General features: G+C 40.0%; 3 protein-coding genes across 4 annotated transcripts; 1 reads left to right on the top strand and 2 right to left on the bottom strand.

Moving 5' to 3' along the window:
- Positions 1–18,898: 18,898 nt before the first annotated feature.
- LOC147860116 (peroxisomal membrane protein PEX14-like) lies at positions 18,899–29,793 on the top strand. Of its 2 annotated transcripts, none has more exons than XM_087324818.1 (13): positions 18,899–19,016; positions 20,303–20,471; positions 21,610–21,643; positions 21,814–21,950; positions 22,040–22,220; positions 22,296–22,424; positions 23,873–23,922; positions 24,411–24,447; positions 24,541–24,608; positions 25,194–25,238; positions 25,320–25,388; positions 28,678–29,050; positions 29,169–29,793. In XM_087324818.1, the coding sequence occupies exons 2-13, from the start codon at positions 20,319–20,321 to the stop codon at positions 29,513–29,515; spliced, it is 1,623 nt and encodes a 540-aa protein (XP_087180944.1). In that variant the 5' UTR covers positions 18,899–19,016; positions 20,303–20,318; the 3' UTR covers positions 29,516–29,793. The 2 variants fall into 2 exon arrangements, with proteins under 2 accessions (XP_087180944.1, XP_087180943.1); XM_087324817.1 differs by having other exon boundaries at positions 29,145–29,793.
- Positions 29,794–32,114: 2,321 nt separating this feature from the next.
- On the bottom strand, positions 32,115–35,956 carry LOC147860115 (Fe(3+) dicitrate transport system permease). The gene is made up of 2 exons (XM_087325099.1): positions 35,745–35,956; positions 32,115–32,674 (listed from the first exon to the last, which is right to left on the bottom strand). Exons 1-2 carry the CDS (start codon positions 35,884–35,886, stop codon positions 32,118–32,120), a joined length of 699 nt encoding a protein of 232 aa, XP_087181225.1. The 5' UTR covers positions 35,887–35,956; the 3' UTR covers positions 32,115–32,117.
- A 3,038-nt stretch (positions 35,957–38,994) lies between these two features.
- LOC147860114 (plant cysteine oxidase 4-like) lies at positions 38,995–42,327 on the bottom strand. Its single transcript, XM_087325010.1, has 5 exons — positions 42,080–42,327; positions 40,281–40,453; positions 39,990–40,131; positions 39,591–39,785; positions 38,995–39,467 (listed from the first exon to the last, which is right to left on the bottom strand). Exons 1-5 carry the CDS (start codon positions 42,222–42,224, stop codon positions 39,331–39,333), a joined length of 792 nt encoding a protein of 263 aa, XP_087181136.1. The 5' UTR covers positions 42,225–42,327; the 3' UTR covers positions 38,995–39,330.
- Positions 42,328–72,089: the final 29,762 nt, after the last annotated feature.

The raw sequence follows: 72,089 nt of genomic DNA, 5'->3' as shown, positions 1-72,089 counted from the left end.
TATACAACTTATCAATACTTGTGCCCACGCGTAAGGGCTGATTCATGCACCTTTTACACTGATTCCGCCTAAGGCCGGTTTTCTCCACAACACCGGATTGTAACTGGTAGGCTGTTAGAGGCCTACGAATCTAGCCTAGTACATAGGCATATTTTTGGGAGTCAGTGTCAGCCGCTCGTATGAGCATTGAAGTACATAGTACTTTTGTCAGTCCCTTGTGGAGTTGCATAAAAAGTGCTCACTGAGCATATCCTATGTACAGAGTATTATTTTTTTAATATAGTTTATACTATTTTGCTCTGTCTGTCTCTCCCGTGTATTCTCTGTTCCTAAGCTTCCATTAAAACTTTATTCTCTGTTTCCTATTGCTATCTGGATAAACTGATTTGTCAAAGATTCCGCATATTAACTTTGACATGGTATCAGAGCACAAGGGTTCAGAACCTTTGCAATCGACAAGTGATTACGGAAGACAAACCCTATCACCCGCTAAAGACGAAAGATGGACAAAGGTATGCCAAGTTCGCTTCCGATAGAGAAGCTTAACAGACACAACTATGCATCTTGGTCATATTAGATGCACTAGTATCTGCTCGGACATGGATAATGGAGTTATGTTGAGGGTGCGAATGAAATAGCGCCAGAGTCATCACAAAAGGAGTTCCCAGCATGGGAACACGGAGCAAGCAAAGTTCTATACTGCCATGCATGACCAGATGATCGACTACATTAGAGATGCTAAGACGTCGAAACAGGCTTGGGAAAATATGAAAAAGATTTTCGCCGCAACTACCTCAGCTTGGAAGCTACTGCTTCGGCAAGAACTGAACAATATTCAACAAAAGGATATGTCAGTTTCAAACTACACCACCAAGATAAAGGCGATTTGCAATGCATTAGGGTCCATTGACGTCACGATAGATTAGGACGAAATGGTGCAAATTTGCCTCGGTGGTCTAGTTCAAAAGTACAAGCCCATCTAGACCACTATCCTCACCTAGAAGAAACCACCATCCTTCTTCGACCTACAATTGATGCTCATGGTCGAAGAAAACCACGTGAGTGGGTCAAGGACCACTCAATCAGACAACCGGATGTTGTACACGGAAGTGGATCAGCCCCGTGGGTGTGGAGGATGAGGTGGGTCGACACGCAATGGAGGCGACTGGCAAGAGCAGAATCAGAGGCACTGAGAAAGTGCTAACAACAGTTCTGGACACTCCACAAGCAGGGGGAGTCAAAACGGCGCTGGAAACCGGCAATCAAAGACCGAAATAGAATGCTAGTATTGTGGCAAGAAAGGCCACCGAGAAAGTGAGTGCTAGAAGAAGTGTGCCGATTCGGATAAATCCGGATCCGACAAGACTGGACTAGGGAGCCGGCAAAGCTCACATTATGCAGAAGGATCGGAAGGGTCCGGAACCGATAAAACCGAAAAAGGGCCAACCTTTGTGATGAAGCACAAGGCAAACTCAATGAAGAAGACCACTTCCGGATTGGAGTACGTGTCGTACATTGACTCAGGAGCATCAAACCACATGACAAACCATGAAGAGTGGTTCTCGTTTTTGGAAAAGTTGGAGCAACCGGGAGTTGTCGAAACCGGAGACGACACTCATTCGATTGTGCATATTAGAGAAGTCCCTTTAAGCCATGTCAGACAAAAGGGAAAGCAAATGAACGTATTACATGTTCCGACAATCACAAAGAACCCGGTGTTGGTCGAGCATATTGTTGACCAGGGGATGCAGGTGCGGTTCACGCACCTTGGATGCTTCATACAGGAAGAAGACCGAATAATCGCGCAAGGGCGTAGGGACGGGAGGATGTTCATCCTCGACACCAACGATGTAGGCACTACGTTGTCGTGAAGATTTCTGGCTACGGTGAGAAAACCGGGAGGGACAAATAAAATGGGGATGTGCAACATTGCACATGCACTTGTAAATTTGTGTAATAAGAATAAGTAAACAAAATGTAATGGGAAGGGTAATAATCTAAGGTGCTAAAGGTGCACCACGAAGTTCGTAGAGGCATAAATGTGATGTGCACTTTGTAGAGTAGAATGAGTAGTGGGCATTGAGAGTGAATGTGATAGGAGAGAGAGAGTTAAGGCCCATCGATTTAAGATCAAGGGAGATATTCCCCATTAAATGAAAGGGGATTTGACTCCCTCTTGTAATGTGCTCACCCCTTACTACAATAAAAGGGAGTGAGGGGTCTCTTGTGAAGGGGTTGCCTATTTTGAGTGAGAGAGGTATACCACTTAGGTCGAGGGTCTCTATTCGGTTTAGGGTTTCTTCATCTTCTTCTTTACTTAGGAGGTTAGGGTTTCTTGTCGTCGTTGGGTTTTGGCCTATGCCGCCATGGTTGTATTCGTTTTCGGATTCATAATATAACTTGCTTGTGTATCTTGTCTTGTTGGGGCATCTTGTCTCCATCTATTCTATGTTAATGTGCTATTCTTCCTCTTCTCCTCTTGAGCTAAGCTTCCATTTTGTGTCTTATTCCTTTTCCTCTACTCCCTAGTTTGAGACCCCCGTGGTCCCGCCTCAGATCCTACACATACTCACGAAATATCGCGACAGTGTTGTTCGCCAAAGGACAGAAGATTGAATCGAACATCGATCTCTGGCACAAGCGGATTGGTCACATCAACTACTGGAGGCATCAAGACCTGCAATCGAAACAAGTTGTTTTTGGTTTGCCGAAATTTAGCGGCCGGAAGGCCCAAATTTGTGAAGCTTGCCAACTCAGGAAACAAGACTTCCATTCCCCATCGAAAGAAACTTGAGTCGTAACAAGCTCAATCTAATACATTCGGATGTATGAGAACCGGCACAAAAGGTTAGTCTTGGCGGGAGCTGATATTTTGTCTCTTTCATCCACAACTACAGCCGACACACGTGGATCTACCTCATCGACAAGAAAAGCGAAGTCTTCGACTATTTCCGGAGCCTACAAAGACTTCTCGAATGGGAAACGGAGAGGAAGATCAAGTGCCTGCGGTCGGATGCCGAAAAAGAATACCTTTCTGGCCAATTCAACAGTTATCTGCAGCAGAAAGAAATTCAGTGAGAATTTAGTTGTAGATACACACCAGAACAAAACAGTGTGGCCGAGAGAAAGAACCAGTCAATTGTCGACGCGACAACGGCAATGCTTGAGGAGAAAAGCATGCCCAAATTCTAGTGGTCTGAGGCGGTCAGGACGGTCGTCTACATCCAAAATTGGATTGCCGAGAAGGTGTCAACACACAAGCTGTATTTCGGGCAAAAGCCGAAGTTAAGGCACCTTCGGATATTCAGTAGAATAGCATATGTGCATGTACCAGATGCTAGACACGGAAGTAATATAAGCTTGTTTTTGGATTTGAGTATTGTGTATATTGTCTACTTACCGTCTGCACTTAATTTGTATATCTTATGTGTGTTAATCAATCGTTGTTATATGGCGAATCCAGAACCGATCCGGAAACAGTCGGATTAGAATCATATCTGTGTCGGTTAACATCCTACCCGTAACCACCCCTTTGGTGAAGTGATTCGGAAGGACACCCTGTGTTTGTCGCTAGTCTAGCCCAAGATAAACGCTTTGAGATTACGAGATTGTTGAGCGGACAAGCTCAATCAGATCCGAATCGGCTGAATAAGCCAGAGTCGGATCGGAGAGCCGGATTGTAATATGGATCAGGATGAATTGGTAGGCCGTTAGAGGCCTACGAATCTAGCGTAGTACGTAAACAAATTTTTGGGAATCAATGTCAATCGCTCGTATGAGCATTAAAGTACATGTCAGTACTTTTGTCAGTCCTTTCATGGACTTGTATAAAAGTGCTAACTGAGCACATTGTATGTACTGAGAGTTTTTAGTGTTTTGGAATATACACGTTTTCTGTGTTCTACTCTAACTTTGTCTCTCCCGCATACTCTATGATTCAAGGTTCCATTAAACCTATCTGTATTCTATTGCTATCCGGTAAACCGGTGTCGTGAAGATTTTCGGCAATGGTGTGAAAATTGCATGGAATTTACAAAATCAAGTGTGGTTCTTCACACAAGACATGAAACAATAACAGAGAATATATTATTTTAGATTAGCTTAATATCTTGGTACGGGAAGATGGAGGTCTTCAAGAGCTTCCAAATGCATTTTACTACATGTGAAATGGACAAATTAGTGTCAAGTTATGTGAAAGTGAAGTTTGAGAAGAAGAAGAGAAAAACAAAAAATTGTGAGATATCCCACATAGACAGGACAAATAAGGATCTCACCATATATAAGGCAGAGCAAAAGCTATTATCTTTGTGTCTATGTGTGGAGAATAGAAAGGATGATTTGAATGAGTTGAGGAATGCACTTAGTGACGAATCTTCACGACACCAGTTTGTCAAAGCTTCCGTATATTCACCTTTTCATGGTATCAGAGCGCGAGGGTTGAGAACCTCTACAGCCGACGAGTGATTTCCAAAGACAAACCCTAACATCCGGTAGAGAACAAAAAGCAAGGTCAGAATGGACAAAGGAATGCTTAGCTCGCTCCCAACGGAGAAGCTCGACAGATCCAACTACGCACCTTGGTCATACAAGATGCGCTAGTACCTGCTTGGGCATGGTTACTAGAGTTATGTCAATGGAGCTAACGATATGGCACCTAATGCGACACATAGGGACTTCCCGACTTGGGAACAAGTGGCAAGCAGGGTACAATGTATTGCTTCGCGTCTAGTGTCGGTGATCAGCTGCTCAACCATATCCGGGACACCAAAACGCCAAAGGAAACTTGGGGAAACCGGAAAAAGGTCTTCACCACAAGCACCACGACCCAGAAGCTGCAACTCCGACAAGAGTTAAGCAATGTCCAACAGAAGGACATGTTGGTGGCCAACTACACGGCTTGGATCAAAGACATCTGCGACTCACTTGCCTCTATCAACATGACTGTCGAGGAAGATGAGATAGTGCATGTCTATCTCAAGGGCCTAGTGTTGAAGTATGGAGCATTCCGCACGGCAGTTTGTACAAGGGAGAATACGCCCTCATTTTCCACCCACAATGTGCGTTGAGTAGGTCTATGGTTGACAACACAGGGTTTCCTTATTTTGACATTTCAAAGGGGACCCAAACTTTGATGTTTCAATGTTGGGATTATATTTGTATTCCTCAAGCTAGGAATGTTGGTTTCATAAAGTAGTTCTAAAGATGGCATCATTAGAGTCATTTCACCAATGATAGCCTATTTGTTTTGTGGGGAGGTTGTATATGATATTGATGAAGGTCTTGGAAAATAAATTACAAAAGTATTTGTCAAATGAGTATTGCACCATGGTGAAAGTTCAGTAGCCAAAAGTATGGCTCACTCACACTTCAACTCAAGTTGATACACTCAATCCAATACAATTTCATTGCAAGTAGGAATACATTGCATAATGGGATTATGCATGACATAATCATCAAGAATTGATTGTGGTGTAGTTAGATTTGGAGAAAGTTAGATTTTGGGCTAATGCATATAATGGGCTTTCAACCACACATTTCTCACCTTTTGTATTTATCAGGGCAAGATGTAGTGTTTCAAGTAATGCTTAATGGTGGAGTTACATCAAATATTGCACTCATGATATTTGTTTGTCAAGCACACCCAATTAACCCATTGTTGCTTGCTATGACTACTCATCCCTTCTTGGTCATGTTATCAAGGCTTGAAACTAATGGGGATATTATGAGATTATATCTTCCATCTAGGGGATGGTAGCACAACCTTTGACAGATGATTCGTTCATGTTTTAACAAGCTTGGCATGAGATTCTTCAAAAAGTGATGCTCACATAGAACCAACTTGGCTTGGCATTCAGATTTCATATTAAATGGAGAAAAACTTGCATCATCTCATGCATTGAGAGGATTTTGGAATGTTTAGGATTGCAATGATCTATGGTTAAAAAGGGCTTTATTTTTCAATTGAGGTATCCATTTGGAGTGACTGTTACAAATGCCCAATTGATTGAATGGATGACTCGCAAGTTGAGGGATAAGTTCATGTATTAGACGTCGTAATTTTGGCCATTTAATGTATGCCTCATATGTAGTTGTGTAATGTAATATGGAATCCATTATATTGTATTATTTTTCATTACTACCATGGACAAAGAAGGATTTGCATTATGTTTTGCAATGCTTTAAATATTTGTTGTGGAGAAAGAGGGGTAAGGTGTCAGGAATAGTATTAAAACAGAGAGAGAATTAGTACTAAAGAAGGGAAGTACTATTAGTACTAAGAGGACGGGACTGCGTAAGACTCCTAAGAGAGAGAAAAAAGAAGAGGAGAGAGAGAGATATATAGTGAGGACGAGAGCGAGAGAGATGATGATAACAGATGATATATTATAGGAAGAGTAAGTACAAGATGGCTATGAGGCTTAAGACTGGCGTTGAGCCAATTTGGTTTAACATAATGCCTAGTGCCTTCTTTTATAGTGTTCTCAGGAGTAATCCTGAAGCTTGTAGAATGTTCCAGAGAAATCTGGAATATACATTAATTTCCTATAATAAAACTTAAATGAAAATAATATATTACGTATTACAATAGATGGTATAATGGTCAAGAGCTCGACCTATATAACATAAGGTCATGGGTTCGAGTCTTGCCATATCATGACACTATCTCCCCCTTAGGACGACGAGTGGAACGAGTCGGCGCTGATTGCGGACTGGGTTTGTCTGGATACTTTTGGTGGAACTCAGCAAGAATATCCTGAGCATTGGTGACATGCTCAACGGGTTCCCAAGTACGTTCGCTCGGACTATAGCCGAGCCAATCGACCAAATAATAAAGTTTGTTGCGAACAAGTTTGGAATCGACGACGGCAACAACTTCATACTCCGGGCCGGTTTCCAACTCAAGCGGGGGCGGCGGTAGTGTAACACGATCGGGAATAGTGTTTGCTTTATAAGGTTCAAGAAGAGAGCTATGGAAAACCGGATGTATCTAAAGATGCTTGCTTTATAAGGTTCAAGAAGAGAGCTATGGAAAACCGGATGTATTTGAAGATGTGGAGGGAGATCAAGGCGGAACGTGAAATCATTAACCTTACTAGTAATACGGAAAGGACCGAGTCGTCGATAATCCAACTTGTCGCACGGTCGAGTAGTCTTGATGTGACGACGTAAGAGCCATACTCTATCTCCAATGGAAAAAGAGGAGGGAAGCCGATGACGATCCACATAAGTCTTCTGTGTGTGTTGAGCATGACGAAGATGAGTAGAGAGATCTGTCTGGATCTTGTGTAGCCTCTCCAAATGATCCTCGGCACGAGGATTGGTAGGTAGCTCTGGGGTGTCGATCACCGACCAGCGACGATGAGAACCGGTATAAGCGTAAAATGGGGAAACCCAAGTCAAGGAGTGAACAACATTATTATATGCAAACTCCGCAAAGTGGAGAATCTCGACCCAATCGTCTTGTTGATAGCTCAGAAAACACCGGAGATATTGTTCCAACGTTTGGTTTGTTCGTTCTGCCTGCCCATCGGTCTGGGGATGGTAGCCGGAGGAGAGGTTGCAAGAGACCTTGAGCATCTTGAAGAGATGCTGCCAAAATTTGGAGACGAATTGAGGTCCTCGGTCACTGATGATTTTGTCTGGGAGGCCATGATGCCGAAATACCTCACACATGACAAGGGCGGCGGTTTCCTTGGTAGTGATGGCCTTAGTACACGGCACAAAATGTGCCATCTTGGTATATCGATCGATGACGGTTAAGATAGCATCGAACCCCTTCGAGACCAGCAGATCTGTGATAAAATCAAGGCAAATAGACTACCACGGCTTACTTGGAATCGATAAGGGTTCCAACAAGCCATATGGATGGTTTCGGGGCATCTTTGCTCAACAGCAAGCATCACAAGTCCGAACGTAGTCGTCGACAAAACGTCGCATATGGGGCCACCAAAAAGATCGTTGAACGAGATCCAACGTCTTAGTACTACTGAAATGTCCCGCCGTATGGGTGTCGTGACAATTTTGGACAATTTGAAGGCGACAGGAGCAATCGAGGACATATACAAGCTTTTCAAAGAATAACAAACCATCATGATATTTGAAATGTTGGTAGTCCATACCTGGTTGTTGAGATTGGGAACAGGATGCCCGAGAGGTATCAATGTGCGCCAGAATGTCTTGAGCAAAATTGTCTGTCTTCAAGTTCGCACGTATGGCATCGGTAATCCGGGAATCCATTGGGGTGTGAAAAATTCGCGTTGTGTGCAATCGTATTGGTCCCAAGATTACTTGCTTTTGATTATCAAACGTTGGATCACCAAGACGAGGTGCAAGATATGAATGTCGTGATAGCGCATCTGCTTTTCCTTGCTGCTTCCCCGGTCGATATGTGATTTTGACGTCGAAACGCGTGAGGAATTGAGCCCACCGAGCTTGCCGTCGATTTAGCACCCGAGCGTTCTGGAAATAAGCAAGATTTTTGTGATCACTAAAGACGATGACCTGATGTGGAGAGCCCTCTAAGAAATGCCGCCATTGCACAAAGGAATCCACGATGGCTAATAACTCCTTGTCATGTATTTCGTAGTTGATTTTCGCGGCATCGAATTTGCGCGAATGAAAAGCCACAGTATGTAACTCTTCTTTATCTCCTTGTTGAGAAAGGATGCTACCGAGGGCGAAATCCGATGCGTCGGCCTCCATGATGAATGATTTGTTTGTATCCACATGAGCTAGAATAGGAGCTGATGTAAAGGCTTTCTTAAGATGCCGAAAAGCCATGTCCGCTTCATTGGACCAAAGAAATACTTGTCCCTTCTTCGTAAGTTGTGTGAGAGGTAAAATAATCTTCGAGTAATCCTATATAAACTTGCGGTAAAAGTTAGCAAAACCTAGAAAACATTGTACATCTCGTACCGACCGTGGAATTTGCCACTCTAGCACAGTTTGGACTTTAGCTGGATCCATGGAGATGCCCTTTGAGGAGATGACGTAGCCTAGAAATTCCACTTGCTTGTTACACTTGCGTGTTCCTCTAGTAGCTTTGATGTGAACCATTTTCCCTATACATGGGCACTTTTTACTCTAGTGCTGGCTAGAGGTTTTTTCCCATGTTACCACATACATGAGTCACTCATATGTGGTGGTACTTAGTACTTAGGGATATATATTTCAGCTTCTATTTTTTTAGGAACATTCATCAATAGAGAGCTATTCCAGCCATTGCCTTCCTTGTGTGAGTGCTTCTTTCTTTGAGCTTCTTGTGTGTTTCCCACTCTTCCTCACATACCCAACAGTGGTATCAGAGCCAAGTTCTTCATCCTCTCCATCTTCCGTTGTCCGCATCGCGGTGTCGCGGCGCGCGCGCACTTTTCATTGTGCAAATCAACTTCCGAATATAGAGAAGTGTATTTCAGCACTTGGAGCGCATTTTCAGCAGGTACCCTGCTGTTTTACCCCCATTTCGAAGCCGTTCGTGTAGTCGAAATCGTCATCCGAGTGATAGTTTGTGAGCTGCATTTTCAGCACTCATTTCCGATTTGTTGAGGTAATATTTTACCACTTTCTTGTTCTTTGGTAAAATGGCAAACAATGGTGATTTGTTTGGCATGCTTCAAGCTGAAGATAAGCTTGATGGGACAAACTATCCAATGTGGTCCTACATGATGAAACACGTTCTTGTTGCCAAACAACTATGGAACATAGTGGTAGATGTAGATCGACGCCCCGCCGGTCCTACTACTTCACAGTCTACTATCACAGATACAGGTTCATCTTCGAGCACAGTGACTTCATCTACTCCACCAACACAAGAGCAACTTAGATGGGATGGAAAAGATGCTCAAGCTCATGCATTGATTGCACTTTCTGTGAAGCGTCATATAGTTCCACATATTCGGTCATGCTCTACGTCCAAACAAGCATGGGACACTCTTGCTTCGTTGTATGCCGTGCGTAACGAAGCACGTGTTGCATATTTGAGAAAGCAACTTGAGGATGTATATATGGCTGAAAATGAGTCGGTAGATGTGTATGTGACACGCATTAAAGATTTGAAAGAGCAATTGGCAAACATTGATGAGATCATTTCGAATACATCACTTGTCTCTACGTTGTTGAAAGGATTACCCGAATCTTTTCAAAGCTTTGCTACTACTATTCGTTTGGTTGCAAAAGGGAATACGGATATGTACGCATTTGATGAGGTTGTGTCTCTTCTTTTGCAAGAAGAACAATCTAGAGTGAATAGAAGTGGTTTGATAGAGGGAACACAAGCACTTGCTATCTCACAAAAAGGAAAAGGCAAGCATGGTTCAGCTTTTGGTTCTTCAAAACCAAAGCCTCAACCTCCCTCTTTCACTTATTCCTCTAATGATGGTGATTTGCAAAAGAAGAAAAGATGCAAATATTGTCGAAAGGTTGGCCATACGATTGAAGAATGTAGAAAGCTTGTTAAGCGCAATGAGAAGAAGAAGGAATCCGGCATGACCATTTCTGAAAATGTTTCAAGTGCAAAGAGTGATGAGGCCAACATGGCTCAAGATTATTGGGCATGTGTTGTTACATATCATTATGATGCATCATTGCACTCTAAATGTATGGTTGTAAGTGAGATTGATTCGGATTGGTTCTTTGATAGTGGTGCTTCAAAGCACATTACTTCATGCAAAAGTTTTTTTGCATCCTTGAAAGATGCACCCAAAGGTGGACATGTGGTGTGTGCAAACAATGCCTCTTATCCTATCATTGGAGTAGGAGAAATTGAGCTTTCGGCTGCAAATGGAGGTGTTGTCATCTTAAAGAATGTATTGTATGTGCCCGGTATTAAGAAGAACTTAATTTCGGTTCCTTTGATTGCCAAAGCCGGACTTCATGTACATTTTGTTGATGATAAGTGCATGGTTCACGATTATAGCAATGGTGATGTTATCGTGATGTCCGGTACATTATGCAATGGCTTGTACCGCTTAGATACATACAAGAGGGCTTCTCTAAATGCCTTGGCTGTACATACTTCTTCCATGGCTGAAATGGAGCTTTGGCATGCTCGTTTTGGTCACTTGAACTTCAATAGTTTGCTTCACTTGCAAAAGAAGGATATGGTTATTGGGTTGCCTACACTTGAGTCCATTGAAAAACATGCATGTGAAGGTTGCATTCTTGGAAAAATGCATCGTGCTTCCTTTCCAAAAGATAGTCATACACACACTACAAGAAAATTACAACTTGTTCATAGTGATGTGTGTGGTCCTGTAAAGACTCCATCTTTTGGAAAGCATGTATATTTTGTTACCTTCATTGATGATGCTACTCGTCATACATGGGTGTATCCTATGAAAGCAAAGAATGAAGTCTTTTCTTGCTTCAAATCATTTTTAGCTATGGCTGAAAATTTTTCCGCAAATAAGCTCTTGACTCTACGCACGGATCGTGGTGGCGAATATATGTCACATGAGTTTAATGCTTTTCTTTGTGAAAGAGGTATTTTACATCAATGTACGGTGCCATATACACCTCAACAAAATGGTGTTGTAGAACGCAAAAATAGAACACTCTTAGAGATGGCACGATGTATGGTTAAAGGAAAGCATCTTCCTAACAAGTTTTGGATGGAAGCGGTTATGTGTGCAAATTATGTGTTGAATCGTTGCCCTACAAAAGCGTTGAGAGTCATTACGCCATATGAGGCTTGGAATGGACATAAACCTATGTTTAGTCATATGCGTGTGTTCGGTTGTTTGGCATATGCTCTTGTGCCATCACAACAACGTCACAAACTTGATGACAAGGCAAAGAAATGCATATTTGTTGGTTATAGTGCGGAAAGTAAGGGATATCGTTTGTATCATCCATTGACGGACACAATTATTGTGAGTCGAGATGTGGTATTTGCTGAAAATTCAGCTTTCCCTTTTCTTGAATGCAAAAAACAACCAACAGTTAGCTCACAAGATGTGTTTGATACACTCATGCCTTTGTTCCAAAGTGCTGCGCTTGACCATGGACATGTAGACCAGCCAAGTGAGTCTCAAAGGGATAAAAATTTCCAGCAAATAAGTGTTGAAAATGCACGAAATGTCCAACCAAATGTGGCTGAAAATGAGCATGAAATTCAGCCCACGCATGATGTACATATTGAAGATGTATTACATAATGAACGTATGGCTATCGAGAGGTCACAAACTATGCCGAGGTGGCTGAAACAAACTTTGCAAGATAGCAAATTGAGTGCACCTTTACTTGGTAAAACAAGATCAAGCTCTCGCCATGCATCAGGTAATTTTGTGGATTATTCTATTGTTGCAATAGCATGTAATGAGGAGCCACTTACTTTTGAAGATGCATGTGATGATCCACATTGGATGAGTGCTATGCAATCAGAAATGGATTCCATTCATAAAAATGGTACTTGGGAGTTATGTGAATTGCCAAAAGGAAAGAATGTGATTGGTACTAGGTGGGTTTACAAGATTAAACGAAAGCCCGATGGTAGTATTGATCGCTACAAAGCTAGATTGGTTGCCAAAGGATATGCCCAACAATATGGCATTGATTATGAGGAAACTTTTGCACCTACTTCACGCATGACTACCATTCGTACCGTGGTTGCATTGGCTGCCCAAAGAGGTTGGAAAATGCATCAATTGGACATAAAAACAGCCTTTTTAAATGGTGATTTGCAAGAAGAGGTTTATGTGAAGCAACCTCCTGGATTTGCTACGAAAGAGAAAGAGCATATGGTTTGTCGCTTGCATAAGGCCTTGTATGGTCTCAAGCAAGCTCCGCGTGCATGGTATGAAAAAATCCATAAGCACTTGATTTCTCTTGGCTTCACATGTAGTCCGATTGAAAGCACACTTTATGTACGCAAAGATGGGGCTGATCTTCTAGTGCTCGTTCTTTATGTTGATGACATACTCTTGACTGGGTCATGTGATGCAAAACTCGATTTTCTTATGGCTGATTTGCAGCATACTTTTGAAGTCACTTATCTTGGTCTTTTGAGCTACTATCTTGGCATCCAGTTTGTATCCGTTGAGGGGGGAATGTTTATGCATCAAGGAAAGTATGTTGAAAAACTACTTCAGCGTTTTGACTTTGAGGATTGCAAGCCGGTTTATACACCTGTGGAGACAGGATTTAGGTTCTCTGTTGAGGATTCTAGTGATGCGTTTGATACTTCTCTTTATCAACAAGCTGTGGGATGTCTTATATATGCATGCAATACAAGGCCGGATATACAGTATGCAATCTCCCAATTGAGTCGATTCATGCATAGCCCTGGCACTAAGCATTGGCAAGCAGTGAAACGTGTGTTCAGATATCTTAGAGGCACTTTGAGCTTGGGTCTCTTTTATGGCAGAGATACTCAGCCATGCTTGCATGCTTTTACAGATAGTGATTGGGCTGGTTGTTATGATACTCGCGTGTCCACTAGTGGTAATTGCTTTTTCTTTGGAAACTCATGTATATCTTGGTTGAGTAAAAAGCAACCTACAGTGGCGACATCAAGTTGTGAAGCTGAGTACAGGGCAGTTTTCACAGCTACAGTGGAGTGTATATGGCTAAGACGCCTTTTGATGGATCTTTGCATGGAGATTGAAGTTGCTACACGTATTCTCACAGATAGTCAGAGTGCATTGGCTGTTGCACGAAATCCTGTATTTCATGCACGGACCAAACACATTGAGGTGCATTATCACTATGTGAGAGAGCGCTTTCATGCAGGAGATATTGATTTGGTATATGTGCCTACACAAGATAACGTGGCAGACATATTCACCAAAGCTCTTCCACGAGAAAAGTTTGAAGCTTTTCGCAAAGCTTTAGGCTTATTGCCTTGTGGGGGCTGATCTGTCACTCCTTGTACATGTTCACATCATTCGCTCCAGGGGGGTTTGTTACACTTGCGTGTTCCTCTAGTAGCTTTGATGTGAACCATTTTCCCTATACATGGGCACTTTTTACTCTAGTGCTGGCTAGAGGTTTTTTCCCATGTTACCACATACATGAGTCACTCATATGTGGTGGTACTTAGTACTTAGGGATATATATTTCAGCTTCTATTTTTTTAGGAACATTCATCAATAGAGAGCTATTCCAGCCATTGCCTTCCTTGTGTGAGTGCTTCTTTCTTTGAGCTTCTTGTGTGTTTCCCACTCTTCCTCACATACCCAACATTGCTTGCAGTCAAAGCTACATTTTTCTAGCTTGGCATAAAGACCATTCTCGCGGAGTCGTTTTAGTACTAATAGTACATGAGAATCGTGCTCTTCCGAGGTCTTCGAATAAATCAATAGATCATCCAGATAGATTATCAAACAGATATCCAAGAGGTCTTGGAATATATCATTTCCCATGTGTTGGAAGACTGCGGGTGCATTGGTTAGACCGAACGACATAACAATATATTCGAAATGCCCATACCACGTGCGAAAGGCAGTCTTCCATTCATCTCCTGGTCGGATCCGCACGGGGTTATAGCTCCTTGTAGATTGATTTTTGTAAAAAACTTGGCATCATTAACTCACTCTAAAAGACTTGATATAAGAGGAAGTGCATACCTATTTCGGATGGTGACTTTATTCAAGCCGCGGTAATCAACGACGAGACGAAGTGAGCATCTTTCTTCTTGACAAAGAAGATGGGTGCACCGGCCGGAGATTTCGAATGACGAATAAACCCGCTTGCCAAGTTCTCCTCTATGTAGGCTCGAAGGACTTCTAACTCGGTGGGTGACAAGTTGTAAATTGATCCCCATGGTGGCTCTGCTCCTGGTTGTAAATCGATGGGACAATCATAGGGACGATGATGAGGAAGAGTACCGGCTTTTACCTTGTCAAATACATCGGCATAAGGATGATATTTCTCCGGTAGTTGCACTAAGGATTCCTTCTTAATAGTGCTGGAAGGATGTACTGATATTGCAAATAGGAACATTGTCTCCTCGTGTCCTTCTTCGCGTAATTGACATAGTGAAATGGTTGAAACTCGATGAGTAGATTCTTGGGGTTGTCGATGTCGGACTTCTCTTGTTCTCCAATCTATGTCTGGATTATGTAATTCAAACCAAGGTAATCCCAGGACAATGGGATGCTCTGGACTACTAATTATATTAAATGATACTACACACACAAAACTACCAAGGACAACTTGAATGGGTTCTGACTCTTCTACAATATTCCTGGAAGCAATGGGATGACCATCAATGACTACTATAGATGCGGGGCAAGGAAGTTTTCTTAAGGATATCTAAGAAGCTTGGGCAAAATTTCGATCCATGAAACAGGAATTAGCTCCGGAATCTAGAAGTGTTAGGACGTGTGCTGGGGGAGTACTTTTAGTACTAACCATGACTTGGGCTAGAAACACATTGCTAACTTGATTGGAGGGAATGGAACCACTAATGGGTTGTACAGATCTAGGGCTGTCCAACCAAACGGCTCCTATTTTGGCTAGACTCAATCATTTAACTCTTCATATAATTGCCTAAGAATTTCAAATTTATTTGAGATACTTGGGCTATTAGTACTATTAATACTATCAGACACTCCTAAGGGAAGAATTGACTCGGGTTTAGTACAGGCTACGATTTGATTTACCTGTCTTCTTGGCCTATGGGGACAATTGATTGCGATATGCCTTGGTCCACCGCAATAAAGACATAATCGATTTGCATGTCGTCGTTGCTTTTCTTCTTCCGATAAGGGGCCACGTCGACGCATGGTGTCGATCTCCATCGGTGTCGGAGTATTTTCTTGAGGTATGTCTCGTGCAAACGGTTTAGCCGCGACTGAGGCGTAAGTGGGCTCCGGCCTAGAGTGTGGTATTTGTAATTGATGTTCCGAACGCCATTCGAAAAGGCGGTTGTCGCATTGGACCGCTCGACTGATTGCCTCCGTAAGAGACTTTGGTTCTTCGGGGAAGGTTAGAAGTAGATCTTTGACATCGTTTCGTAGGCCATAGCGAAACTGCTCCATTAGTGCCTGATCATCCCAAGGGATATTTGAAGCGAGTAGACGGAAATCCATCGCGTAGGCAAAGGTTGGACGATCGCCTTGACGCAATCGTCGGATTTTGTTGATCGCTGTCCGGATGTTGTCTGTATCTCCAAAGCAAGCTTTAAACTCGCTAATAAAGTCTTCAAAGTTATTAAGTAAGGGCAATTGTTTTTCTAGAAGTGGAGCAAACCATGCCAAGGCTGAGCCGCTAAGCAACGTGCCTATTAGGCCGACTCAGGATGCATTAGTGGGGTGTCGAGATAGATGCATTTGAATGATTAAGCGTACTAGATTGAGGAATCCCCTAAAATGCGATTGCGTTCCATCAAATTTCACAGAAGGTCCAATCTTGGGCTCTTTATGAAATCCTTGGGGACCTGATCCTTGTTGTTGCAACGCTGCTTCGAGTTGTTGCACACGTAACGCTAACTCCCCATGTTGTTGTTGCAACTCCCCATGTTGTTGCTGCGTTTGTTGTTTTTCTAGGGCGATTTGTTGAAGATCCCCTAACAACCGTTTGTTTTCTTGTTCCAAGGCAACACAATTTTCTTTTAGACACTGCAGCTCGGAGAAAACGGATTGGTATTCTTGGGCGCTAACAGAAGCCATTGTATAGAAAAAGGATAAGAGGATGAGGGAAACCAAAAGAAAGACTAGAGAGGAAGAAATTGGTTCAAACTGTCAGGAATAGTACTAAAACAGAGAGAGAATTAGTACTAAAGAAGGGAAGTATTATTAGTACTAAGAGGACGGGACTGCGTAATCCCGAGAGAGAGAAAAGAGGAGAGGAGAGAGAGAGAGAGAGAGAGAGAGAGAGAGATGATGATAACAGATGATATATTATAGGAAGAGTACGTACAAGATGGCTATGAGGCTTAAGACAGGCGTTGAACCAATTTGGTTCAACATAATGCCTAGTGCCTTCTTTTATAGTGATCTCAGGAGTAATCCTGAAGCTTCTAGAATGTTCCATAGAAATCTGGAATATACATTAATTTCCTATAATAAAACTTAAATGAAAATAATATCCTATGTATTACAATAGAGGGTATAATGGTCAAGAGCTCGACCTATATAACATAAGGTCATGGGTTTGAGTCTTGTCATATCATGACATGAGGTAAGGATCACGTGGGTTGTGTATAACCATCTAACATTCCTAAATGCTTGGAGGGAGCCACGATATTGAAGTTATCTATGCATATGATGGCTTGCAATTTTTCGTTATAGTAATACATGTATTCACACTCATAACCATGGATATTTGTTGTCCAATATTTCATTGAAAAGGAGGGTGTAACGCATGGGAGGAGAAAATTTAAAGCATCATGATGGCAATTACTGAATGGATTTATTCCACTTGAAATTCCTTGTGCTTTATGTGTTCACACTTGGTTGTCTCATGGCATGAAGGGCTCTTCTTATTTGTATGAGCACGCACCATCATCTAATAAAGGGCATTGCAATTATTTGTAGAAAGGGTTACTTGTGTCTTCTTGACTATTATGCTAGCCTATAAAGAAGAGATTGCATTCTCAATGCAATTGATTGTTTTGTTTGGGGGAGTTAAAGAGGTGGGAGATGTAGTCAAGGCCCAATCTTAACGAATTTTGGAGATCATTGAAGCATGATGATATTTATGCATTCCCAATCATGGGTTTATTTGACAACTACAAAATAACATTGATGCAAGGTTCATTACCTATACAAACCAAAGAGTGACCATAGGTAACAAGAATGCAACACATGTAACTCTAATTATGAGTGGTGGCAGATCTTGAAACGTAGTTGGCATTCTAAATTTCCATTTCTAACAAAGGTCTTCATTTGGAGAGTATTGATTGGGGGTTTGGCTTTGGGATTAACTCTAAAGAGGCATGGACTAGCAACATGAAATTGCTTATTTGCACAGTTCAATGTGGAGAGATTGTATCATAGTTTCACCATGTTTGATAGCTCGTTCGATTTGGGGTTATATTTCTTAGATTTTGCAAGTTTTCTCACGTTGTTAATAGACTCCAAGACAGTGGTTGTTTACACAATTCATATGTGTCGACTTGAAATCAGAATGGTTATCGTTTATTGATTTTTGAGATATTGCGGAATGTGGCAGAATTGGGATATGTGCAATGCTTCTGAATTTTATAGTAGACATGGAATTAGAACATATCGATGAAGTGTGAAGAGAGAGACATAGATATTGGAGGTCGATGACATTGTGTGATCTGTTGGGGTAGAGTAACAATCGGCAACGGTTCGGTTTGAGAGGGTCAAAACCTATCCGTTAATTTTTTTTGAAACCTGAACCGAACCCAACCACGAACCACGAAACCGTTAAAACCGAACCATTAATTTTATTTCAAACCGTGAAACCATTAATCCGTTAAAACCGCGGTTTCATGGTTTGGTTTCGGTTTTCAACTTAGGTCAAATTTTAAAATTTGAAAATTTAAAATATTTTATTATTTTAAAATTTTAAAGATGTTCCTAAAATGTGAGAATAAGGTCTAAAAATGAGAATATTGTTTAAAAACAAAATGTTTTTTTTTTAAAATTAAAAAAAAAAAACCCCGTTAAACCGCGATTTTTGACTATTGAAACCGAACCGAACTGTTAAAAAAAAATTGAACCTAAAACGAACCGTTAAAACCGTTAAGCCGGTTCGGTTCGGACCGAAGTGTTGCCGATTGTTAGGGTAGAGATAATGGTAGAAGAAAATGCATGGCCCAATTCTTCTCGAAAGGCCAGACTAAAAGACATGGATGGGATGGGCCCTTGTACATACATATATTTGTGTGTTTTGTCCGCCCAATTGTGTGTGTGTGTGTAGGCATCCAGCATCCAATCTCGGTTTTGTTTTTGAAGCCTTTCCTCACAAAGTTACTTGTCAAAAAGAAGGAGAAAGAAAGGAAGAAAGACAGAAGACGCAGGGGAGGAAGGAAGGAAGCAAGAAGAGATGAGGGAGCAAAGACCAGCGCTCTGATCGAAGTACCGTCAGATTCTTCTCACACGCAGGTGTGTTCAGAAAACCCTCTACTTCCTAACATCCTCATATTTAACCCATGGGCAAAATAGCTCTTTTTTACATCATGATGTTTTGGTAATCACACACTGGTTAAATCGCAAGGAGCTACGAAAATATATCAGAAATTATTAAGTTTTATATATATATATATATATATATATCACAACTTTCTTTGTTACTATAGAACGATGTATACACCTGGTCTAATTCAACTAGGCCTTTCCATCATACTAAAAAAGCAAACAAATAAGTTGTCAGTATTGCCAAATGACTAGTTTTCAAGGATTGAGTATTTGAACTAGCTAATAATCATCTAAGGCACTCACAATGTAATCCAAAAAACAAAACAAAAAACCAGGACCATCATTAATCCATGTAGGATGAATTGAAATTGCATATTTGCAATTAGTCGTGGAAATAGCTTATTTTTTATCAAAATTAATTTTATTGTTTTCTATTATGATATTGAGGTGTAAGACACTCACACAAAACTGGCCACAAACTAAAGGCTGTATGTACAAGGCATTTAAAATGGGCATTGAAATTTCATTGTTTGGAAACTTTTTTTCTTTACTTAATGTGTTAAGTTTTCCATTTACATGAAATCATGACAAAAAATCCATAAGAATTTGTAGGAAGCTAGTTAGAAAATGGATGTGATTGAGTTGGATTTTTTTGTTTCTGTTAGAATGATTTCCAGTCAGAAAGTTTTAAAAAATTAAGCTTCATTTTGGAGAATGACAGCACACTTGTCCTGAACATTGGCATCGACGGATGTCTAAATACCTCTAACCCTAAGTAACTATATGGTTATCCATGTTGTAATTTTGTGTTATTGTAATTCTTGTTCATATTCTTTGATATATTATAGTCTGCTTATGTGATATAACTTATCACAATGATAAGGAGCATGGTAGAATGCTTTATGAAAACATTACACCAAGAAAATCCTTTAGTTAGTCTTTAATTATTAAAAATATTTCTATAAATGGCTTCTACGTTCCATCGTTGAGTACTTTTAGGCAATAACATGAAGAAAATATAATATGCATGTGAATAGAAATGAATGACAAAGAGGTCCACTAGGAACCTGAGTCATCTTTGACTATTCTTCCCCGAGAATGAACACTAAAAGAGCTCTTAAAAAAGGTAGAAAGACTATGAGAAGGTAATCTGATGATCATAGAAAATGTCACATTGCATTCCTGGAGAATGCATAATGGATTATGTTATCTGATTTTCATTTTTCTGATAGCTGAATATGGAATTATTGCAGTAGGGGGCTTGGAAAGATGGAAACATTGAGGGAAGATGTTATACAGAATGCCATAAAGTTTCTATCCAATCCTAACGTTAAGGGAACTTCCATAGAACAACGCCGTTTATTTTTACGTGGAAAGGGTTTATCTAATGAGGAAGTGGAAGAGTCGTTTCGACGGATTATGGTAAGCAGTAACTCTTGACTGAAATTATCTTAACAAAATTTCTTTGAAATTTTGATAAGGCTTTGGAGCAACCTTTTACTATCAATTTAGCTATTCATATATTCTACACATGTTCTTTGGCATATATCATGAGCTCTTTGGGCAAGCTATGATACAAAAGAGATGAAATGATTTATGACATTAGATAGCATTTAATAGGAAAAAGTACTAGGATACCCCTGGAAGTTCATCTATTTACTAGAATGCCCCTGGAAGTTCCAAATTTACCAAACTACCGCCATGTCCAAAAAATTACACTTTATAAAGTAATTATGCACTCAAATCTACAAGCCCTATTTACCAAAGATGGAAGAAATGGACCCGAACTAGCCCTATTTACCAAAGATTTGAGTGTATAATTACTTTATAAAGTGTAATTTTTTGGACATAGGGGTAGTTTGGTAAATTTGGAACTTCCAGGGGTATCCTGGTACTTTTCCCAATTCAATATCATTGGACTTTGAAGCAGCTTCTTATATTATTATCAGCTTAACTATTCATATTCTCTACACATCTTCTGTGGCATATACCATGGAATCCTTGCATTAATTGTGATATAATGAGAGGAAATACTTTTTGAGAGAAGAAAAGTCAAAGTTTAGTTCCATCAAACAAAATTCTGATGCTAGTTTCATTGAATAACCTAAGCTAATTGAGTTTTTGGATCATGATTGTGGCTCCATACCAAAATATTAATACTATCTAAAAGTATTTTCTTTGGGTAAATGGATGCCGCGAAGATAAATTGCATCCATCTTGTGATTCCTTGATATGGGCATGCTTGTACAAAGTCAGTATGATCTCTCTGGTTGTATCATGGTGGAGCTATGAAAATCAGGCAATCCACTATGATTTACCTTTAAAATTGTACTTAGATAGATTTGGTAATGATCTCTTTGTTTTACATTATTGTTAGGAAATTCATGATTATGCAGTAATAAAGATCTGTATTCCTATAACCGGTTAAAGGAATGCAAATAATTTTTTTGATAAGTTAAGATGATACATAATGCATCTTGGGTTGCACATAGTTTTACCATAGTTAGTCCAGATCTATGTGATCTTTCTTTCCAATTGTTAAATTGTACTTATTTTGCAGGATCTTTTTCCTGCTGCTTCCTCAACAACCGAAGGTAGTAGTGATATCTATGTATGTCTTTACCATATGGATAACTGCATTTTCATTTTCTTTAGCTCATCTTTGTTATGTGTTTTGTTTTAAAATCAGAAAACAAATGAGAATTTTGTGTCATACTATGGCGCTTAATGTTTTACGTTTATGTTCTTTTGGTGTCAATGATAGGGAAGCCAAGTGTGCAACATGTTCCTTCAACATCTTTGATTGTTGCTCGCAATCCTTCACGCTTTTTATGGTCACAACTGGCTTGGACAGTGAGCATCTTTTTGGTGGCATGTACAGGAACAGGGCTTCTATTCAAGGTCTATAAAATGTGATAGGGTCTTAAGAGAATATCCAAAATATTTCAAAATTGCATCCAATTGTTAAAATGTTTAATGTGGTTGCACAGAGATTATTTTTACGGAGGATAAAGAAATGGATACGAGGGGTAGTTTTAAAAGATGATTCTGTGGGTAAGATGCCTATAGAAGCTAGTGCGATGCAGAGTATCAATGCTGTGAAATTGGCATCATCTGCGGCAGTAGAAGTGGCTAGAGCAAACAAAGAAATAATGAAGGTCCACAGTCAAGGTCAATTTCATGATTTTGTTTTCATGTATCTTAATCACTGATGGCCATGTCTTACAGAGATTTTCTCCTTGACAGAAAATCATCATTTTAACAACATTGTTCAGGCTTTAGAAATCCATACTGTTGAGCTTAGTAAAGTCATGATAGCAGTGAAGAATATTATCACTGACAGCAGCAATAAAAAACAGCTGCTAACTACAAAAGGTACTGTTCTAAGGATATTTTCCTTTGCTTGATTTACTGATTGTACCATTTTGTGAACACGTTAGGAACATAATGCATTTTAGGAAAAGTTTTTTCTTAAAGGATACAGCATTCATTCAACATTTACTTTAAAAGAGAATAAGCATCACTCAATTGGCAGAAAATGGTTATCAATGATGAATTTGGACGTCTAAACTTCTTAAAGATTTTCATGCATCATATTAAACACATTGCATATAATTTGTTGCATATCAGCCAAATAATATCTCAGTACTATACTCTTATAGTCTCTTCATAATGAGAAATGTTATGGTGACATAGAAAAAGAGCATCAAATCAGAACCACCCTAATAGAAAGAGCTAAAGAAAGAAAGAAATATTTTGAGGAAAAGGAGCCAAGGGTAAGCTGAATCCTGAAGGGACAGGATTAACGGTGAGAGGAGAGGTAGGATGATCTGAAATCTTGTTGATTGTCTTTGTGAAGAAAAGTTCTAGCTGAATACAAGCTTGCCTTGATGTCACTTTTGTCCAAACCATCATTAACCCAAAGTATTCTTGCACTTTCCTCATTGTAGTATCGCACACCAACCATCGTCGACAAATTCAATCCAGCAAGTACCTAGCTTATGTCTCTTTATTATCAAGTTTTAATTGACATCACACATTACCGTGCCTTGCAATAAACTTCTCACGACATGTACACAAAGTATTCTTGCATTTGCCTCATCGTAGTATTGCACACCCATCATCCTTGTCAAATTCAATCCAGCAAGTACCTAGTTTATGTCTCTTTATTATCAAGTTTCAATTGACATCACATGACATGTGCACAGTATTCTTGCATTTGCTTCATTGTAGAATTGCACACCACAATCCAGCAAGTACCTTGCCTGTCTCATTATTATGAAGTGTACATCACACATTAGTGTCCCCTCCATTAAACTTCTCATGACATCTACATCTGCACAGAGATAACTATTTATCGTGTAAGATTCAAATGAGCTTACGTGCATAGTTACAAATCACAATGGGCAACCATTTTTGAACTTCCCTTCCCCCTCCCATTCCTTGTCCCTGAAAGTTGATTTTTGGAGAATTCTTTGGTTGAATTGTATACACCGGTTAAAAGAGCCATGCCCATAAACATGTTCTCGTAATATAGCTCAGAGTAATGCTTATATGCTCCACAATGAGTTTCACCTTGGTATATAAGTTTAGAGGATATCAAGTCACAATGCATCTTTTGGGGAAATCTGTTTTATGTTTTAGTGAATGGCTAGAAATGATCATATTTGCTATTAATGTGTATCCAATATTTATGATGATGTCCTATGCTCAATTACTTAAAGCACTGGAAGAACTATAGTGTGTGAAGATGATAATATGTAATATTTTATCTTAACCTTTTAGTTACTTTATTTTACACACAAATGATGTGTTTCTTGCAGTGCAATCAAATGGTAATTGGAAAAATTCAGATTTGGCGCCTGGCCAGAAGGTGTAAATTCTTCCATCTAAATACAGCAATTTTCTAATATTGTGGTAACCTAAAACTAGATTAAATACATAATTATTCCAAAGAAAAAATGGAGATGATGTGAAATATTTGAGAATTTGCTCGGAAACAGTTTGCAGTCAATCCTCATACAAGTTATTTGGGTTCTGTCCTAAAAATTGAGGATTTTCCTTATTGTCCTGTAATTGCGGCTAATATTTGTAGCCATAGCAGAAACCCCCTTTATGAAGAGCTTCCAAGATAGAATATGTAGGAAATTGAGCTATTGTAACATATGCCAGGCACCTGAGCAAGATATGCCAATTACTTTTTATTAGCCCTTTAAGTTGTGCGTCCAGTGCTTGAGATCATATCTTTCCTTTGATAGATGAGATTATTACATTTTTTCTTTTTGGTGAATAACTTTAGTTACTAATGCTGTACTTTATAATGCACCTAATATAGAAATATTTTTGTTCTTTGCAAACTAGTTATTGGGCAAACCAACTGGTGCAACAAGGAGTAGAGGTGTGTGATATGTCAGGGATCTCGTGTTTTGTTATTTCTTGCAAAAACTTGATACATCAATGGTTGTTTAAGTGATGTCTTTGTTGTTAACAGATCAAGTACCAGAAGAAAGTCAATCAAAAAAACCTGACCACGCTCCACATTCAGCATCTTACCTTGAGGTGAAATACTTCTCCTTTCCACCATTGTTCCTGGATATAGAAGAACTAAACTTCTGTTGTCTGCTGACAATGTAGATAGATGTACTGAAAATGAAAAAATCCTGGTTCTTATCTGATATGTACGGTTCTGATCTTCTTTTTTCATTTTTCTCTAACATTTTGTGTAACCTTATAGTCTTTTCTAGCCTAGGTGTATTCAACTATTAAAGATTGATTGATGGAGTTAATTTTTAAATTGGGACTCCCTTATGATCCTCTTGAATGACCATCAGTGGTATAGAGGATTCAAAGAAAAATGCAGGATGTCCTAATATAGGAAGATAATTATTGTGATGGTGACAAGAAACTCTGTGATCACCATTGAGTCAATTGCTTTATGTCCTTTTTCCATGGGCTGCATCAAGATCACACTCATATTACATGAATACAACAATCTCTTTAAAAGGGTTAGCATTATTTGAGATATCAAGACACTGCTGTTTTAAATTTCTATAGACTTCTTATGGTTACATAACATTTAGATCTAATGGGCGATGCTCCTTTTCTTTCAATGAACTTAATTAATGTTTCTTTCTTGTGGCTAAGGTTTTGGCTATTTTAGAACGTGGAGAAAAACCTCCTGGGATTCTGGTAAAACATTGTAACTTCTACATAACTTGTTCTCATAGAAAATGTAAGAATTTTGAAAACTGTATTTTGAAAACTTAACAGGAAATCAATGATAAGCCTCCAAACCCACATCGGCCTCCTTCTATGTCTTGTTTGCAGCCAAGACCAAAGGTATACTTGCTTAGAATAACTTCATAGAGCATCTAGGGAATAACTGTGGCAAGAATTGTTTTTTGACGTAAGCATGTTGGATGTTTGTCCATAAGAAATTTGTGGAAATTTTCCTTGTAAAGAATATGTATGAGAGTCTCATTCCAGTCTAAAGTAAGAACGAGTGGGGAAGGAATTTTGCAAAATGTGTTCGTCATATCAAGTGTGTGTACATGCATGCACGCCTGTATGTCTCTAAATATTTAATCTAGATGCAAGAGAGGAAGGAAAATCGGCTGTATATAGAGATGGTAAGGTCGTTATTACAGAGAAAAGAGTTGCTTGATGATGTATGGCCTATGAGACTGTATGCATGACTATATGGAATTGCAATGGCTCTCTAAGGACAGATGCTGGGTGTTTTGAAGACGCCTTCAGCACCACAAATATTGTTATGCATGCAGAGACCCATCAATGCGCACATTTTTAATAGAGCTGTGTGAAGATTTTTACACTAGCTGGAAAGAACATACCAATGTGCCAATCTTCAAGAATGGAGACCCCATGATGGTAAGCAATTATAGGACAATCATTATTGGCCCTTACTTGGAAAACTATATGGCTCAATTCTAGAGTCAGAATTGAGTGTACAGGCAGAAAGAAATCTGTTCAGCTGGACAGGCAGGCTTTTGGAAGGGGTTCACCATATTGGATCACATGCTGTCCTTCCAAGCCCTTATCATATTGTTATCAAAAGGTTTTTGACACACTACCATGCGCTCACAACATGCAGCTGCTAGAAGCCCTTGGTGTTGCTATAGATATGCAATGGAAAATCTATGCATTGTATGAATCTGTGTCAGGAAAGTTGTGGTCTCCTAATGGGTTGTCGGAGGTTGTGGCTAGCACAATTGGAGTGAACAAGGATGTACTCTCTCTCTCTCTCTCTGTTTTCAGCTTGCCGTTTTCTGCTCAGTTCACCATTTTTTCTGATCTTTAGCTCATCGGAAAGCTCTCTCAAAGAAAACTTTCTAATATGTTTAGACAGCAGGTTCTAATATGTTTTAGAGGCATGCCAAAGGATGAAATAGAGAATGCACTTTCTCGGATAGAGAATATTACAAAATTCTTTGAAGATAGTTTTGTTATGCGAGATGTTACTGTATATGCCGCACATAGGGTTTGTAAGAAAAGGTTAGAGCAATTGTTTGTAGAATCCAAGATGAATGCAAAAGAGCTATCATCTTAGATAGAAGTAGGGTGTATCTCAAGGGTACAAGTTTCTTTGTAATGGAGGATTGAACTCCAAAAGAGCAAGAGCATATGCATCTAAGAAAGGAATTCAAACTGCATAGAAAGTGATGACCATAGTTGTTAAAAAACGCGAATACGTGCTAGAATACTCTGAATTATTTTACACGTATTCTACGTTTTAGAACTGCCAGTTTATAATTTTTCACGTATTCTATATATTCTTATGTATTTAACAATTATTTAACATTTCAAAAAAGTTTAAAGAAATTTAAAATTTTAAGATTAAAAAAAAAAGCTTTAAATTTTAAGAAGTATTTAACATATTTTACATGTATTCTACGTATTTAAAATAATAATCTACACATATTTTAAGTATTTAACATATTTAACATATTTAACATATTTTATCTGTAAAATACATATTCAAATACTTTTAGAATACTTAGCATATGTATTCTATGCGTTTGTATACTAAGTATTCTACAACAATGGTGATGACCCATGGGACCATAGATACCTCAATTTTGAAAATCATGTTTTGGAATTGTAAAGGGTATCCATGTGATAAGGGGTTAGGACTAAGTGATGTAGCGCAAGATATTGATGTTATATTTTGGCTGAAATTTGGGAGCGTGATGCAAAACGCATACCTAAGATAGATGCTACCTTGTAAATCAGGCATCACATTGCATAACATTCCGGGGTTCAAGAGCATGTCTAGCAAGTATAGTCATACAAATATTTCTATTTTCTGATGAGATCGTGTTGATCTTTGACACTTTGGTGGGGCAGCAAGGGGAATATGCAGAACCAGTTTGAACTGAATTTGGATGGAATATTACAGTGAAGGTGACTTGCATTGGAGTACCTACAAACAGCAAGTCTTTATGGGATTCCTTCTATTTTGAACCTGTTCTCATGGTGAAACCTCTCCAAGAAACTTGAAGTGCTTCAAGAATTGCATCAACAACACTCTTTTGTTGGCAGCGCTTTTGTTTCAAGAGTTAGAACGTTACTTTGATACCAGTTGAGAGTCAGCCAAGAGGTTCGTTTTGGTGCCACCTATCTGTAATGGTCGATTTGAAGGAGTAACAGGAAAGAAAATGCCTCAAGTGCAGAGAAAACACGGGAGAGGGAGAAGATACACAAACGTTTTGGAGCCCCCAAGTACTCTGTTTTTAAGGGGGAAACTTCTAATGTTTTATTAGAATGTGATTTTAGGGCATTTGGCCAGTTGTCACTGGCCACGTGACCCAAATATGTCCTAGAAGCTCTCAAGAGAACTTTAGTTGGAAGGGCCTTAATAAATGTACGAATGAAGAATTCTTGAGCCTTCATACCCGACACAAGTTAGTTTCTTCTTCAGTAGTTGTCACTTATTCAACATACCCTGCCTAACAGTTCATGCTAGTCCTTGAGTCGGTTTGGATGAAGTCAATGGTCTGGACTTCTGCTTCCTCTCTTATCGCAATAAGGTTGGTGTTCAACCAGATTCTCCTAACAGTGACCCTCCTTTTTCCACAAGTAGCTTAATCCTGAGCAGAGGCTGCATGCCAAACAATCCTTGAGCTCCTTTTAGCTCAATCTGTCAACATTTTGAGTGATGACTTTGGTTGCTGATGGTGAGACCCTCTGATAATTTAATCTCTCAGACAATTATACCATTTGCTTGTGGCAAGTGGCCTACTCTAATCATTCAGTAGCCCAGTGTCAGCTTGTTCTTTGTTAAAAAGAATTGAAACTTAGATTTACATGAATATATGGATTGTGTTTGACAAAAGAATGAATATAACATAGAAACACATTATCAATTGGATCGAATGGTTTTGTCATCATATACTAAACATGATTTTGGCCAGTATCAAGACACTTCCTTTTCCGTGTGGATTTTGTGAGACAAAGAGATAACAGGGTTAATAATATCGATAAGTAAACATTATTGTTTGCCATTACTGCTAACATATATATGCATGAGTAAAAATCAAATTGCAATTCTTATGTAATATAATTACCCTAATGAAACTGCTTGTGTGCTAATATATCTACTGTTTTGCAGCCTTGGGAAATTGTTAAGGTTGAGAAGAATGAATATGTAGCAGGAAAAAGCTCCTTCAATAAAGTTGCTAACACAAGTGAGCAATTAATAGGTGCTTATTCTGACTTGACACAAGAAAAGGGTCCAATGCATATTTTACCTTTTGAAGGTCGTGATGAAAAAAGAATACCAACATCTACTTCACCATCTTGGAGACACAAAGCTGACACCCTTTTCTCTCGAGGATTTACTCACTCTGAAAATATTTCATACGATAGTAGCCATGAGAAAACTAAGGACATGTCAGAACAAAAAGGAATTGTGGCAACAATAATGAAAGAACCATTACTTTTATCTGAAATTCCCTTAAAAGACAATTCTGAGGCTGCTACAGGTTTAACAGCATCTGTATTCTGAATATCATTTCTTAATGATGCGGTGGTTTTTCAGTTGCCCTCTAAGTGCAATTTTCTTACTTATTGGAACAGGGTATTTCAAGGAAAATATTTCAGTTGAGACTTCAAGTATAACGAATGATCGATTGACTTCCCTAAGTTCTGTGGGTTTAAATCTAGCTTCAGCCAATCAGTCAAAAGATATCGAGGAAGTAGCTCCTGAACCCATTTACACGAATGAACTAGATTCCCAAATTTCTGTGGGTAGACAAGATTCCCCTGAGTTGGTTCTTGATAACGAATCAAATTGCACAAATGAAGATGTGTCGATCCAGGACACTGATATGGTCTTGTATTCTGAAAGTGTGACTTCTTCCATACCTTTTGAAGAGAAATTTTCATCTGTAGAAGATATGATGACTGAACCAATTGATGAACAGGAAAAATTAAGAGGTAACAAATAATCTACAGAGACATTCTTCAAGTTTGGCATTGATCTTAATACAAGTTCTTGCATTAAATCACCATTAAATAGCTTGCAAAGAGCTTGACTGATGAAAATATCCTGAACATATTGACTTCAACCGTAATACTCTTAAATTGGCATTAGATTATTATACAAAAGCAGAAGTATAAACAATATATACTTACAAATTATTACAGAACTATCAACTATTAGGTCCAGTATATGAACATAAATTTGTCATGGTGATAATGATAACAATGGGAAAACCTTGAAGAATGCATTGGCCCCATTACTTATCGGTGGCTCTGGAACTGTCCATGGCTGTCTCAATAAACTATTGGTAATGAGCGTACTAGAACTCAATCCATCTCATGGTGTATACTAACCATTTTGAACCACATATTGATTATAATAACATGGTCATTGTGTGATGAGAATTATCCAATCACAATAAGAGATCTACTCATTTCATCAAGTAATGGATGAAGCATTTCAAGCATTTCAAATAATAACACGACAATATATAGAATTGTCATGGAACAATGTATCATTTAAAATGATGGGAAATCAAACACCTCAGTTTTTACTTATATCTCCAAATGCCCCAAAATTGAAAGAGTGATTAATTCACCATAGAATTGCCCAAAAAGTGGATATGAGGGTAGGAATGGATCTTGTGTATTTGTATTGGGGGGAAATGACAAAACTTGAATAGAGAAATTTGGGGTGTAGTATTTAATTCAATGTCAAGAGTCAATAAGCATATAGTAATTATCATCTATGATATTGTGGTGTGCATGTGTTCCTTTGTGACACCCTTTTAGCACACCCTTTTTAACTAAGCCAACCCAAATGGGTACCGTTGTATCAACTATAAATTGAGCAAGAAGTAAGAAGCTAAGTAGGTTGGTTTTGATCTCTTATGTGCATTTCACATATTGGTGGAGATGTAGGGTACCAGTCGCCCACATCCAAGCATCCACCTCTTCCCCCTCACCTTTGGTTGTCACTAACTTCTTGTCCCACAAGTTTCTTCGATCCCCTTCCCACACGATAGCCCTCTTGTCCCCCACCTCAGCCAAGTTTAGGTGGCCCTCAGTTCACAAGAGTGATTGATATCTATCCACCAATTGTTAGCTCGTTTTTCGTCACTAGCCTCGTCCAACTATTATCTTATCATGGCCACCAGTTACACGAGGATGTCCTCAATGTTGTTGTAGCTCAACAGGTGTTTAAGTCCCCATACCATCCTCAGACAAATGGCCTCACCAGACGCCTCAACGAGACCCTCAAGAAGGAGATTGCCGCTTACATCCATCCATGCCACAAAACTTGGGATCAAATCTTGCCTTTCGTCACCTACGCCTACAATACATCCGTACAGGCGTTGACACGAATCAACCCTTTTCGAGCACTCTATGGGCGTAAGCCTCACCTCCCACCAAAATTGTCCATTGATGTCCATTCAAAACCTACCAACATGGATAGTGCCACTTGTGAGTTCTATCTCCAACAGATGTTGCCCCTCCTTCGACAAGCCATTGTTCTTGTTCCTGCTCCTATGTGAAATGCACACAACCTAATTAACTTCCTACTCAATTTATAGTTGATTCAAAGGTACCCATTTGGGTTGGTTGGCTTAGCTAAAAAAGGTGCGTTAAAAGGGTGGCACAAAGGAACACATGCACACCACAATGTCGTAAGTCGTCAGATTGGTACTATACCCATACCCAATAGCACTTGAGCTTAATGTTTGTTCTACAAGTTATTTAGTTGAAATTTGCTGAAAACAAGCTTCAAGGCTCCAACACCGAAAGTTGAACTGCATTGGAATTTCTATCCTTTAGAAAGTCTTAAGTTTGATTTGTTATTGTGCCATAAATCACGGAGATTTATCCACTGATACTCAAATGTGATTAAATAAGGTTTAGATTCCTCGATGCCACAATTAAATGTGTTGTGGTAAAGACATTTTATGTACATCAGCATTGTATAATTGTATACTTTTATGGAGGGTACAATATCTTTGTGATTTGATTACTGGCATTGTAAACTATATATTGGAGAGCGAATACATCAGCATTCCCAATGCTATATAATTGAAAAATCTAGAAAATTGCAATAGATTCATGTTTTTCTATTTCACAGCATTGGTCAAATTCATTACTGAACAAATCTTAAGAGACACAATCAAGTTTATTCATTTTATTGATGTGAATGATCTTCCAAATACAAATGCAATGGTCTTCAAAAGGTGAGTACATTATAGCAAATGACAAAATCACAATGTTTTTTGACTAAGCAAATGTAAACCAGATAGTCAACTACTAATCTTGCTTATAATTTCAAGTACTTTTGCAGGACAGATATACATTACATGATGAGAGTACGTATCAAAACCACTTTCACATTGATGGGTTGGTTAAAGCATCAAATAAGCATAAAACAAGATCTGAGATGTCAGCGTTTCCGCCACTAGAAGGTGATGAACTAATGATCAACACTCAAAACAATAGACAGTTTACTAGATATGTAATAGCGGCAAAAACTGTCATGAAAATACACATTTTCAGCCACTCAACGGTGCTTTTAGTAGGGATTCATAAAAACTTCCTATGAATATTTTGAAAATGGTCGATAATAGCCTCGACATGCGAACTAACCTCGTCATCATGATCATGATGATGGAAAAAGTAGGTTAGAAAACCCACCACACAAAGTACAGTGCCAACAAGAGCTTTGTCATATTTCTCGACCCAATGAAAGTTGAGCTGGCTTGCTCCATAGAAAGACAATGCCACTAATGTTACCATTACAACTAAGGTGCTAGAAAGTAGCACTGCAATAGCAAGTGCTATCAAGCTTGATGAAGAATTTCCCACAGCTAAAAATACAGGTAATGTGGTAGCACAAGGTGACAATGTTGGCACCAATATAAGGCCAGCCACAGCCATCTTTTCTACTGAATGGTTATGTGAGTGACCATGCTTTCCTTTCCCAAAAATGAAGAGCACGATGTAACTTGCTCCCATGAATACCAGTAGTAGTGATGCAAGCTTATGTACTGTCTCTTCACTGGCAATGCTGTTGGCCATTGTTATTGCAGTGAGACCAAGAATACTTGTTGAAAAAACATGGCACACTGCTCCAAATGCAGCTGTGATATACCAAAACAATATAAGTCAGCTAATACAACAAAATTCTGTAACCAGCTAATTGTATTGACTGTATACTAAATAAAGCTTGTAAGGTACAAGGCATTCTACGGAAGAACATCGTTGCATTTCTCACCAACTTCCTATGATTATTAATGGTAAAAAGGAAAGTTTGATACAACGTCACAAAAAGTATTGCATCTTTCTAGAAAGACTATAAAGGAGTAATTCATTAATGACGCTTCCATGAAATCTAGTTTTGAACTTGTAAAGTGTTGCCAAGAGATTCTCATAACCCCATGTTTCGCGTTTGAGAACGCTTATACATCTCTCAATCATATGATGCATCAATAGATTCCTTTGTGAATGAGGCCTTTTTGCAATGCCAATGTATCATGACATGGTAAAGACGTGGAGGCTCACCCTTCACATATTATACTACATATTTTGCACCCAACCACAAAACCATGTTCTTTGCCGAATGGGGAAAGCTGCACACATCAATACATGTTGAAGCCCATTCTGTTGACTACCATCCGAACTATTGCTTCCATGCAACTTAGCTCACACTCATTACAATGTGAGACACAACATTGGGGCACAACTGATGAGAGTAATCGACTATACACACTTTGCCCTAAACAAGTTCAAGAGTCTTAAGTATCACACTTTGAGACAATGCTCTACCTTTGATCACATCTAGCTATACTTTCCACATCTTCAACCAAACCCAATCCTTGCCCAAATTTATCTCATAAACACAGTGTGCACTCTCAGTTACGACTTACATTAGTAACGGTCTTGAAGAGCAAGAGTTGCTTCTCACTTTCACATCTACTTCATGAAAATGAAGTATTTTTGGTCTCATAGATCATATTTGACCTTCGAAGACGATAATAAAATCTCTCTCTCTCTCTCTCTCTCTCTCTCTCTCTCTCTCTCTCTCTATATATATATATATATATATATATATATATATATAGTCCACTTTGAAAGAGTTTGAAAAATGTCCAAAAGCCCTTTCTAATGAAGTTTCTTCAAGTCAAGCTATAAAAGCCCTACATTTTGAGATCGGATCACTTCCCATTGCGATCATGGCCAGTGAAAGGGTTGTTGAGTCCACGCTTAAAGTTTAAATAAAACTCTCACATCAACATTAGAGAATCGCAAGAGAACAATAAAAAAAGACATAGAAAAGCCAAATATTAGGTTTGGATGCATGCACAATGTGAAGAAATGGTTAGAAAGATGGGATAGATTATGTTTACTTCATGATGTATCGATGGATTCCTTCGTGGATGAGGTTTTTTTGCAAGACTATGTATCATGGCTTGGGAAAGGTGTGGATGTTGACATTTCACACATTATACAACATATGTTGTACCAAACTACAAAACTATTTCCATGTCCTAAGTTGGTAAACTACACTCACCCATATATGCTAGAGCCCATCCATTTCTCCAATGTCTACACCAATGGTTTTATACAACTTAGCCCACATTCTTTTTTTTGTGATGGAGGGCAGTGTGGAGTTAGAATCCGAGTATTGCATTTTGATACAAACCTCTGCTTTCAACCAGATTCAAGTTTGCTTTCCACACATTGGCAATCTAGTTCACTCCCTACCACCTTCCTCTCACATTCACAATGTGCACTCTTGATTGAATTTTTCATAAATAAAATTAATGAGCACTGGGTCCTAACTCAATTCCATACATGCTAAGTAAAAATGTTTTGCTTTTGATAACATAGGTCATATTTAACCTCTGAGAATGATAATAACATCTACCTACCTATCTATCTCATATTGGAACTTTACTCTACGGCCTAGACACAAGCCATGTATTTATGAACATACATTGGATTCAGGTCTCATGAATGTTATTCTATATGACCATCTGGTCTCTACCGCAGCACATTACACTCGCAGAGCCTACTCTACTACAAAATCCAAAGGCATTATCGGTACATCTTCAGAAAATTGTTAGAAACTTCACTCATGTCATGGTTTACTATGACCAGAGATTCCTGGGTCTTTGCATCTACTTGAGACTTGTAAACTTGGAGAGAATCTCACGATGAGATTTGGAGGAACCCACATCTATCCAACCCAGATCACCATTTCTTTAGTGGAAGTTGACCACATAGACACATCTCCAGCTCAAAATAACACTGTCCAATTGTTGGGTTCCTCTTGCTGTCCTTACTATGTGGCTCTTTGCATTACAGGAGCCCAATTGCATCACCAGATCTAAAGCACCATTGTGCACCACTGAGCATACTCGACGATGGAACATTCCCATTGCCCCTTGAAGCGATCTTAGAGAGATCCTCTTGCTAGATCTCACTTGATGTACCTTTTCTTCAATTTTCTCTTGTATTTTATTGGACTTCACTTGTAATCTATTTGGTCTCGTAAGTCATTTTGTCCTTTCAAAGAAATTAACGTAACATTTCATCCATCTCGTTCTCTATTATACACAAAACCCTTACCATTCTTTTACTTAAGATCTCTCTATTATTTTTAAGCTTTACACAAATTCACATTCTTTATTTTTTATTTACATACAATTGTTCACACATTTGTGACATAATGATCCTGCATAAATCACATCTGGCTCCAAAACTCTCTATTTGGCAGAGACAGAATAGTTCCATGCTACAACTTGAAAAGTTAACAATCAAGTATTAGAACATTAACCCCAGACAAATGTTAAAGAGCATTGTACATTACCCATATCTCTATTTAATCCATGATATTAGCAGTGTGAATTATTCACATGACCAGCAAAGGGTTTGAAATCTCTCTATATGCACTGTTGAGATCTCATCTGCTCTTTTGGCCTAACCCATGATTCGGGTTCAAATCTCACTATATGCACTACTTTACTAGATGATGCTGTAGAATTGAAGGGTTGAACGCATGACGTTCTGGTCTGTCAGGCGACCTTACCAGCTGAGCTACAACTGTCTAGGATTTTCTATTCCTCTCTCTCTCTCTCTCTCTCTCTCTCTCTCTCTCTCTCTCCATATATGTATATATACCAACAGAGCTGTGGAAGAAGTACTTACTCACGAGAAGGGTCTTTGAAAGGCTCCATTTCTGAGCTCTTCCTACAATAGAGAAGGGAAGCCAGTGTGTGGGGATGAAGGAGTGAAGAAGCGAGACGGTGGCAATCCCTCCAATGGTCGAGAGTTCCTCTGCGCTTGGCATGGCCTTCTTTCTTCTCCTTCTCCTTCTCCTTCTCCTTCTGCTGCTGCTTCTTTTTGTCAGAATCTGCTCCTCCTCCAAAGGCCAATAATGGTAAGGATGGAAGATCTGAACTAAGCTATCGTTCCTTTTTTCTTCCCTTGCTCAGAACAGGACAGGACAATACAGTATGTACTATGTACATGGGGGCAATAGCCCTCAGCTTTTGTTTATCTCCCGAAATACCCCTCCCTCCTTCCATACCTCAATTGGTAAGGTTGCCCAATGGAAACCAGGAGGTCATGGGGTGCAACCCCTACACTCTATAGTAGCATCTAGTATATTAAGAGATACGTGTGACGTAATAGAGGCGCACAATTTGGGTTTCAAACCCAAGACGACGTAGTGCTAGTAGTTAGTCCTATGGGCCAACATTGGCCTCTCTATGGACGCTAAAAAATATTTACCTATCTACCATTCATCATCACAAATTGCCCCCCCTCACCTCCCGCCATATCAATTGACAATCCTCACTCTGTTACCAAGCTTGACCAACGATTCTTTTCCACACATGTCTCTTCCGATCGTGAGTGGGGATCGGCAACGGCTCGGCTCAAGCCTAAACATGTTTTTAACGGATTAGCAGCTCGGTTTAGGCTTGACTACCTAAACGGTTTGAGCTTGGTTCAACTTGGCTTGAGCCTTGCCAAACTGTCTCAAACCAGTTAAGTCGTTTAAGTTGTTTATGTGATTTAAGAATTAGGGTTTAGAAAGTTATAAAGTTAGACGTTAGAACTTGAAAGTTGACAGAGAGACTGACAGGAAGCCATGGGCAACATACTATTGAGTGACGAGAGAGGGAGGGATAGAGAGGGTGAGAGAGCTTGCATAGTGGAAGATCAGTTTGGAGAAGGATTGGATCATCGAGAGTGATAGGTCGCCATAGCCTCGGGCTTCATGGTTCAAGGGATTCATGGATGTCAGCCGACCAACCATAGTAGTCTACAAAGAGGGAGTCGTGGAGGTGGGACTTGGAGTTGAGTTTGACTCATCAGTGGTAAGGCCAAGGGGGTGGGAGTTATGAGGAGGAGGAGGAGAGTAGGACGAAGTGGTAGTGGTATTGGTGTTTTTTGGGTATCTTCAACTTTTTTGTCCCAAACCGCTTCACAAACCGGGTTAGGGATCGGTTTGGTTTGGTTTGGTTCAGGTTTGAGAACCCCAAAATTGTTTAGGCTTAACCGGTTTGGCTTGGATAAGGCCAAACCAATTAAGCCTAAACCGAACCATTGCCAATTCCTAATTGTGAGAATAGTCATCGTTGGCCACCTATCTCCCACGACACAAAGCTTGGATTGATTTTGTAAAGATGGCGAGAACCTATTTCCCCACAAGTTTGAATAGGTGAAGGTTGGACATTCTTGGCTTTATGGTTGGGATAGAGGAAACAATGGTGTTGCATCCTTGAGCCTATTCTAAAGTTATGGAGGCACGTTTCATTGATCATATACATTCTATAGCATTCTCTTGTAACTAAAAACAATCTTGTGATTGTTGATATTCTATGTTATTTGACAATCAAATTTGTTTAGATGCGAGGGGGTCAGCTAGTAATTAATACATTATAGAGATAGAAAAAGAACCTTGAAATATTACACAAAATATCGAGGAAATCATGCCTGAGAAAAGAAGTGTAATATGTAACTACATTGCTAGAATCACGCTAATTAAATATAATGTTCAACAATGCTCATATATGAGATATAAATATAACTACAACAAACTCATCAAGCCTTTAATCGTAGCATCTCATATACAATTATTTGTCTCATAGTAATTGATCAAAGGTAGTCACACAAAACCAGTTGGTGGCCATTGCCTCAACTACCACCCCACCATAAAAAGTGTATTTGCATTGGAAATATGTACATTGATCCTCATCAAACTATTATGACAATCTACAATGGGCAACTATCAATGCCTACCTCAAAGCACATAGTTCACAAGCCCAACCAAAGAAGAATCAAATATTAATTATAATGAAATATATACATGTGATTACAACAATACTATGTTATTAGAAGTTTATCTACATACTAGTGGAACAACATTACCATTTCACTCTAAGCAATCGGCAATGATTAAGTTTCGAATTAACCGTTTTGGCATTGTCCAAACCCAACTGGTTAAGGCTTGACCAGTTTGGGAATTTTCAAACTTAAACTAAACCAACTCCTAAACCAATTTAGGAGTAAGTTTAGCCAAAGCAATTAGCTTTAACCAATTAGCTTTAACCAGCTTGGGAAGCGATTTAGCCCAAATGGGTTCGGTTTGGCTTGAGCCATCCCTAATCGAGCTCAAACTGGTTAAGGACACTCAAGCTTGAACCGAACCCCACTAATTCACCAAATCATTTCAAAACAAAGTAACAACTTGGTTCAAGCTTGAGCTGAGCCAATGCCAACTCCTATTCACTCTTTGTAATTTGAATTTTTTTATAAAATCAAAGTTGAAAAGGCATATTTAGGAGTAAACACATAGTATAGATGTTCTCAAACTAAAGTCATGGGGTGTTTAGGTCACCTCAAAATGAAGTTGAATTGTCCTACATTTTGTCAAATATGGAGGGAGGGTATTCCGACATATTTGTAATGTTGGGCACATTTCCAATCACACTGGAAATAAATAATAAACCTTCCCACATTAAGGAAACATGTCCAAAATGGATGCCGTATTAAAATATATGTTCATGGTTTCGGTAAACAGAAACTATTGTAAATGAAGAAAACAATCGAGACACCTAGTGTATTAATTACAGAGAATTAAGGTCATCCACATGAAGAACACAAGTCAAGGTGCATCCTAAATATTGAAACTTATTTTTCACCTTCCTAAGGTTGTAATTGGCATCCAATATTATAAACCTTGCCAAGTATCATGAACTCTTTAATAAAATGATATTGAGAATTTTCCTCTTCCCAAACAAGAGGAATGAAAAAAAAACATACATATACACAAGAAATTACAGTGGAACATTACTTACAAGTTGTTCTATGGAATGCTAGCTCAGTAGACATCATCCATTAATAAACAATAAACAATGGCATTATACACTTGACATGGAAACACCTAAACTAAACTAAAACAGTTATTTTTTTATTATGGTCTTTTCAGTTGTTAAAATATGTCTCCAATGAAGAATTAATGATATTTGAACAAGCCAATTCTCAAACATCAAATTGACTTGAAAAAAAATATCACAAAAAAAACTGTACATCAGCTTTTGAAGCACAATGATAAAAAAAACTATCTAAACATACCCAGCCCATTCGTTAATTGAAGAGGTAGGGAACCAACATTCAATGTTATTTTCTACACCCAAAACGAGAACACATCCGAATATATTTCTGATTACAGCAAATTTTCACCATCTTTTTTTAAATGTAAATGTAAACAAATCATTTCTTTGATTTAGCTCATCACCCTTGGACCCCGGTATGGAGCACCCTCCACAACAAAATCATCTGGAGGTTGGAATTCCCCAAGCCATACCGAATCTACCGACTCCTTTCCATCACCACTCTTCTCATCCTTATTAGATTGAGATCCTACAATTAGAAAATGTTAAGGATCAACAGAAATTAAGATAAGTAAGAACCCAAGTAAGATGATGCCCATATACTCATTCCACACACACACACATTAAGAAAGGAATATTCAATTCATTTTACCTGAGTATGGAATTTCCCGATAATATGTGCAATGTCTCCCATCTTGTGTAGAATAAGGTGGAGCAAGGATATCAAGAACAGCACAAGGTGTCACTGCAGTGAATGAATGGATGTTTCCTCCACTTGTTGGATATAAGATGGATGGCTCACATGGGGCGGAAATAACTTTATCCACAACTACTTTGGCCAACCGAGCTAGCTCAAAAGAGAAAATCGTAAAAGGTAATGAAACCTTTCTTCAAAATCCGAAGTTGATAGTAAAAATAGCACTCCAAAATATCCCTAACTTGTTGGGTATTCTTTGCCAACATACCCCTATTTAGAAATGAAAAAATCAAAAGGGTAAACACAGAACAAGTTTGGGGTATTTTGGGGTACTTAATGATTAAGAAGACATACGTTGTTGGGCAATGTCATTTTGATTGACCCAGTCATAAGCTTTGACATGCATAGACCCATATAAGAGTTTACTCAACACAGTCATGCCAGGATGGTTATGAAGGGGAATCACTGCTGATGTTGGCAAACAGAAAATCCCAATCTACCTCAATTAAGAAAAACAAGAAACAGAAAAATGATTTAGGATAAACTTCAAGCTTATAAACGCTATTAAGTCATTAGCTTATGTTATTGGCATATAAAAATATAGATAGGACTCTTTTTATAGCTAGCATAAGGTAGTCAACTTACAGAAAAATCTTTGTTCTCAAATATATGTAAATATGTGATGGGTGGGGACCATCGAGAAACCATTGACAAATGCCGTCCACTCCGTTCCCCCATCCTCCCGAAAAATCCAAGTCCTCGATCATTTTGTGAAGCTAAACTTTCATCTAGCCCAACATCAATGGGTTTTATCCCATCTGTATATAAATAAAGTAAAATCTCTCTTCTTCTTCTTTTCTCTCTCATGGAGAACCAATGCAACTAAAGTGACACTCATGGATGGGAAGTGAAACTAATGCTATATAATGGCATGGTAACGCAAGTCTTACTTTATGGAGTACAGGTGTAGAGAGGCACTATCCATCGTAATGCAAGGAATGAGATTGAGAAGATTCAAAAAATGTTTTTAAGGAGAAAATTGGGAGAATTGCAACATGGCATGCCCTATGATTGGAGTATATCTTGGAATATAAAAAGTTATGAGAAAAGGTGGGTGGGGTACGCACAGGTCTCCCCAGTAATGTAATGACCATTCGGAATTTCCGATCCAGTTGGAACACACCTTTACATAAGTTGGAGATATAAACAATGTAAACAATTCTAGGACTATCATGGTCAGCTCACTTATGGCAAAACTCTTTTGAAGTATAATGGAATCAAAGGTAAATGAATTAGCTAAATAAATGGTAAGAGAGCTTGTGGGGACAAGTTGGCTTTCAAAAACACCATAGCACCATGGATCATCCTTCAAGTATCCATGGAAGAAAGTTGATTGAGAGGTAAAGGTTTATACTGTTGTTTCTTAGACTTCAAGAAAGCTTTGGATATGTTACTCCTAATCACTTTGAAGGTGCATGGAAGAATTCAAGGTGCCAACTGAATATATGCTCACACTTTTCCGAGTCTATGAGAAAGTTATATATTGTATGCATATGCGCAATGAGATTTTAGATTATTTTAATTGTACTATTGGTCTTAAGAAAGGATGCCCAATCTCACCAATTAATTGATGAATTAGAATAAATGGTTGCCAAGTTTATAAAGGAAGAAAGCATTGAAGAAATAATCATTGGGAATTTAGTCATCATGCTTTTGTTATGGGGAGATGGTGTGGTGCCTTTTGCGAATATTAATTGATACAAAGAGATCCTACACTACTCTATCACACTACATATCACATGATATAGATGTATATGAGATAGATGCCTTGTAGTGGGCCATCTTCCTACCAAAACATGTTATGGGTCTGATCCATGTTCTTTCAATATCCAATTTAAAGCTATCCATTCAACACTTCCTCTTCTACTTTAGTAATGTTTGGATGATCATAATGCAAGCTATATTGGAGTAGGGTAGTGCATTTATACTTATAGAACCATTATTGCATTTCAGCATACCAACTTATGCCAAAGAAAAGAAATATGATTTTTTTATAATGGATACAACATGAGATGTGATCTTTTGATACTATGTTTTATGAATGAAGAAATTGTGGCATCTAACGAATGAAATAATAATATTTTCACACACGATTCAAAATTACTACTTTCTAGATCAAACTTCACAAACCATTACAGATTTCTTTCCCCTCAATAGAACTATGAAAGCCACTAAAATTGAATGCATAAAACATATAGAATCAAACCGGCAGTTTTTTCATAATCACTACATCATAATTATTGATGCTTAAACTTGATACAAATGGCCACTTTCTAGGCTTAGATTTCAAAAATACCATGGCATAAAAAGGGTTCCTCCTTCATTGAAGTAGGAATTTAAAGGCATAAATCCATCATGATAGAGAGCGAGAGAAAGGTAAATACCTAGAAGTGTCCGAACCCTGTCCAAGGATCGGTTCGAGAAAGATGCAGAGAATGTTTCTTTGCAAGCATCAAACAACGTCTGGACACGGTGATGAACAGTTGGGTCATCAGCAGGTTTCGAACCACGACCTTCTTCAAGACACATCGTTTCTCTTTACTTTCTTCGTCTCAATTATTTTCCGTTCTTTGTTTCTTTTCTGCAGAGAACGGATGGACAGAAGGAATGGCGGTGCTGTTTCGGGGGGGGAGGAGAGAGAATCGATAACGTGGGCCTCTCTCAGTCTGTCTTCTACTTCACTATCATGCTACCATATCTCCTTTCTTTATTTCCTCTTGGACCTCTACCCTTTCTTTATTTCCCAGAATGCCCCTGGTCCTCTAACCTTTCGTTAATGCCCAAAATGCCTTACGAAGCTTTTGTTTTATGTGAGTGATCTTTCCACGACTATTTCTAGGGAGTAAGTTGAAGAAGACGGCCAGTCGAAGAAAGTAGTCGAAGGCTCTAGTCGATGAAACAAGTCAACAGGAATAGTCAAATACTCGTGGTAGTCGTAGATTCAACTAGGCGAAACGCTCAGTCTAGTCGAAGATTCGAACTTAGTTGAACATTCGTTGGTCGAAGAAGCTAGTTAAAGGGTCTAGTCAAAGAAACTTTAGTCAAAGGCTCCTTAGTCGAGAACCATTGTAGAAGAAAGATGTCAGAGGTGTAGGTCGGAAATTTCCCAAGGCACGAATGCTCAGGCGCGAAGGTTCACCATCGTGAGTGAAAGAACAACGCAAATGCACGAGAGGGAGATTAACGAAGTAACACGAGATTAAGACCGACCGACCTTATATTAAGAAGTAGATGCCAAATTAGATACATAAAAGAAGAAGCCCTTTATAAAATAGGCTTTCCAAATTACAAAAGGGGAAGGGGTTACAACAACGACAACTTCAAGTTAACCACGAACTTAAGCAAGAGTTAGGAAATGAGAGGAATGAAGCTTCCAGTTTAGGCGAGTCGAGTGGGCCGTCGCGACCACAACTACCTCTGAAGGCCATGATGCCTCGAATCGAGATAAAGTTGTCATGCCACTTCGTCTTCCCTACAAATGACTGGTGTACTAGCTTTCTGCCACCTCGTTGCCTCCACTTGAGTGTCGAAAATCCTAGATGAAGAAGAGTCAAAGAAGAAATAGAAAAAACAAAGAAGTCTCCTCCTACCAGCAAATTGAAGAAGACGAAGATGAACATGTTGAAAAGGGCCACACAAAAACGAAGAATGAAGAAGAAACCCAAAATAAGGATTCCCTCGGGAGGCGCCTCACTCGCATTAAATGTAAATGTCCCTTTCCCCATATTTTAGTAAAAGAAACGATATATTTTAATGTGGCCACTCTAACAAATAATCAAACTCCACACCTCCTACACCTATTGAATTGCTCTATCCACAAAGCCATTAACTTTTACTAGTTCTTTAATAATTTTATATTTCTATATACATTGTTACACATTTTGTGAATTCCCTTTCTTTGTCCCTTTTTCACGTGCTACACATTCTCTCCCTCTTACTTTTCACATATGCTTTCACTCCATTTTACATCTCTCTATTTTCTCACTTTCTACATTTAACTCGCACCACATCAGGAAAACAAGATTTTGTGGCATCTTCCCCTTATAAAGGAGTGGAAGAGGGTACATTTTGGGCCACTAGTTTGTTTTTGGCATTTTGTTCTTCGTCTTCATCATCATCATCATCATCTTTTGCGTTTAGCATTTTTTAGGCTTCAATGAGAGCTTCAAAAAGCTCATTTACCGATCGTTCAAAGGGAGGATGGGTGGCCCGAGAACTCTACCCCCATTCATGGCATCGTAGCCGTCGGTGGTAGCTACGATCTCGACAACCCAGTCGACTTGTCATCATAGGAAGCTTCAACCCTCCTCTCTTATCTTTCTTTCTGTCTTCATTGCTTATTTAGTAGTTATTGTTGATTTTACAGTCTTTACTTTGAGTGCTTTTAAGCTCTTTAGTGTCTAATTGACACTTGTATATTTTTGTTTATTCTTTGTGGGTTTTCACCTCACTTTGAGGTTTCCCACTAGTAATAAAAGTGTTACTAAAAAAAAGGTTATTGTTGCTACCCCCGTTGTAATCATCAGCTCAAACCGTTGTACAACGTAACCTATAAAGGGTTTTCTTGTTTAATCTAAACATTCTCGACCTAAAACAAGTCTCCCCGTTCTTAATCTTGCTTGTTCATCCTTTAAAATTATGCTCATTACATTTACTTGTTTCCACCCTAACGTTGTGCATTAATCATTACCCTACTTGTGAGAGTGTGGGGGGAAAGAGAAGGATACATCTTTCCCTTTGACTTTGGTCTCTCTTTGACTCTTCTTCCTTTTGACTCTGCTCTACCTTTGACTCTAGAGAACTTTTGACTCCAAGGAGCCTTCAACTTTGACAAGCTTCGAGTCTTAAGAGCTTTTGACTTTGTCGAGCTTTTGACTCCTATGAGCCTTCGAATTCCCAACATCCCACCCTTTGATTCTTGTGTTCTCCCTGGTCCGAGACCCCCATGGTCCCACTTGAGTAGCACACACAAACGCAATGGCGTAGGGGTAATTAACACAAGATTAACACCAATCACACGAGACTACAAGAATAACACGAAATATATATTAAGATAGGTAAAGTTTCTCTTTCTTACAATGAAATGGGTTCATAAAAAATTGTCACAAAAGTGGTGACTTTTTACAAGGATTAAAGGGTGAAAGCACGTTATGGTGTACCAAAAAAGTATTGTTTTTGACCAAAAAAGCATGACAACATTTTATACTATGAGTACTAAAAACTAAGAAAAAACAATTTCAACTGTAAGAAAATCTTTGTAGGGAGTCAAGTAGGGGTAGTAAAAGTGCAATAAAGAGAGAAAATGGGGGGAAACAGTTCTGAGACGAACTTGCCATTTTGGGGGCTTTCCCCCCCTCAAATTAATCTTTTTTTCTTATTCAATTTTGAATCTTCTTCCTCATCATTATTATTCTTCCAACTGAGCATTCTTCTTCCATCGTATCATTCTATCCTTTCAAACTTGAAACTTCTTCCATTTCATCTTTCTCCATTTTCAGTTTTGAAGCTTCTTCCATGAATCGTTCTCCTCTTTCAAATTTGGTGCTTTGTTCATGAATCGTTCTCCATTTTTGAATTTGGAGCTTCATCCATGAAACATTCTCCATTTTCAAACTTGAAGCTTCTTCCATTTCATCTTTCTCCATTTTCAGTTTTGAAGCTTCTTCCATGAATCGTTCTCCTCTTTCAAATTTGGTGCTTCGTTCATGAATCGTTCTCCATTTTTGAATTTGGAGCTTCATCCATGAAACATTCTCCATTTTCAAACTTGAAGCTTCTTCCATTTCATCTTTCTCCATTTTCAGTTTTGAAGCTTCTTCTATGAATCGTTCTCCACTTTCAAATTTGGTGTTTCATTCATGAATCGTTCTCCATTTTCAAATTTGAAGCTTCATACATGAAAAACATTCTCCGTTTTCAAATCTGAAGCATTCTTCTTCCAATTGAGCATTCTCCATTTCATCGTTCTTCTTTGTATTGAGCATTCACCATTTTCCGATTTTAAGCTTATTCTATTTTCATTTCATTGACGACCCAACGAATCTACCTCAATTCTAAAGCTTGATTATTAAGTGATTTTTGTCATATTCAATTTTATATTCATATTCCTTGTAAGATCATCGCATGTTCATTTTTCTTCTTCCATTTCATTGTTTTCATATTTAAAATAATGTTATCCTTGGTTATGGAATTATTTATATGATTCTTACTCATTTATTACACTTGCATGTCCCATTTCCTAAGTGCTCTTTTTTAATAATAAATATATTGAAAATGGTAATCATAAATGAGATTGATGTCTCTTGTTTACCAATAAACAAATGAATGAAACCAATATTCAAAAGAAGCAAGAGTCAGGTTATTCTTCACATAGTTCGTAACTTACTAGAGGTTAGAAAGAGATTTAGCAAGAAGGATTGTACAAATATTATTTCTAGAGTGTTACACCATCAAAATTTGGATAAACACACAAAGAATATATGGTTTAGGGATCATAATGTTTCAGAGGAGATTGTAGAGTCCATGATGTCATCTTTAAACTCAGTGAAAGGAATAGAACGTGCAGATAAGTTTGTTGCAAAGAGATCAACACTTCATATGGTTGTATGTTCACACTTGACTACTTCATGTGAAGTGATCAAGTGATAACACACTTATAGTTATCTCACATTGTAGAATTGACTATTATAATGCATATTCCTTTTACTTTTAGAATTATCTAAGACACACTCATCCTAAGAGTAGGAAAAACTATGAAAAACTTATCTCATGATCAAATATGGTTATGCACATAACAAGGAGGTTTGGAGGGTTGTGTTAAGTGAGCAATGAGATGTCTTATGTGCAGCTAAGAGGAAAGTAAAACCATAAATACCATCGAAAATGATGAAGAGTGCTTCGTAATATTCCATTCCCTAAAACCTAGTGGGAACTAGAGCTATAGAGCATAAAAATCATCGTAACGCTAATTAATTTATTATTCTAAGGGTTATACACTATGTTATGTTGGCAATATTCAAGGGGATTATTCTGGGATTGTGATGTTTATTGAAGACAAATTTCACCCAAAAATAATTGCTTTAGATGAGTTTGGAAGATATATGATGGTTTAGATATGCTATGAAGGGCAAGTTCTTTGGTTAGTTGTTGTGTTTGCATCAAATGTTTCACAAGAACGGAAGTTGTTATCGAAATCTCTTATCAGAGTGCTTGATAATGGTCAAATTGGGTTTTTTGATGGGAGATTTTAATGTTTGTTGTGAGGCAAATCAATTAATATCTATTCATGCTATTCTGGATGGACCAAAGGCTCAAGAGTGGGGAAACTTAGAGATAGAAGTTATGTTAATGGATTTATGGAAATTGATTTATTTTATTTTATTTGAAAAGAGATACTCCTTGGTATTATAAAATCACAAGAAATACAAAAGTTGTGTTAGATAAAGGAGAATACCAACCAACTCCATTGTGCTCACATCATAGTCAATTTGATGTCTATATACAAGAACTACACATATTTGTACACCATATCTCCAAGATTTTTATGGTCTACTCCTCCCAAACTGCAATTGAGCATGCAATGTAACCTATACCACCAAAATATGTAACAAACAGAGTGTCCATAAACAAAGTTAGTAGATATTGTTTCCCAAAATGATGGGAACAATATACATCCATATTATGTGATCTCCATCTTCCCTAAAAATGAGCATAGATTCCCATAACCTTTTAAAAGCATTTGCTGCTTGAAAATGGCATCAACATTGCATGTAAAACTTTCATACTGATGACCTAATGTATGAACAAGTAACAACCAGAATTCAACAATTATAACATAACATCCTAAGTGGCATTGTCAAATACTGATGTGCATCGTGCCTTCCAAATTACCCACATAAGAATAGATGAAATTGTCTTCCAGATAATATCATCCCTAAATTGCAAACTATCACTTATAAAAGGTTGAACCATTTGTATATGAGGAGGAACTATGTAAAAGGCTTCCACTATATCCTCCTTTTCATATAGCAAGAGTTGTCCCTCTAGAATGCCCCACCTAACCGCACCCCAAGTGATCACACAATTATCAACAACCTTAATACTCTTTGCCATACTTGCATAATTTTAGGACAAGACCACAATACATGCTTAATTGATTCCATCATACATCCACCGCCAAATCCACATGATTTACTATCTAGTTGCCGTAACCAAGCCTGAACTGGTAATGCATAATGGATCAATAACCAACGAAAATGGACATTGATCGTCCTTGGAACCTGCATACTCCATAACCACTTCCAATATTTAGATGCATCCATTAAAGAGGCCCTATTCGCCAACCACACTTTCATAGCGGATGGCGGATGCAATTTCCTATTTAAGAGCAACTTTCGTCCCAATTTCATAGAATATTGAAAAAACTGAATAAATTTAGTATGAGACGAAGGATTTGTATGTTTCCAAAGATAATCTGATGGATCCCAATGCAAGTCCAACAATGACTTTTTTAAAAAAACCCATAGTTGGCAAAACAACATACTATCAGAAGGAGAAGGATCTAAAATCCACCTTTTACTAGACTTACCAATCACTCTCACCGGATGTTGCAATGTCGTTTGCCAAATTGATGATTTCACATCAGTTTGCCATAATCTTCCTTCCTCAGATACATCAAAATAGCAATAGTCTCTAAAGGATGATTCCATTACAAAGAGTGTTGCTTCCCTTTGGTCTAGTGTCTTTGCTCCTGATGATTTTGTGGCTTTATTTCAACTTAAGCAACTGCTTTTAGGTAAGGCTAAGGATAAGAAATTTTTTCTTATCTCTCGGTTGGCAAATGCAAGAAGAGGGTTGGCCTCGATTCAATGCTTGCAAGAAAGAGATATCAACTAAATTTATCTTGAAAATAACTTATGGAAGTTAAGAGATGAGATTTTTCTTATGCAATCTAAAATTGTTGATTTTAAATACTCTACATTTATAGCAAAATGGTCTCAAAAAGGGGACAAAATATCTAAATTATATTTTGATGTAGTTACTCCAAGACCACGTAAGTTTCAAATAAGTGCATTAAAGAGGGATGGCGGTATTCTCTCAACAGATCCAGATGAAATGCGAGAGTTAACATGTCAGTATTATGAACAATAGTTGTCCATTGATGAGGTGCATCAAAATGTATTGGCAATGAGGGGTATAGTTTTCGGTACAACAAAGCCCTGTGTTACAGATCAAATGGTTCAAACTCTTTTATGCCCTTTTTCTTCTTTTGAGGTTCTGCAAGCATTAAAATCTTTGGGTTCCGAGGTTTGCCCAAGAGAGGATGGACTAATAAGAGATGTTTCCTTATAGTATTGGGACATTATAGCTAATGATTTAACTAGTGCTTTTCAGATAATTTTTTATTTGGGAGCTATGCCAGAGGAATGGAAGGAGGGGCTGATTTTTCTTATCCCTAAAGGGGATAGAGCTTCGGAGGACATTAGGGCATGAAGGACGATCACATTACTCAATACAGTTTACAAAATTTATGCTAAGGTATTGGCATTGCGTTTGCAACCTTTATTGCCTGATATTATTCATACTTCTGAGACATGTTTCATGCAAGACAGGAGTAGGAGTATATTTGATAATATATTTTTTGTTTTGGGAGTTGTCCGCCTCAACCTTGGCAAAGAAAGAGGACTTAGTAATTTTATTATTAGATTTTGATAAGGCCTATGATAGAGTGAATTGGGACTTTTTAGAAGAGACGATGAGAAGATTAGGGTTTCTAAAAGGTTGGATTATTGCAGTGGAAACTTTTTATAGATTAGCTTATAGTTCTATCTTAGTAGCAGGAGGTAGAGGATGAAGATTTCAAATGTCATGATCTATTAGCCAAGGGTGTTAGTTAACCCCCCTTTTTTTTATTGTTACGAAGGTATTTTCTACATATTTAAATTCAATAGGTGCTGGGATCCAAGGGTTGGTCGCACCGATCTCTAATAAGATGATTTTGGATGTGGAGTTTGCAGATGATACAACACTATACATGCACGCCGAAGAAGGTAATTTGTGTAAAGCATAGGCTGCATTGGAAACATTTTGTGCTGCCTCTAGTGCAAAAGTTAATTGGTGTAAATCAGTGGGGTTTTGGGTTTCTATGTGGCCGTTGCCATCATGGAGACCATCTGAGTCTTTTTGTTGGATTCAAGGAGTTTCAGTTCGTTACTTAGGCTGTCAGGTTGGTATAAATATGCATAAAGAGTGATTGTTAGCTCCTCTAATGTTATCACGTAGGAAAAAATTGTTGATTTGGGACACTACAAAGTTGCCTTTAGTAGGCAGAGTAATGATAGCTAATCAGGTTCTCCTTTCATCGATGTGGTATATTGCATCTACATGTTTGTTCTTGTTGGGAAATCGGTCCCTCCGGATGGGATCCGGTTATGAATGAAGAGGACCCGGTGAGAACTGGAAGAGATCCAGAAACCGGATCGGATGGACCTGGTGAGAACCAGAAGAGAAGACATATTTGTAAATATGTTCTGAATAAGCCTTTTGAGGCTATATTTGTAAATAGCCCTAAGTTCATATAAGTATAAATATGACTTAGGGCAATCGCTTTATGTGTGATGAGTGTTGATTTGTTGTCATATTGTTGTATGTGTATAACTGCTGTACAGAGAAAGAGTGAGATATAGAGCGATACTCTGTTGTAACCGCCGCCTAGCGAAGATACAAAGCTCAAGGTAGTTGCCTCCGAGCCTCTGATTGTATTGTTCTCATATAGTGATAGTTGGAGTCTGTGGACTCCCGTGGTTTTTTCCCATTCAGGGTTTTCCATGTAAACATCCTATGTACTCTCCTTTGTATTCATCTCTATTCCCATTTCTGTGTTTCATTCTCATCGAAGTGATTCAAGACTTAGTTGTGGCCGAGCAATATTCCGCGCTATTCTCGTCAAACTGGTATCAGAGTGAACAACACAGGAAATGGAAGAATTGTTCGGCGGCATGTTCAAGCTCACCGGCTCCAACTACTCAGTGTGGAAGTTGAAGATGAGGGATATGTTGGTGGTTAAAGATCTTTGGTTGCCGGTTCAGTTCAGGGACAAGAGACCGGATAAGATCGACACCACAGTGTGGGAGGTGATGCACATGAAGACGAGGACATACATCCGGTGCTTCATTGACATGAGCCTGTACAACAACTTCAATGAAGAAAGTAAGGCTCATGAACTCTGGGAGAAGATCGACATCATGTTCTAGAACAAGAATGTTGTTAATCGGGTTTCGGTATTCCGGAAGCTAGTGAGGATCCGATACCAAGACGGCTCCAGTATGGCGGTGCACATGAATGCCTTCTAGGGGTTGATACATCAAGCCATGTCGTTGGAAGTACCTCTCGCCGATGAGGTACTCGCATTACTCATGCTCGGTTCCCTCCCGGATAGTTGGGAGACGCTAGTTGTCACATTGGGCAACGTCGGGCCGGAAGGAAAACAATTGTCCCTAGCAAGGGTAAAATCAAGCTTGCTAGATGAAGAAGCTCGCTGAAAGGACCAAGAGTTCGGAACCGATCCAAAGGCCTTGGTCATGGAAGATGACCACGACTGGGGAAGAGGCCGGTATCGGAGTCCCCAAAACTGGGACAAGGTCGAAGTCAAGGGGGAGGCCTACTTGCTTTTATTGTGGGAAGCTGGGGCACTTCCAGAAGAACTGTTGGCATTTTCGGAAAGAGAAAGAAACCGGCACTACCGATTCGAAGAAGAGTTCGGACCGAAACGGTTCGGACCGGAGAGGCCCGGATCAGAAAGGAATGTCGGCAATCGCGACAAGTGAAGAGGAACTGATGCTCATTACCGAGGAGAATGAGTTAAACCTTGTCGGTGATGAGACAACGTGGGTTGTCGATTCTGGAGCGTCGTTCTACGTGACACCGGATCAGAAATGCTTCTCATCCTACACAACCGATGATCATGGTTGTGTCTAGATGGGGAATAAAGGTACATGCCGAATTATCGGCATTGGAGATGTGTTGTTGACGACATCAACCGGATGCAAGTTGCTGCTGAAGGATGTCCGACACGTTCCGGAGGTTCGACTGAACTTGATATCAGCCGATCGGCTAGATGATGAAGGCTACATGGGTAGCATCCGGAATGGAGTCATGAAGTTTTGCAAAGGGAGCCTAATAGTGGCTCGAGCCCAGAAGGTCAACGCCCTGTACCTGATGAATGCATGGATATGCCGAGAAGACGTGAACGTAGCATCCGACACTGCCGGTGAGCTGTGGCATAGAGACCGTGTCACATGAACCAGAAGGGGATGAGAAGACTTGCCGAAGACAACATCATTCCGGAGGTGAAAGACGTGCATCTTGAGAAGTGCACCGATTGCTTGATCGACAAGCAAAACTGAACCTCCTTTTGGTCAAGACCACCGATGAGACGGAATGCACCACAGGAGTTGGTGCATATCGATGTGTGTCAAGTGGACACGAAGTCACATGCCGGAGCGCAGTACTTCGTGACGTTCATAGATGACCACAACTGGAAGCTATGGGTTTCACCACTGAAGACGAAGGATCAAGTGTTATCCGTCTTCAAGGAGCTCCACGCGAGAGTGGAAAGAGAAACCGGCCAGAAGCTGAAGGCGGTTCGAGTGGACAACGGAGGAGAATACCGGGGGCAGTTCGAGGAGTACTGCCAGTCGAAGGGAATCCAGCTTGAATTTACCGTGCTGAAGACGCTAGAACTAAACAGGCTGGCTGAACGGATGAACCAGACCGTGATGGAGAGAGTCCGGAGCATGCTCGCACATGCCAAGTTACCCAAGAAGTTTTGGGGCTGAGGCATTGATAAATTGATCACCCTCAATACCCTTGAATGGAGACACACCGCAAAGAGTATGGACTAGTAAGGATGTGTCTTACCGGCATCTAAAGGTCTTTAGATGTCTCACTTACGTGTAGGTGGCGAAGGACAAGAGAGCAAAGCTGGATCCGATGTCTTGGCCATGCATATTTCTTGGATACGGCGATGATGAGTTCGGTTACTGGGTGTGTGATCTGGTCGACAAGAAGGTGTTCCGAAGTCAAGACATAGTCTTCATGGAAGACAGGACCATTGCCGACTGGGAGTCGGAGACGAAGGTGATGAACTCCGGATCATCCAATGAAAACCGGCTTGAGGACACAAGGATATACCTGGTTGGAAACCGGTAACCGGATGACACTCGAAGAACCGTACAGATACAAACAAGAAACCGAACCAACCGAAGAAGAAGAAGAAGAAGAAGAAGAAGAAGAAGAAGAAGAAGAAGAAGAAGAAGACACTGGAACCGGACAAGATCCCGAATCGGATTCGGTTGAGAAACAAATGGAGGAATCGACAGTCAGAAACCAAGGATGGAGATATCCTCTTCGAGAGAGAAGAGCCCCCCGAAGATTTCCGGATGCAGTGCATGTGTTGCTAACCAATGAGGGGGAGCCGGAAAGCTTCGAAGAGCAAAGAGAGACACCCACAACCGCAGGTGGTTGAGTGCCATGGAGGATGAGATGGATTCCCTGCATGAGAACCACACATATGAACTAACAGAGTTGCCGAAAGGAATGATAGCACTCCGGAACAAGTGGGTGTACAAGTTGAAATCGGGAGATGCTGGAAATCCACCAAGGTATAAGGCCCGAATCGTGGTGAAGGACTTCCAGTAGAAGAAAGAAGTGGACTTTGATGAGATCTTTGCCCCAGTAGTAAAGATGACATCCATCCGGATGATATTGAGCATAGCGGCAAGCATGGACCTCAAGGTAGAGCAACTGGACGTCACGACGTCATTCCTACATGGCGACCTTGAAGAAGAGATCTACATGCATCAACCGGAAGGATTTGAGAAGAAAGGGAAGGAGCACCTGGTGTGTCGGCTGAAGAAGAGCTTATACGGATTGAAGCAAGCCCCCCGGCAATGGTACCAAAAGTTCGACTCCTTCATGACCGACCAAGGGTACCACAAGATGCCGGCCGATCACTGCGTGTTTATGAAGAAATTTGATGGAGGAGATTTCTTGATACTCCTATATGTGGATGATATGTTGATCGTCGGACGAGACCAAGGCAAGATTCAGATGCCGAAGAAGCTGTGAATCAGACCTTCTCAATGAAAGACTTGGATCCGACAAGATAGATATTGGGAATGCACATAATCCGGGACAAGTCGAAGAAGCTGTTGTGGTTGTCACAAGAGAAGTACGTGACAAAGGTGCTTCAACAGTTCAACATGTCGGAGGCGAAGCCGGTTGGATCGACACTTTCGGCAAACTGCAAACTATTTGGAAAACAAAGTCTGAGGACAAAGGTGGAGAAGACGGATATGATAAAGATACCATATGCCTCTGCCGTCGGAAGCTTGCAAGGGCTGGGATCCAAGGGCTGGTCGCACCGATCTCTAACAAGATGATTTTGGATGTGGAGTTTGCAGATGATACAAAACTATACATGCGTGCCGAAGAAGGTAATTTGTGTAAAGCACAGGCTGCATTGGAAACATTTTGTGCTGCCTCTAGTGCAAAAGTTAATTGGTGTAAATTAGTGGGGTTTTGGGTTTCTATGTGGCCGTTGCCATCATGGAGACCATCTGAGTCTTTTTGTTGGATTCAAAGAGTTTCAGTTCGTTACTTAGGCTGTCAGGTTGGTATAAATATGCATAAAGAGTGATTGTTAGCTCCTCTAATGTTATCACGTAGGAAAAAATTGTTGATTTGGGACACTACAAAGTTGCCTTTAGTAGGCAGAGTAATGATAGCTAATCAGGTTCTCCTTTCATCGATGTGGTATATTGCATCTACATGTTTGTTGCAGATTCCACGACTAGTTCGAAACTTTATTTGGATAGGAGGAAGTAATAATGATGCTCGTGCGAAGGTAGCTTGGTCGACACTTACGACACAATTTTTTGATGGTGGTTTAGGGTTGGCAGACTCTGACAACCAATGTAAGGCTCTTTTGGCAAAATTTGTTGTTAGGGCTATGTTGCCTGCTCAAGGTATATGGTCAAAGTTGCTTTTAAATTGATTGGTTGATATTAAACCATCTACGGGGGGTTTTTGGAAACCATCTCTAAGATGGGCATTCTTGTCAAATTTGAAGATGAGACTGATACATGGTTCGATAGATGGTTTTATGGTTGGCATTTGTTAAGTGTGGGATGTTGATAAGTGTTTTTTTATTCATCGATGCCCATCTTCGACTGAAGAACTGTTGTGGCAACCTTTGATTTGGAATTTTATTTTTTCTGATGAGAGGGGTGTATCGTTTGCCAGTAGACCGCGATTACAGTGGGCTAAGTTGGATAATGGTATAGTTGCCACGATAGACTCTCGGGAAATTGTGTTTGTTATCTTAATAATTCACAACTAGATGCTACCATGTAGGGGTTTTAGACCTATGTTTGATGAAATTCAATTATCTTTAGGGAATTTTCTCTCTAATTGGTCACCTCCTTTTGAGCATGTTTGGTTTGGATATTTTACTCCGGTTGGTGTTATGATAGGATTTATGGAAATCGATTAAGGGAGATGAACTTGGTTATACATTTTAATTAGCTCAATATAAGGATACTTGGAGTATGTTGGGTCGAATGTATATAATGCACATTTACGCGTTATTACCAAGCTATTTCAATGTTTTGTGGGTCAATTAAATCATATAATCTCTTCTAAAATTTTTAATTCCCACATGACTCAGTTACAACTATTCATGAGTTGTTAAGAAAAGCATGATTGATTTTCAATTCATCATTTTTGGATCTTGAGATCTTCCAAGCCTATGTGTGAATTCATTGTTGTATTTGCATATCATGTCCAATTTAATGGGTATGTCGAAGCATGAGAAATGTTTGTTGAGAATGCTCAAAAGCCAACTAGATATTATGATTATCGTGCCTTTAGAAGGAGAAAGAAATTAAGTCTCCTAGTTAACTTGCTTGATAAATGTATGAATCGATCCTCGTTTCATGCATAGAACAAGATGTGTTAGGGTTGGGGTAGTTAGGAAAGATATTCCACTAATGAAATGAGTGTTGCTTAGGACTGTTTGAGGCATTTATCCTGAGTGGCACCAACTCCAAACCTACATCCGAATCCTAAACCCCTACCAATCCTCACTATTGAGAAGTCAAGCTCAACCAAAAGCTGGATCGGCTTGATGCCGAAAGGGCCGAAGAGGCTAGAAAGGCCATAGGGCCAAATCGACTGTAAGCCATTAGAATGTGGGGCCGTACGGCCGAATAGGACCTAGTTTTCCTAGTATAGTTATAGGAATAATATAGGCAAATTAGTTGTCAAAGCTCATGAATGAACCACTTGTACTTGTGTCAGTATCTTTGCATAAAAAGTGCTCTATGAGCACATTGTAGGTAAGTTGACAACTTTTTGATAGATAATTCTTTGTTGTTTGCATATTCTCTCTCTCTCTCTCTCTCTCTCTCTCTCTCTCTCTCTCTCTTTGTGTACCTATCTCCATCTCCGTTCTTTGTGTTTACCTAATTGTCATATTGTTTGTCTGGCTTAGCCGATTGTGTCTGTTTGCAACCTTTCACAACCTTTTTCATGGTATCAGAGAGTGAGGGTTAGGAGAATCCTCTATAACCGACACAACTTTTCAACACAGACCAAGCAACCGAATTCTAGAAAGAAATAGACAAGAACATGGACAAAGGCATCAGAAGCGCTCTACAAACAGAAAAGTTGGATAGAAATAATTACGCATCTTGGAGTACAAGATGCACCAATACTTGCTCAGGAATGGGTATGGAGTTATATTGATGGAGCGAACAAGGTAGCACCAAAGCCGACACAAAGGATTTTCCGGTTTGGGAGCAAGCAACAAGTAGAGTACTTTACTGTCTTGTGTCCTATGTGCATGACCAGATGTTGGGGTACATCCGAGATGCAAAGGTGCCAAAGGAGGCCTGGGAGAATTTGAAAAAGATTTTTGCCGCAAGTACCATGGCCTGCAAGTTGCAGCTTTAGTAGGAGCTCAACAATATTGAACAAAAGGATTTGAAGATGACCGACTACACCACGAAGATCATGGAGATTTGCGACGCCTTAGGGTCCATCAACGTGACGGTGGATGAAGATGAAATGGTGGAGATCTGCCTTGGTGGTCTGGTGCAGAGGTATGAGCTAATCAGAACACCGATCTGCACAAGAGAGAAGCCATCGTCCTTCTTCGACTTACAATCGATGTTTTTAGTCGAAGAGAACCATGCAGGTGTCATGAGGAGTACGTACTTTGATGGTGAGATGTTGTACATGGAGGCAGATCGGCCCCGTGGACATGGGAGGAAAGGCAGAAAGGCGCACACGAATGGTGGCTAAAATGAGCCGAAAAGTGCTTTGTGAACACATTGTAAGGTGAATTTTTTTTGAAAATGAGTTCTTTGTTTTTTGCAGGCACACACACACACACACACACACACACACACTCTCTCTCTCTCTCTCTCTTTGGTCTCATAGGTCATATTTGAGCTCCGAAGACGATAATATAATCTATCTATCTCTCTCCCTCTTTGGTCTCATAGGTCATATTTGAGCTCCGAAGATGATAATATAATCTCTCTCTCTCTCTCTCTCTCTCTCTCTCTCTCTCTCGTTATATGTACATAATGTGAAAACGCCAAAATGGTTAGTGCTCTTATTCTTTACTTAGTTTTTCTTTTATAGGTGTATGAGAAAACCCCCCCCTGCAACATTGGCAGAAAATGGCAGCCATCGCTTTTTCTGTTTTTCCCCTTTTTATGAACAAAGTTTTTCCTTCCCTCAACTATTTTGTCTTGGCTCTCTGCTCCATTGATCTATAACAGTGGTATCAGAGCTTGGGAGATCACAATAGAGATCTTGGGAGATCACAATAGGGAGCTTGGGAAATTGTAGCTGTAACGTTGGTGATTGGAGCCGCCCGGTTGAAGCATCAATTTGCTGTTGGGCATCTTCAATTTTTTGGGTTTTTCCCTGTACAGGAAGAAAAACAGCTTGCCATCCATAGGTATTCCTCTTATTTAAACTCTCACGCTTGTTCAACATATTTGTCAGAGGAAATAAGTTGTGGTGGGAGACCTCACTACATTCGGCAAAGAGTTGGAATAAAATTGGATGCATATCAGATGCCTACAACTTGTGATTTTAGAAACAGATGCCAACTATAGTTGATATTTGGAAGGTGCATGCATAGTGGTGCTTGTTATATGCAGTCATCGGTATCATTTTGAGAAATGCTTTTTTGGGCAATAAGTTGGTTAGCTGCTTGCTTCTAATGTTTAGTTGATAAGTTCTTGTGCTCAGTTGTTTGATATTGTTGTTCACTCCCATGGAGTCTGGAACGTTGGATGCATCTAGTAGCACTTCTGTTGGTCATAATAGTTCATGTAAGAAGTATTCGATTTTGGTAAAAGATCATATTGAGATCCGCAAATTTGATGGATCTAATTTTGCTTTGTGGAAGAATCAGATGCGTGATGTATTGGTTCAAAGAAAGCAAACGAGGCCTCTAGGCGGCAAAGCCAAAAATCCAGATGACATGGATGATGATGATTGGGAGGAACTTGATGCTTTGACCATGTCTTTGTTCCACCCACCTATTATTATATCTGTGAGGGAAATAAACTAAAGGGGTTTGTTCCGAATGACTCTCCTTTCGCCACCAACAGATAATGGATCGGCGACGAAATAAGATATCTCTCTATCGATTAAGTAATAAAATAAAGATAATACACCAAAATAGTTACGAAAACTAGTTCTCCCTCTTTTGAAATTTCCAAATCGGTGGAAAACCATGTGGGATACGTTACTCAGATCATTGGAACAGTATCGGATGTTGCTCTTTCTCCGGGGAAAATGCCGAATATTTACAACTCACTAACTGTTAAGGGACGTAATCCGGCGGGTCAAGAGATTAATGTTACTCGCGAAGTACAACAATTGTTGGGTAATAATGAAGTCAGAGCCGTAGCTATGAGTGCTACAGACGGTTTAACGAGAGGTATGAGTGTTGTTGATACAGGAGCCCCTCTCAACGTTCCTGTTGGTGAAATTACCCTTGGCCGAATTTTCAATGTCCTTGGCGAACCCGTGGATAATATGGGTCCTGTGGAAAGTAGTATAAAATTTCCGATTCACAAGTCCACTCTAGCTTTTACCCAATTGGATACCAAAATATCTATCTTTGAGACAGGAATTAAGGTTGTAGATCTTTTGGCTCCGTATCGCCGAGGCGGAAAAATCAGATTATTTGGAGGAGCTGGAGTGGGGAAGATGGTTCTTATTATGGAACTAATTAATAACATTGCTAAAGCTCATGGAGGTGTATCTGTATCCGGCGGAGTGGGAGAACGTACACGCGAAGGCAACGATCTCTACATGGAGATGAAAGAATCAAAAGTTATTAATGAAGAAAATATATTAGAATCAAAGGTGGCTCTGGTTTATGGCCAGATGAATGGACCACCAGGAGCTCGTATGAGAGTTGGCCTAACAACTCTAACGAAGGCAGAATATTTCCGAGATGTTAACAAGCAAGATGTACTTCCATTCATTGACAACATTTTTCGTTTCGTCCAAGCAGGATCAAAAGTCTCTGCATTATCGGGTAGAATGCCTTCTGCTGTGGGTTATCAGCCCACGCTTAGTACAGAGATGGGAACGCTGCAGGAAAGAATTACCTCAACTAAAGAAGGATCCATAACTTCTATTCAAGCTGTTTACGTACCTGCAGATGACTCGACTGACCCAGCTCCCGCCACGACGTTTGCACACCTAGACGCTACTACCGTGCTTTCGAGAGGATCAACTGCGAAAGGTATCTATCCAGTCGTAGACCCCCTAGATTCGACCTCAACCATGCTGCAACCTTGGATTGTGGGTGCGGAGCATTACGAGACAACGTAGGGGGTTAAACAGACTTTGCAGCGTTACAAGGAACTTCAAGATATTATAACTATTCTAGGGTTGGACGAGTTATCCGAGGAGGATCGTTTAACCGTAGCTAGAGCTCGAAAGATAGAACGTTTCTTATTGCAACCCTTCTTCGTAGCAGAAGTCTTTACTGGTTCTCCAGGTAAATATGTTTTAGACAGATAGTGTTTATTTCAATGTTTTAGACAGTAAAAATTCCGAAGAACTTCGGAAAAAGTTATGCAATACCGAATATGAAAAGGAAACTGCAGCAAACAAAGTGTTTGGGATGAGAAAGCTCTATGACCTTCACATGAAGGACACCGATAATGTTGCTTCTCATCTAAATGAGTTTGATGCATTATGGTCTCAGTTGCAAGCCAAAAGATGACCATGGATGATGAGATGAAATCTGTTTTTTTGTTATGCACGTTGTCTATCTCATGGGGCACTTCCTATGTTGAAAGGATGAATAGAATCATCCAGGAGAGAGTTGTTTCTATGTTGCATCATGCAAACCTTTCGCAAGGTTTTTGGGCAGAAGTAGTTTGGACTATTGTTCATGTGATTAATCTAACACCTAGTATTGCCAAAGGCTTGAAAGTGGCACATGAGCTGTAGACTTGAAAAACCCCTTACTATGATCATCTTCGAGTGTTTGGATGTGAAGCATATGTTCATGTCCCAAAACAGTTAAAGCAGAAACTAGATTTCAAAAGCAAAAAATGTATTTTTCTTGGCTATGGTATAGATGGTCAGTTTGAATATTGCTTATGGGACCCTGAAATGTGCACTACAGTTAGAAGTAGTGATGTTGTTTTCAATGAAAACATTATGCATAAGCAACCAATTAAGGAAGTGGAAGTGAGGAAAGTAGTGTTTCAAGATGTTACACCCTCTATTAGTGTGCAAAAGAATAATCCCACACCTATGCCGGACAATCCTAGATATGTTCAGCCATATGAGGATGTTCAAGATGATGACACATGTGTACAACCTAAGAACATTCTGACTCGGGTACAACAACTAGTGAGACGATCTACTAGTGTCTCTAGGCCACCTGCTAAGCTCACGGACTATGTGATGTTAACAAATGCAGGTGAATCCTCTTGTTATAAGGAAGCTATGTTGGCTAGTGATCATGCTAATTGGGAGCATGCCATGCAAAGTGAATTGGATAGTATTTATAAGAATGGTACTTGGGATTTAGTATCTTTTCCAAAGGATAGGAAAGCATTACCATGCAAGTGGGTCTACAAGTATAAATATACATCTGATAAGACTTCTCCAAAGTACAAAGCACGCTTGGTAGCAAAAGGTTTCAAGCAAGAACAAGGAGTTGGCTTTGATGAAATTTTCTCTCCTATAGTTAAGATGACTACATTGCGTATGTTGCTTGCATTGGCTGCGAATCAGGACTTAGAATTAGTCCAAATAGATGTAAAGACTACTTTCTTGCATGGGGATCTTGATGAGGAGATCTATATGGAACAACCAGAAGGTTATGAAGTCTTAGACAAAGAACACTTAGTATGTAAACTCAAGAAGAGCTTGTACAGGCTTACGCAATCCCCAAGATTGTGGTACCAAAAGTTTGATGCTTTTATGAAGATTCAAGGGTGCACTAGAAGCAATGAGGATCCTTGTCTTTATACGAAAAAATGTTCAGATGAGAGTTCTATGGATACTCTATGTTGATGATATGCTTATCGTTGGTAAAAACAAGGATGAGTTATCCTTGTTGAAGAAAAACTCGAGTTAGACTTTTGACATGAAGGATTTGGGAGACGCAAAACATATTCTTGGTATGCGTATTACTCGTGATAGGAGTAAACGATGCATTTACTTGTCTCAGGTTGAGTACATATCCAAAGTACTCAAGAGGTTTAATATGGAGAATGCAAAGCCGTTGAGCACTCCAACGCCTACATATGTAAAGTTTAGTACGTGTAACATGCCCATCATTGGATACACAGATTTAGATTATGTTGGATGTGCTGATAGTAGAAAATCTACTTCATGGTACATTTTTCAAATTATGGGAGGCGCCATTGCTTGGAGATCCCATCTCTAAGAATGTATCACATTGTCAACAACAAAGGCTAAATATGTTGCAACTAGTGAGGCATGTAAGGAAGCAATTTGGCTGTCTCGATTAGCTAGTGACATGGGTATACCTCAACATGTACCCAAATTGTTTTGTGATAGTCAAAGTGCCATTGCTTTGGCTAAGAACCCAGTATATCATGCAAAGACCAAGCACATTGGAGTGCGATACCATTTCATTCATGAATGCTTAGCTAATGGTTGCATTAGCCTTGAGAAGGTTGTGTCTCGAGAAAATGCTATAGACGCATTGACCAAGGCCTTACCACATGATGCATTAGGGCATTGTTGTCACTTGATGGGGATCACCTAGTGCCTTATGTAACATGCCCATCAGGTGGGAGGTATAGGCATGTATAGTTCAACCTTCTATTGTTCGCACTCTTAGTTTCGGCCTTTTAATGGGAGATTGTTATATGTACATGGACATATGTACATAGTGTGAAAAGGCCAAAATGGCCGGTGCTATTATTCTTTACTTAGCTTTTCTTCTATAGATATAGGCTGTGAGAGAAAAATCCCTCAGCGACATACAAGCAGAAAATTGCAGCCATCGTTTTTTTTGTTTTTCCCCTTTTTATGAACAAAGTTTTTCCTTCCCTCAACTATTTTGTCTTGGCTCTCTGCTCCACCGATCTATAACATCTCTCTCTCTCTCTCTCTACCTATCTCCATCTTCGTTCTATGTGTTTACCTAACTATCATCTTGTTTGTCTGTGTAATGAATCAGGGGTGATTATGTGCAACGGAGGTGTGTGCATGTGTGTGTAAGATAAATAGATAGATAGATAGATTATATTATCGTCTTCGGAGGTCAAATATGACCTATGAGTTTATGGGAGACGCTTCTTGTTGCATCGGCATTGCGTAAGTCCTCCTGCTGCACAAAAATATTGGGAGTCAGGTGCAATATCGTCGCAATATTTGGCAGCTTATTGGAAGAGTTTATGGGCTCTACCATGTCTACGGAGAGCTATTTCATTTAAGTGGTTATTACTTCATTTTGCGTTACCTGTAGGTTTTCATTTAAAAGGACAAGTTGTTGATTGTCAAAGTGTGTGTTGCCAATTACAGGAGGAGACTTTGAAACATTTGTTTTGGACTTGTAGTGCAGCTTGAAAATATTGGGGAAGAATATTGAGGATGTTTTCGTGTAAATATAAAGGAGCGATTTTTACATGGGGAGCTGTTTTTTGGGGGTCTTTAGATGTGCATGTGTCCATGTATGAAGGGGAATGATGTGTAGAAGCATTGCATGTATCGGAGAATAGAATTGAAGCGGTTGTCCCGAACATTGAAGGTGCTAAATATTTTAAAAGGTCTTTGGTTTGGAATATTGTTTCGATTAATGCTTTATGGGTATGGTGGAAGTGTCCGTGCATCAAGAAATATGAAGGAATCGAGTATACTGTGGTGGATATGATAAATATGTTCTGGGACAACTTGATACACACAGTTAAGGGAGAGTATGATAATATCAAAGGAACAACAGAAAAGGTATGTAAGAAAAGAAGGAAAATTCGTCAAATATGGTGCCCAATACCTCTATGGCTGGATGGGACACATGAAAATAGTTGGAATTACATGCCCCCACGATGGTTGTTTCCTCCGCCTAGTCCATTCTTATTTCATTCTTACAGTTGGGATGTAATATATTTTCTTTACATATGAACTTAAGTTTTGTAAAATCTATGGAAGGGATGGATGATTTTTATGAAGGATGAAGCATTTAGGGAGTGAAAGGGAGAATTTCTTATGTCTTCATTAATTTTCAGATTTGGAGACTGTTTTTCTCTTTTCTTTGTTATGTGGATTGAATAAAGAAGTTTTTAGGTTTCTCATTATATATTAGGTGGTAATCGTCGGGATGGTTGATGTGGACTGAATGAAGAATTTCTTATCTATGATAAGGATGAGTGAAGATGGTGGGGGGGCCGAAGCTGACTACCATGAGTAGGTGAGGAAACTTTGATGTGGATTGAAGCATAATAATATGATGACAAGATGAGCGACGACGGTGTGGGGGCTGAAGCAATCATGAGGGGTGAGGAAATACTCTAGATTTACTTTGATTTTTTTGGTGCATTTTTATCAGGAGTATCAAGTTCAGCAACAACAGCCACAGATGGTGGTGTGGATTGAAGCATAATAGTATGATGACAGGATAAGTGACGATGGTGTGGGGGCTGAAGCAATCATGAGGGGTGAGGAAATACTCTAGATTTACTTTGTTTTTTTGGTGCATTTTTATCAGGAGTATCAAGTTCAGCAACAACAGCCACAGATGGTGGTGTGGATTGAAGCATAATAGTATGATGACAGGATAAGTGACGACGGTGTGGGGGCTGAAGCAATCATGAGGGGTGAGGAAATACTCTACATTTACTTCGTTTTTTTGGTGCATTTTTATCAGGAGTATCAAGTTTAGCAACAACAACCACAGATGGTGGTGTGGATTGAAGCATAATAGTATGATGACAGGATGAGTGACGACGGTGTGGGGGCTGAAGCAATCATGAGGGGTGAGGAAATACTCTACATTTACTTCGTTTTTTTGGTGCATTTTTATCAGGAGTATCAATTCAGCAACATTAGCCACAGATGGTGGTGTGGATTGAAGCATAATAGTATGATGATAGGATGAGTGATGACGGTGTGGGGGCTGAAGCAATCATGAGGGGTGAGGAAATACTCTACATTTACTTCGTTTTTTTGGTACATTTTTATCAGGAGTATCAAGTTCAGCAATAGCAACCACAGATGGTGGTGTGGATTGAAGCATAATAGTATGTTGAAAGGATGAGGGACGACGGTGTGGGGGTTGAAGCAATCATGAGGGGTTCTTCAAGAGAGAAAGTCAAAGTATTAAGTTCAACAACAACAGCCACATATGGTAAAACAGTTTAAAGAGAACGCTTCTGGAAAGGTAAATAATGTTTCTGTGGATGAGGTGTCAAATGATAAAGAGAACGGAGCTCTTTTGGGTAGTGAAACTACGTTTGAAAGCATTCAGTTTAAGATGTCAAATCTGAATATTGACCTGCTTACCGATTTGAAGATTGAGAGTGGTGGCAATGCCGGGCATATTGAAGAAGTGAATCTTGATGATAACATACAGGCCAAAAATATCATGATAGATTCAGGATCATCAAAGATTGCTTCCAACATGGATGCAATGAAGACACTCTTGATTTCTTCGACCAGTTGCACAATGCGTATTGGATGACATCACATACAATTGTATCTTCAAGGCCTATATTACCAGGACAGCCATCAATAAAGGAACAGAGATTTATGATGACATTCTGAAGAAGGACATGTTGGAGGGAAAAACTAAATATCACTATGTATGTGAAATATGGAATGCGGGATAGGTCTTCAGAATTCGTTGATGAACTTTTGGTTTGGAATGTAGTCTCAAGAGCCCACTGTTGGCTGCACAAGTGTTCGACAGTTTGTTAGTTAATTATGTTGAATTTTTGTAATACTAGACTGTTTTGTTGTATATTGCCTTTGGCCACTTTATTTAATACCAATGGAGGATATTTTTATGGGGACAAAATATGACCTATGAGACCAAAAATATTACATTTCACGTGGTACGTGTGAAAGTGAGTAGTGACTCTCAATGTTCAAGAACTTTACCAATAAATTTTGCAATCAAGAGTGCACATTGTGGTTGTGAGAGGAACTCATGCAAGGATTGGGCTCGGTCGAAGAGATGTGGAAAGCATGATCGAATATGATCAAAGGCAGAGCATTGTATCAAAGTGTGATACTCAGACTTGCGAACTTGTTTAGGGCAAAGTGTGCATAGCCGACCACTCTCATCACTTGTGCCCCAACGTCCAGTCTCACATCACAATGCATGTGAGCTAAGTCGCATGGAAGCAATGGTTCGAATGAGATAATGGTATGGGTTGTAACATGTATCGATGTGTACGATTTCCCATTCCGCAAAGAATATGGTTTTGTAGTTAGGTGCAACATGTGTAGTATAATGTGTGAAGCGTGAGCCTCCACATTTGTCTCATGTCATGATACATTGGCATTGCAAAAATGCCTCATTTACAGAGGAATCTAATGATGCATCATAAAGCAAGTGTCTTGCATCCCATCTACCAAACCATTTTTCTATATCTTGCATCCAACTAGAACACAAAATTTTGCTTTTATGTGCCTTTTGGATCTTTTTGTTTTCTTCCCATGCAATTCTAGGAAGATGACGTGAGGGACTTTTTTGAACCTTAAGCATGTATTCAACAACCCTTTCCATGGCCATGATCTCAATGGGAAGCGATCCCGTCTCAAGGAGGAGGGTGTAAGACATTTTCAAACTCTTTCCACATAGATTTAAGGATGCTACCGCCCTATACATCCCATAGAGAAGAACCAGTGTCACCAAAGTGTCAAAAAGATATTTCTTGAGGACCCAACACTTAATATATCCAAGATTACATGTGTTCTCAAATGCATAGTATGCTCGCTTACCCGCCTCTAAGCGGCGTGTAGCACATTCATTCCATCTATGATTTGAAGGAACTTCAAGGCCAAGATATTTGAAGCTTTGCACACATTCAAGTGGTTCATTGTTGTACATAATGCATGGTTTATCTCTTTTTTTTCTCTTCACAAGCATAATCTTTGTTTTAGAGCTATTGACGCTTAATTTAGTATGCATGCAAATTTTTTCCAATGCCTTCATAAGCTTTTGTGCATCTCCTAAAGTATTTGCAAAAAGCACTACATCATCTGCATATAGCAAAAGCATAATCACAACATTCCTAATGACAACACATTCTTCCTTTGCAAACTTGGTAACCATTTCTTCCAATTCATCAATGCATAGACCAAATAGTGTTGGTGAGAGTGGGCATCCTTGCTTAACACCAATAGTGCTTTTGAAAAAATCTGAAAGTTTATCTCTCATGCGCACACAACATATAACCTTCTCATAAATTTGGGAAATTGCAAGCATATATTCACTTGGCCCCTCAAGTTCTTCCATTTGCCTCCAAAGATGCTCACGAGGTACCATATCAAAAGCTTTCTTGAAGTCTACAAAACAACAATATAAACCTTTACCTCTAAGACGACTTTCCTCCATTAATACTCGAAGGGTGACAAGGTGATCAATGGTGCTATGGTGTTTTCGAAAGTGAGCTTGTCCATAATCTCTCTTACCATTTTTTTTAGCCCATACACTTATATTTGATTCCATTATACATCCAAACAGTTTTGCCATTAATGAGCCAACCATGATGGTTCGATAATTGTTTACATTATTTACATCTCCACCTTTATGTAAAGGTTTGATCCAATTTGTAGTCCAATCGTACGACATACCTTGTTGCAATGCATCATTAAACATATCGCTTATCCATACATGTGCTTCCTTTCCCGTCCATTTGAGCATTTCAGCCTTTATACATTGAAGATCACTTTCCTTTCGAGAGGTCAATTTCTTAAGTCCTATGCATATATCTTCAATTGTAAAGAAGGGAGACATATGTGAAAGAGAACCATAACACATCATCTTTCTGGCATGAGATAACTCATATAAATTCTTATAAAGCATAGACAAGTCGTGAAGAGTTAAGTCACCATAACTCTCAACACGTTTCCCCTTTATATTTCCCCAAAATTTAGCACATTCATGTGCTTTCTCTTGTGTTTGGATAAATTGTTGAGTAACTTCCCAGAGAGAGAGAGAGAGAGAGAGAGAGAGAGAGAGAGAGAGAGAGAGAGAGAGAGAGAACAGAGTTATACAACAAAAAAGAACATTGTATTCACAAGAGAATAAGAGAACCAACAGTTACAAAGGGGAGAAGAAGTTGCTTATGTAGTCACCTTCTCTCTATGTTCTCTCACTACAACCACCACTTGCAAAAGAGGTGGACACTTAACTATCTACTAAATATGTGTCATAGAACTTTAAGGTTCTATGATACACTAGTTACTATACTAGGAGGTGGGGTGTTCACACACTTGAGTATACTAAGGTGTGTTCCCACACTAGGGAAGTTGAGTTTGATTCTCAACACGCCCCTTCAAATGCAACTTCCGATCGCCGAATAGTTGGTTCGGATTGGTCTTTGGGTCAGCTTCGAGTTGACTCCGGCTTCGGCTTCGAATGGCCAGCTCACCCCCATGATCATTCTTATTTGATTGACGTTGTGTCGGACAGTTCCTTACTCCCCCTCCAGTTGGGCTGGTCGGTGGTCGAGAGACCTAGGTTCGTCGTGAACTACCGTAACTTGTCGATGCCCAGGGCCTTTGTGAAGATGTCGGCCATCGGTAGGTCTGAACATAAGCTTGGTCGGCATGTATCCGGTGACCGAACTGTGCGTAGTTTGGTCGGCCCAAAGCGCATAAGTAGTTTCAACCAGTTCCTGACTCGTCCGTCACACGCTCACACCAATGCTTTCATGATCGACCCATGTCCACGCTCGAATTTCCCATTGGCCTCCGGATTGTACGTCTTGGGGAGGGAAAGCTTAATCCCTAATCGGTCAAACAGTTCCTTAGCTTCTTGCGCATCCAGCTCCCCTCGGTTGGCCATGATCTTACCCACACACCCGTATCGGAAAATTATATCCTTGATTAGGAACTTGCATACATATGTGGTCATCTTGTTCATCAATGCTCAACCTTCCACTTGGTTCGTCAGATCTTCCCTCATGAGCTCCAGGTACCGCATCTGTCCTACACCCATCGACATCGTCACTAAATCGACCATCCACTTGAAGTGAATGGTTGGGGGGTAGGTCGGGTGTAACTCATCTCAGTGCCGGACTCCGGAATGCACTTGGCAACTCTCACATGTCGTTACGAAATCGTGCACGTCCCGATACATCCCCGGCCACCAATACTTCTCCTTTAGTTTCTCGAACGTGTTTGGACCAGGGGCTCTCGTGGAACCCCGAAACGAGTATCGATTGCTCTTCCTTCTTTGCCACCACCCGGAGTGGAGTGCCGGTACGTCTCTTTAGGTGCTTCCATATCTTACCATTCAGTAAAAAGAACCGGTAAGCCTTCTTCCGGATCCGGCTCTCTTCGTTTTTCGTCCATGCCGCATCCGGCCTCAACGTGCTTAGGAATTTACCATTTTGGAGCCACTCCCCGTCGTTGTCCGTCTCGTCAAACTCGCTCAAGGCCGGAGTGCCCTGTTTTCTTGCCCTCAGACGGGCCGACTTGAAGAAGTCCTCGCCGACTTCTTCATCTTTGGTCACCATGCCGTCCTTGTTCTCAAACCGTGCTCTCGAAAGCATATCGTCCATGGCGTCATCCTTTCTAGAGATGTGCCGTATCTCCGGATTCAGGGACTTTACATACGTGATCCACCTGAGCATCGCCATGTCCGGACACCATGTCGAGAATCGGCAAGTAGTCTATCTCGATGATTACCTCCGCCCCAATCAAATAGTCCTTATCGGCCTTAACCTCCGAAACGATACCCTAGAGTTCGTGTTTAACCTTCATACCAAACCGGATTGGGAATCGTGTGTTGTCCTCGTCTTCCTAATTAATCACCCACCCGATTCCAGTCACACTCGTATCCACCGTTACGTAAACTGGAGTATTCGCCTTGTATACCACCTTCCGGAGAGCCGGTGCTGTCGTCAACCTCTCCTTTAGTTTCCAGACCACCTCCATGTGCTCTGCACCACATTCGAACTTCCAACCTTTCTTCAACAACCCATAGAGTGGCTCGGCAAGGTGCGTGTAGTGAGGGATCCAAATGTGGTAGAAGGCGCATGCTCCCAGGAATCGTCGGACTTTCGTGACCGACCTACACTCATCCTTCATTGCCAAGATGGTTTCTACCTTCATCGTAGACGATTTTTGACTGTATGGTCCGCATAGGTGCCCGACCATCAGGATCTCCAGTTTTCCGAAAGCCGACTTCTCCCTGCAGTATCTTCTCGCAGTCGGAGATGTGTTCTACGACAAACATCCAACCTTCGTCCACCCCGATCGACTCGTCCTTCGTGTCCTCTGGACACCCCTTTATCGGGATGTCATCCAGAAACGACATGGTGATATCAGGGATGCAATCCCTCAAAACCTTGTTCATCGAGTTCACCATGTGCACCACTGAATTGGTCCCTCCTTGCGGCAGGGTGCACATCCGAACTAAGTAGAGAGGGGTTCGCATCGTCGCGATGTCCTTACTCTCTATGTCTAGTTGGAATTGGTCGTACCCCGAGTATAAATCGTTGACCGAGTAGATCGACCTTCTGGCGAAGGCCTCTGCAAACTTGTCGATTGTTGGCTCGATTCTTGCATTATGAATGGTCACCTTGTTGACCGGCTGCAGGTCCTTAATGAAGCACAACGTGCCGTTCGTCTTTGGTACCGTAAACCACCAATTCGAGTATGGAGCGCTCGACGGCTCGAGGATCCCCATCTTGACCTTCTGCTTGATTAGCTCCATCAACTTCGGGATGTGAGCTATCGGCACCGGAACCGGCTTAAGATTCCACGGTACATGCGGTATTGTGAAGATCACCATTGGCTCTACGATCATCGGGTGGATTGCACCCGATCTCCCCCCTAAGAGAGTGTGAAGGCTTTCTTGTGCCTTCCAAGCATCCTCCTAAACCAGTCTTCCTCCGCGGGTAGTAGGAAGCTAGCCCCACCGATCTTGAGCTCCCGTAGCGTCTCCTCGGTGAACCGGTACCCTATGCCAGCCGAATCTCATAAATTTGGCTAGGCTATGACCCCTTTCATCCACTCCTAGCTGTCCTCTGGCAAGGGAGCCGCTACTGGTCTCACCTTCCGGTCCACAGTCTCGTACTTCGTGCATACTAGGGTCATCCGATTCGACCCAACCATCCTTCCGAAGTCCGCGATGACTTCGTACATTTCGATTGAAGCAACCGGAATAATCCGATTTTCGCGTAGGCCCTCATTGGCCAACCTCTCCATCTCCCTGAGAGTGTTGTCAAATGAGACCGCCTCCATGGCGCTGCTGATCTCGTCTTCAAAGTTCAAGGAGCCACATGCCTTCAAATGTCCTTCGACTCACTTCTTCTCCCAACCACCAATGCCGGTTATGGTACAACCTCTATAATCGGAGTGTAAAGAAAGGAGAGTGATTGTATGCAGCGATAGGACTATGTGTGTGTGTGTGTATGAGCACTTATGAGAGAGAGAGAGAGAGAGAGAGAGAGAGAGAGAGAGAGAGAGAGAGAGAGAGAGAGAGTCTTAAGATGAGAAAACTATGTATTACTTCCAACAGTAACAAAGTTACAAAAGGTTGGTTTAAATACCAACTAAACTAGGGCAAGGGACCTTTCTACTATTTACAAAACTAGCCCGGCATGTCCATGAGCTAGTGTGATACCTATTTCTATGGGAAGTTGAGTTAGATTCTCAACACGCCCCTTCGAACACAACTTACGGACATCGAAAAATTGTTTCGGATCGGTCTTCAGAACGCGTCGAACTTTGATTGTTCAGCTTTTCGGTTGTGTACTCCTTGTTCGGCTTTGATCAATCGATCGGTTCACTATTCTGTACTCCCCCTCATGCTGGGCTAGTCGGCAATAGATAGGCCAAGGTTTGACACGAACTGCCGTAACTTGTCGAAACCCAGGGATTTCGTGAAAATGTCGGCTACTTGTAGATTCGTGTTGATGTGGTGTAAGTCTATATCTCCGGCCTACACGCGTTCGCGGATGAAGTGGTAGTGCACTTCAACATGCTTAATTCGCACATGGAATACGAGGTTCCATGTCAGGTAGATACTTTTCATGTTGTCGCAACATAGACGAATCGAATCCTTGATGGGTACATCCAGATCCTTCAGTATATGCTTGAGCCATACGGGTTCGCACGCGGCAACCACCGCACCCCTGTATTTGGCCTTCGTGCTCGACAATGCGACTGTCGGTTGTGTCTTGCTACTTCATGAGATTGCCCCGTTGCCAAGGGAGAAGATGAAATCTTGATGTTGACCGTCTATCCGCTTTATAACTTGCCCAATCCGCTATCGTGGAGAAAACCGTCCCTAGACGGAATTGGAGAATATCGGGAGAATCGGCAGAGTGCATCGTGTGCACTCGCCCTTGTATAAATGTGTGAATAATAGGGGTGCCTTTATGGCGCCGAGTGGGAGTCAAGTCGAGACAAAGAATCCCATGTAAATCGGGATTTATCCCACATTGTAACGCATCCCTCTCCTTGTTCTATAAAAGGAAGGGATGGTCCCTTGTAGAGGGGTTGCCCATTTTGTGTTAGAGGGTATACCCTTAGGTAGTTTCTTTCTTCTTCTTCTTCTTCTTCGTTGTCGTCGTCGTCGTCGCGTGGGTAGAGAGTTCGTGTCTATTTAGGGTTTGCTTCTGCTTG

The sequence above is a fragment of the Azolla caroliniana genome, unplaced genomic scaffold (genome assembly GCF_043228905.1).
Source record: "Azolla caroliniana isolate FFs.n. ecotype wild unplaced genomic scaffold, voAzoCaro1.0.p SCAF_9, whole genome shotgun sequence".
NCBI lineage: Eukaryota > Viridiplantae > Streptophyta > Polypodiopsida > Salviniales > Salviniaceae > Azolla > Azolla caroliniana.
This window is presented reverse-complemented; position numbering and strand designations above follow the sequence as displayed.

Coding starts and splice junctions, on each gene's coding strand:
- LOC147860115 (XM_087325099.1), bottom strand. CDS start 35,886: ATGCCAAGCGCAGAGGAACTCTCGACCATTGGAGGGATTGCCACCGTC. Junction 32,675..35,744: donor TTCAAAGACCCTTCTCGTGA/GTAAGTACTTCT, acceptor GGTATATCACAG/CTGCATTTGGAGCAGTGTGC.
- LOC147860114 (XM_087325010.1), bottom strand. CDS start 42,224: ATGTGTCTTGAAGAAGGTCGTGGTTCGAAACCTGCTGATGACCCAACT. Junction 40,132..40,280: donor TTGAGAACAAAGATTTTTCT/GTAAGTTGACTA, acceptor TAATTGAGGTAG/ATTGGGATTTTCTGTTTGCC. Junction 39,468..39,590: donor TCGGGAAATTCCATACTCAG/GTAAAATGAATT, acceptor TTCTAATTGTAG/GATCTCAATCTAATAAGGAT.
- LOC147860116 (XM_087324817.1), top strand. CDS start 20,319: ATGGAAACATTGAGGGAAGATGTTATACAGAATGCCATAAAGTTTCTA. Junction 25,389..28,677: donor GTTTGCAGCCAAGACCAAAG/GTATACTTGCTT, acceptor ACTGTTTTGCAG/CCTTGGGAAATTGTTAAGGT. Junction 29,051..29,144: donor CAATTCTGAGGCTGCTACAG/GTTTAACAGCAT, acceptor TTATTGGAACAG/GGTATTTCAAGGAAAATATT.